The sequence below is a fragment of the Pongo pygmaeus genome, chromosome 1 (assembly GCF_028885625.2).
Source record: "Pongo pygmaeus isolate AG05252 chromosome 1, NHGRI_mPonPyg2-v2.0_pri, whole genome shotgun sequence".
NCBI lineage: Eukaryota > Metazoa > Chordata > Mammalia > Primates > Hominidae > Pongo > Pongo pygmaeus.
In genome coordinates this window covers 101338894-101410982 of record NC_072373.2, presented here as the reverse complement: position 1 = coordinate 101410982, position 72089 = coordinate 101338894, and the positions used below count along the sequence as shown (strand labels likewise).

Below are 72089 nucleotides of genomic sequence, written 5' to 3'. Positions count from 1 at the left end.
CAGTAATTAATAGCCTACCAACCAAAAGAAGTCAAGGACCAGACGGATTCACAGCCACATTCTACCAGAGGTACAAAGGGGAGCTGGTGTCATCTCTTCTGAAACTATTCCAAGCAATGGAAAAAGAGGGAATCCACCCTAACTCATTTTATGAGACTAGCATCATCCTGATACCAAAGTCTGGCAAATACACAACAAAAAGAGAAAATTTTAAGCCAATATTCCTCATGAATATTGATGCAAATATTCTCAATAAAATACTGGCAAACCGAATCCAGCAGCACATCAAAAAGCTTATCCACCAAGATCAAGTGTGCTTAATCCCTGGGAGGCAGGCATGGTTCAACATATGCATATCAGTAAACACAATCCATCACATAAACAGAACCAACGACGAAAACCACATGATTATCTCAATAGATGCAGAAAAGGCCTTTGACAAAATTCAACAGCCTTTCACGCTAAAAAAACTCTCAATAAACTAGATATTGATGGAATGTATCTCAAAATAATAAGACCTATTTATGACAAACTCACAGCCAATATTATACAGAATGGGCAAAAACTGGAAGCACTCCCTTTGAAAACCGGCACAAGACAAGAATGTCCTCTCTCATCACTTCTATTCAACATAGTGTTGGAAGTTATGGCCAGGGCAATCAGTCAAGAGAAAGAAATAAAGTATATTCAATTAGGAAAAGAGGAAGCCAAATTGTCCCTGTTTTCAGATGACATGATTGTATATTTAGAAAACCCCGTCATCTCAGCCTAAAATCTGCTTAAGCTGATAAGCAACTTCAGCAAAGTCTTAAAATACAAAATCAATGTGCAAAAATCACAAGCATCCCTATAATGACAAACAGAAAGCCAAATCATGAGTGAACTCCCATTCACAATTGCTACAGAGAGAATAAAATACCTAAGAATCCAACTTACAAGGGATGTGAAGGACCTCTTCAAGAAGAACTACAAACCACTGTTCAACAAAATAAAAGAGGACACAAACAAATGGAAGAACATTCCATGTTCATGGATAGGAAGAATCAATATCGTGAAAATGGCCACGCTGCCCAAGGTAATTTATAGATTCAACGTCATCCCCATCAAGCTACCATTGACTTTCTTCACAGAATTGGAAAAAACTACCTTGAAGTTCATGTGGAACCAAAAAAGAGCCCGCATAGTCAAGACAATCGCAAGCAAAAAGAACAAAGTTGGAGGAATCACTCTACCTGACTTCAATCTATAATAAAAGGCTGCAGTAACCAAAACAGCATGGTACTGGTACCAAAACAGATATATAGACCAATGGAAGAGAACAGAGGCCTCAGAAATAACACCAAACATCTACAACCATCTGATCTTTGACAAAACTGACAAAAACAAGCAATGGGGAAAGGATTCCTTATTTAGTAAATGGTGCTGGGAAAACCAGTTGGCCATATGCAGAAAACTGAAACTGGATCCCTTCCTTACACTGTATACAAAAATTAACTGAAGTTGGATTAACGACTTAAATGTAAGACCTAAACCCATAAAAACTTAGAAGAAAACCTAGGCAATTCCGTTCAGGACATAGGCATGGGCAAAGACCTCATGACTAAAACACCGAAAGCAATGGCAACAAAAACCAAAATTGACAAATGGGATCTAATTAAACTAAAGAGCTTCTGTAAAGGGCCCGCTAGGGGTACCGAAAGCGGGCAGAAGGCGCCTAAGGGGAAGGTAAGGCGTGAGGGAGGGCAGGTGAGGCACCTGAGGCAGGAAAAAAAAAAGAAAAGAAAAAAATCTCACCTCCAAGAAGCGTTCCTAGTTACCCCACGGACGAAAGTGCCTTCCCATCAGTTCCTGCGCTGGGCCCCTGGGACTCTGGCATCCCTGGTTCGAACCCAAGGAGCGACTCAGGCCAGCTAGGGGTACCCCAAAGTGGGCAGAAGGCCCCTGAGGGGAAGGTTAGGTTTGAGGAAGGGGAGGTGAGGCACCTGTGGCAGAAAAAAAAAACAAAAAAACGCGCCGTCAAGAAGCGTTCCTGGGTCCTCCAAGGACGAAAGTGCCTTCCCATCAGTCCCTGCACTGGGCCCCAGGGACTCTGGCTTCCCTGGTTCGAACCCAGGGAGCATCTCGGGCCCACTAGGGGTATCGCAAAGTGGGCAGAAGGCCCCTGAGGGAAAGGTTAGGTTTGAGGGAGGGGATGTGAGCCACCTGTGGCAGGAAAAAAAAAAAAATCCGCGCAGCCGAGAAGCAGGGCCTGGGTCCCCCATGGATGAAAGTGCATTCCCATCAGCCCCTGCACATGGCCCCGGGACCCTGGCATCCCTGGTTCGAACCCAGGGTGAGTCTAGGGCCCACTTGGGGTACCCCAAAGAGGGCAGAAGGCACCTGAGGGGAAGGTAAGGTTCGAGGGTGGGGAGGTGAAGCACCTGTGTCAGGAAAAAAAAAAAAAAAACAACGCGCCACCAAGAAGGGTTCCTGAGTCCCCCAAGGATGAAAGTGCCTTCCCATCAGCCCCTGTGCATGGCCCCGGGACCCTGGCGTACCTGGTTTGAAACCAGGGTGCAAACAAAACTATTATCAGATTGAACAGGCAACCTACAGAATGGAAGAAAATTTTTGCAATCTACCCATCTGACAAATGGCTAATATCCAGAATCTACAAATAGCTAAAACAAATTTACAAGAAAAAAATAAACAATCCCATCAAAAATTGGGCAAAGGATATAACAGACACTTTTAAAAGGAAGACATTTATGCAGCCAACAGACATATGAAAAATTAGTCATCATCATTGGTCATCAGAGAAATGCAAATCAAATCCACAGTGAGATACCATCTCATGCCAGTTAGAATGGTGATCTTTAAAATGTCAGGAAACAACAGATGCTGGAGACGATGTGGAAAAATAGGAACACTTTTACACTGTGGGTAGGAGTGTAAATTAGTTCAACCATTGTGGAAGACAGTGTGACAATTCCTAAGGGATCTAGAACAAGAAATATCTTTTGACTCATCAATCCCATTACTGGGTGTATACCCAAAGGGTTATAAATCATGCTACTATAAAGACACACACACACGTATGTTTATTGTGGCACTATTCACAATAGCAAAGTCTTGGAACCAACACGAATGACCATCAATGATAGACTGGATTAAGAAATTGTGGATCATATACCCCAGGGAATACTATGCAGCCATACAAAAGGATGAGTTCATGTCCTTTGCAGGGACATGGATGAAGCTGGAAACCATCTTTCTCAGCAAACTATCACAAGGACAGAAAACCAAACACCGCTTGTTCTCACTCATAGGTTGGAGTTGAACAATGAGAACACATGGACACAGAGTGAGGAACATCTCACATTGGGGCCTGTTTGGGGGTGGGGGCTATGAAAAGACTAGCATTAGGAGAAATACCTAATGTAAATGATGAGTTGATGGGTGCAGCAAACAAACATGGCACATGTATACCTATGTAACAAACCTGCACGTTCTGCACATGTACCCTAGAACTTAAAGTATAATAAAAAAATTGAATGTTACATACTATAATTTCTGACCAAAAAGGATTAAAACTAGAAATCAATAACAGAAGAAAATTCATAAAATTCACGAATACATAAAAATTAAACAATTTGCTCTTGAACATGTCTTTGGCATTTGTAAAGGGCTGAACAAAGGAGAAGATAGGCAGTTGTTTCAGGTGTATTTTTAGTTTTGTAAGATAAAAATGTTCTAGAGATATGCCGAATAATGACAATGTGCTGAACAAGTCTAAACTATATAATTATTGTCATTGTAAATTATTGTAAAATTGTAAATAATTGTCAATTTTATATGTTTCTTATAACAATGTAAACAATAATAATATCTAAGTGAGATACCGTTATGATGCATTTCAGTAATTATCTTCAGGACCTCAGCAAAACCTGAGTGCTGTCCTCTCACTTTCCTCTCCGTACAGAGCGAGCTTCACCACTTGCTCCACACCTTCTCCATCAACTACCTGTCCCTGGGATCTTTCCAGTGGCACAGCTAAAGCGCTCAGCAGGTCAGCAGAGCAGCGAGCTTCTATGCAGGTGCAGGGGCTGGGGCTCCTGGATCTTTGTGTCCCATTTCACAGAGATTGCCACCTACTGCCGCCTGCTAGAAGACGGGAAGGGCTTCAATCTTGGTGGTATTCTGGACAGCAGCAAATACCTGCAAAGCATCCAAAAGACCACCACCCACAGGATAATGGACGGCAAAGTGGTGTCTGAGACCAACATCACCGACGTTTTGAGGTGCTGAGCCAGCAGAAGCAAGGTCCCTTTGAGGAGCAGGAGACCAATAAAAACTTCAGTGGTCAAAAAAAAAAATCACTTTTGCATCACAGAAGTGTTTTCCTCACGCAAATGTAATATAGATTCATTTATCCTATCCTAACAGGAAAATACAGGAATATAAAATATTACAAAACAAAATTAAATAAACATTAACCTGTGAAATACTGAATAAACAAAGCATGCAACTGAAGAAGACTCTTTCTAGATAACTGCAATATTCAACCATAACTGGACACCCATAAAGGGCAGATTTTGAATTATGAGCATATGGTTAGAGTAACAAAATTTCACAACAAATGCATTATAATATTCTATAAAGAACATTTAGAAGAAAATTTTAATGAAGATTTCAATATTAGAGAACGGAGTCTCACTCTGTTACCCAGGCTGGAGTGTAGTGGCGAGACCTCGGCTCACTGCAACCTCCACCTCCCAGGCTCAAGCAATTCTCTGCCCCAGCTTCCTGAGTAGCTGGGATTATAAGCGCCCGCTGCCACGCCCGTCTATTTTTTTTTTTTTTTTTGTAGTTTTAGTGGAGACGGGGTTTCACCATGTTGGCCAGGCTGGTCTTGAACTCCTGACTTTATGATCCACCCACCTCGGTCTCTTAAAGTGCTGGGATTACAAGCATGAGCAACCGCACTGGCCTATAATTTGTTTTTTTTTAAGTAAAGAAAAGCCTTACATTTTTAAATATGGGAACAACATGAATATTGAAAAATATGCTATGAAACACTACTATATAATAAGCAATTAGAAATAAATTATACTATCATTCAGATAATATTGAGGAAGTAAATGGAAACACTAATGATAAGTTTTTCTATGCAGTAAACTTAGACACACAAACTAAAATTTTATTAACATGAGGTGCATACTAAGTATCTAATTCACTTTTTATATAACACATAAATTCAAGTATGCTATTCTGAAACCCCTGAAGCTAAAATTATAGGCTAATTTGGGAAACATAAAAATCAAAAAGTGAAAACGTACAGATCACAGTCCCACTAAGCTTTATATAAGATTAAATAATAAAATAACTCATTAAGAAATAATGTAACAATTAAGAATTTATTCTATTCTTGGCAGGTTTCTAAGTTTTTCTACGGCATTAAGATCTTTAAAAATTCTTTGAGGTGAGTAGATACAATAAACTATTCTACAGGTGAGGCGCTTGGCATAGAGACTTCACGTTTTTAAGTTAATTTCTACTAAGGAAAATAAACTTTTTGACCTACATTACCAGAGATAAAAAAAAAAAAAATAAAGTGAAATAGAAGATTCAACTTTATCATATGTGCTGAGGTGCTTTGGGCTCTAATAAAAGTTTTTCCGTTTTTTTTTTGTTTTTTTTTTTTTTGCAGGATTACATTTGAAATCATAGGACTGAAAATCATGAAGCAGAAACATTTGTCCTTGGTGTTTCTGAAATATGTGAACCAAACCTCAATGTCTGTACTTTTACTCTCACAAACTTCAGACACGAGGCACAGATTTTTACAAAATAGCTTAATATAGCAGTCTCGCAAAATGTGAAGATTTCTCCAGATCTCCAAAATCAACGGAAAAGCAGTAAGAGCACAAGGCTTTCACGGCAATAACAGAAAGAAGAGGAGAACTGTGGCTCTCACTGTGAATGCCCTGGAATGTTAGTGGAGGGACAGGAGAAGCCTTAGAAGATTTATGAGCATAATAAGCATAGGGTAGGAAATGTCCATCTGTGGCAGCAAAAGAAGTAAATCTAGGATTTTCCAGAACCAATTTCATTGAAGCAGAACTTCCCACATCACATTTTTTAAAGTTTCCTCCTTGGCCTTTGCACCTCTCATCTTTGTTATTTGTTCATTCCTGCCTATTGGAGTGATGCCTATTATTCTCTCTCTTTTTACATTCCAAAGATATTTCCTTTACTGTAGAACAGGGGCATCCAAGGGAGAATCTCACCATGACCCCAGGTCTGGAGCACCCGGAGTCCACGATCGCTGGGGATGGAGGCGGCTTCAGCCTGGAATTGTGGTGAGATTCATTGATTGGCTGTGCGATGGTAGCTGAGTTGCAAGCAAATGAGTTTCATCACCTTAAATAGTTTTGAACCAAAGAAGCTGTATTCCCTTAAAAAGACAGACAGCCCATCGTGTGAACTACAGAGTTTGTGAACAAATTTATATTGGGTTCATAGTGGAGTCATGCACGCTGACTCCTGCGAGTTCCCCTAAGTTCTTAGAGGACTGCTTTGCCTTTTGATCTGAGAGTTGCAAAGTTCCCTAAAGAATGGCCCTTGTGGATAAGCGCTAAGTCAACAGACAGCGATTGGACAGAATTTGTGAAGGAATTCGCCCCCAGATCATGAAAGGCCCCCTGAACACCCGCCCCGTGGTGGTGCTGCTGGATGGCTGCGACTGCACTGTGGACATGCCCATCCTGAAGGACCTGGCCACCGTGGCCTTCTGTGATGCTCAGTCCATACAGGAGACCCACGAGAAAGTTCTAACGAAGCCGTGGGCGCCATGATGTACCACACCACCTCCCTCAACAGGGTGGACCTGGAAAAGTTCAAGGCCCTGAGAGCGATCTTGCAGGTTGGCAGTGGCTACGACAACGTGGCCATCAAGGCTGCTGGCAAGCTCGAAATTGCTGTGTGCAACATCCCGTCCGCAGCCGTGGAAGAGACAGCCGACTCCACCATCTGCCACATCCTCAATCTGTACCGGGGAAACAGGTCGCTGTACCAGGCACTGCAGGAAGGCACGCGAGTTCAGAGCGTGAAGCAGATCGGCGAGGTGGCCTCAGGAGCGGCCCGCATTCGTGGGGAGACGCTGGGCCTCATCGGCTTCGGTCACACTCAGAAGGAGGTTGCAGTTCGAGCCAAGGCCTTTGCAGGATGGGATCGAGCAGTCCCTGGGCATGAATAGGGTCTACACCCAGCAGAATTTGCTGTATCAGAGTGACTGCGTCTCCTTGCACTGCAATGTCAACGAACAAAACCACCACCTTATCAATGACTTTACCATAAAACAGATGAGGCAGGGAGCATTCCTTGTGAAGGCAGCCCGTGGTGGCCTCGTGGACGAGAAGGCCTGAGCACAGGCCCTCAAGGAGGGCAGAATACGAGGGGCAGCCCTCGACATGAATGATTCGGAGCCCTTCAGTTTTGCTCAGGGTCTGTTGAAAGATGCTCGGAATCTCATCTGCACTCCTCTCACTGCCTGCTACAGTGAGCAGGTGTCACTGGAGATGAGGGAGGCAGCTCCCACTGAGATCCGCCGAGCCATCATAAGTCGCATCCCGGGAAGCTTAAGAAACTGTGTGAACAAGGAATTCTTTGTCACATCAGCACTTTGGTCAGTAATAGACCAGCAAGCAATTAATCCTGAGCTCAATGGTGCTACCTACAGATATCTGCCAGGCATGGTGGGCGTGGCTCCAGGAGGACTCCCTGCAGCCATGGAAGGCACATCCCTGGAGACATCCCAGTGACTGACAACCTCCCGACAGGGGTACATCCTTCCCAAGGGCCCTCTCCCAACAGCCCACAAAACATGGGGACAATCGAGAGTACCCCAACGAGCAATAGCAGAGAATGCCGGAAGGTAATCATTCAGACACACTTGGGAACAAGAGACAGTGAAAAATAGATAATCTAAGAGAAAAAGAATCTGATGGCCTTTTTAGCTGATTCTGGACATATACTTCATTGTTGTTGCAGTGTTAAAACTACAAGAGCTAGAAAACTGAAGATGTCATCTGCTTACGGAAGCTCTGAAAGACTAGGGTGTGATTTATTAACCACCAACATCTACTATTGTGTGTTAAGTTTTTCATCTGTGCATCAAATCACAAAGAATAAATAGAACTTCTCCCTTTATCAGTCCCTTGGGCACAGCAGGTCCTGAACACCCTGCTTAGATGTTGCATCAAGAGTTCAAATATCAAAATAAAAACCATGAAGAGGAAATCCCCATCCTGTGACTTCAGTCTCTTCAGTCTACAGGGACTGGTTACCGCTTTTTGCTAATAGGAAGATTACATTACTAGAAAATGTGGAGTAAACTGTTTGCCTGTGGTAGACACCTGCACGCATAGGATTGAAGACAGTACCGGCTCCTGTACAGAGACGCGTCTCTCACATCTGAACTGCATATTGAGCGACAAGTTGGTTGTAAGTTCAGTAAAAGCCTCTGATGATGCAAAAAGAAAAAAAGTATTAAGTTTCACAAGCTGTTAGTAATCAAGTATATTTTCTCAGTTTCAGATCCTCTGCTATTTTATTGAGTGGAAAGTCCTGCACTAAAAGGGTTCAAGAAAAATAATATTGCATTTCCTTATGTCACAGGAAACACTTTTAGTGGTAACTTGTCAGACTATGAACAAACCCACTTTTTAAGATGTTGATAAAGTCTTCTTTTCTTCACATGATTTTTATACAAGAACACTTCAGATGTATTGGATGTGGCTGATTTTAACAAATCCTATTAGAATTGTATCAATTAGTTACATGTTCTATTCATAGTCTTTTGTGAATCATTGCCTTTTTGTTTAAAAAGATGGCCTATTTTGAGCCTTTGTATAAGTACATTCCTGTTTTTGTGACAAAAGAAAAACTTTAAAATTGTCCCAAATAGAAAAATAATGGCTATTAGAAGTATGTTTTGTTTTAGTGTGAGTTACCATTACTGTATTTGTGTATTGTAAAGGTGGACATTTAGCATTCAGTGCAGTTTTCAATAAAATGTAGTTAGAAAAAACTTCTTAATGAACAAAAACAGAACATAGACAACAAAAGAATATTAGAAGAAGCGATGCATGAAGAAAATGAGATATCAATAAAAAGATTTTTAAAAACCAGGAAAAATTATGACTCTGAAGAACACAGTAACTATATTAAAAATTTAATCAACAGTCACAAAAGCAGACTTAATAAAGCAGAAAAAAATTAGACAGTTGATCACATTGTACTTATAAACACTGAGTCATGAAAACAAATTTTTTAAACAGAATAGAGAAAAAATGAAAAATGGGACTTAATGAGCACCATTAAGTGGACCATTGTATTTATAAAAGGAGTCTTAGAAAAAGAATATAGGAGAAAAGTAATAAAGAGGTTATTTTTAAAAAGTAGCTGAGAACTCCCTAGATGACAAGGTAATTAAACAAGAAGAAATACTGCCAAACAAAAACCTTCAACTGGAATAATTTCACTTCAGAAAAAAAAAATTAAGCATTTCCAAAACAAATAAAAGTTTAGTGTGTTACTAACCACTAGAACAGTGCTAAAGGAAATGTAAAAGAAAGTCTGTCACATCCAAAAATGACAATGTATGCTGCACAGCATCATAAAAGCGTATGAAAATAGCTCTCTATTAAAGGTAAATACATAAGCAAGTATAGAAATCTCTACTGTCATAATGATGGTGCACAAAACTTTCACATTATTGCTATAGAATTTAAAAAATGAAGCATAAATCTGCATAAATGTGTTCATAGATAATAAGAAAAGATAATATGTGATATTAACAACAAAGTGGGGGCATAAAGAGCACAGCTTTGCATTCCATTGAAATATAGTTGTTATATATTGTCATAACTTTAAGATGTTTTATGAAGTCTTTATTTCTCAAGATGATTACAAAAAAAACCTGTAGATGGTATGCAAAAGCAAATGAGAAAGAAATTGAATCATGCCACTACAAAATCAACAAAGAAAAATAAAGCAGTAAGAGAAAAAATGATAAATAACACATCTACAAGAAACACAGAAGACAATTACAAATAATAATAGTAACTGCCTTAACTTCAGTAATTACTTCAAATATAAAAAGTTAAATACCTTAAAGAAAATGAATAAAATGATTTAATGGATTAAGAACAAAGAAGATCCAGCAATGTGCTCTCTATAAGTGTCATTTTAGCTCTAAGGACTCAAATAAGTTGAAAGTAACAGTATAAAGAAAATATATTTTATGCAAAGAGTAGCTACAATTGGAGGGGCGTGGTCATAATTATATTAAACAAAATATATTTTAAGTCAAAAATTTTAATGAGACAGATGATATTATGTAACAGTGAGATGGATTAACTTGCAAGAAATCTATAACAATAATTTATAAATCATATATATAATTTGAAAAATCTGCAAAAATATACCATTGGGATTTTGATAAAAATTACATTAAATTTCTATATTACTATAAATAACACTGACATTTTTCTTATTATTTTTTTTTTTTTGGAGACAGAGTTTCTGTCTCCCAGGCTGGAGGGCAGTGGCACGATCTCGCGATCAGCTCACTTCAACCTCTGCCTCCCAGGTTCAACTGATTCTCGTCTTTCAAATAAGTAAAACAAATATTGAGAGAAGTGAGGCAAGAAATATATAGCAACACAACAATTGCGGACTTCAACACTCCACTTTCAATAATGACTAGAATAGTCAGATGTAAGAAAGCAAAACCTGAACATTATAGACCTAAACAGCATTTATAGAACTCTCCAATACAAAGCAGCAAAATATGCAATATTCTCAATCACACATGGTACATTGTGCTAGGATACATGTCTTATTAAATTTAAGAAAACTGAAGTCATACAATGTAAATGAAACTAGAAATCAAAAGCAAGAAAAAGTGGCAAATACGTAAATAAGAGGGAATTAAGCAAAATTTTTCATATTGTCTTGCTCAAGTGTCAGGTGACTTAATATTGTTAAGATGTCACGGACGGTGCAGTGGCTCATGCCTGTAATCCCAGGACTTTGGGAGGCCAAAGTGGGTGGATCACTTGAGGTCAGAAGTGTGAGACTAGCCTGGCCAACATTGCAAAACCCCATCTCCACTAAAAATACAAAAGTTAGCTTGATGTGATGGTGCATGACTGTAATCCCAGCTACTCGGGTGGCTGAGACTGGAGAATTGCTTGAACCTGGGACGTGGAACCTGCAGTGAGCAAAGCTCACACCACTGCCCTTCAGCCTGAGTGACTGACTAAAACTCCATCTCCAAAAAAAAAAAAAAAAAAAGTTGTCAGTACTACTCATGATGATATAAAAATGTAATGTAATTTTTATCAAAATTCCAATGGTATTTTTTTGCAGAATTTTTGCATATAATTCTAAAAGTTGTTTAGGAACTGTGACTAACCAACGGCCCTTTAAAAGAACAAAGAGGCATTACAGTTTCTGATTTAAAATTACAATACAAAGCTACAAAAATAAAAACAATATGGTACCGCCACAAAAACAGATATATAGATGATGAAACAGAAGACATCCCAGAAATAAACCCTTGCATACGTGATAAAATAATCTTCCATAAGCTTTCCATGACCACACAATAGAAAAATAAAATTATCTTTAATAAAGAATTTTCAAAATGTAATTTTTATAGAGAAAAAAATAAAGTTGGATTCTTCCTTTGTACCATATATAAAAAGAAAAGTTTTTTTAATGGATTCAATACTTAAACATAAAAACTAATAAAATGCTTAGAAGTAAACATAGGGGAAAGTTTATGACATAAGTCTTAAAACTCTTTGCTTAAGTACGACATCAAATTCATAAGCAACAAGGAAAAGAACAAAAAAAGGGACTACATTAAGCTTCAAGTATTCTACACATCAAAGAAAACATTTAGTGACATATAAATGTCACCTAATAAGTGGGCGAAAGCTGGGCATGGTGGCTCATGCCTGTAATTTTAGAACTTTAGGAGGCCAAGGCAGAACAATCACTTGAGGCCAAAAGTTTAAGACTAGCCATGAAAACATAGCAAGACCCTGTCTTGTATACAGTTATATACGTGCATACATACATACATACATTACATATAACCAAAAAGAGTAAAAATATTTTCTAATCATCTGTTTGGTAGGTGTTAATTTTCAAAATATATAAACTCCTAAAACTCAACAACAACAAAAAGTTAATAACTTAAGAATGGGCAAATATTTGAAATGACATTTCTCCAAGGAAGACATACAAATGGCCAGGCATTTAAAAGGATAATCTATATTACTCTTTTAGAAAAATGCAAAGCAAAGTCACAATAATCTATCCCCTCAAACTATTCATACTATTTTTAAAATAGTATGAAAGCTCTTCAAAAAATTTAAAATGAGATTATTATAATCCAGCAAACCCCCTCGTGGGTATGTATTTAAAATATGCAACACATGATCTGGAAAAGATGTTTGTACACCCAAATTTATTGCAGCACTATTAACACAAGCCAAAAGGCAGAAAGAAACCCAGATCTCCCTCAACCAATGAACAGATTAATAACAAGCGGCACATACACAAAGTGAAATATCATTCAGTCTTTAAAAAGTCACATTATATGATAATTCTTGAGAATATCATGTTAATTGAAATAAGCCAGGAACAAAGTGACAGTGTATGATTCCATTCATAATCAGGTATCTTAAGTAGACAAACTTATAGGAGCAAAAATTAGAATGGTGTTTGTGAAGGGCTGAAGGGATGTTAAAATGGGCAATTGTCTTAACTGGCATTTAATTTTAGTTTTGCAAGACATAGAAGTTCTACAGATCTTTTGAATAACTATGTGAATGTACTTAACACTAATGAAATATACACTTAAAAAGAATTAAGATGGTAAATTTTACATTATGTGTTTTTAACACAATTACAATTTTTAAAAGAAAAAAATATAGAGTTATGAAGCTTTCCAAAAATTAAATTTTGTTCACAGAAGATTTTCTCTCACACAAAGGAAGTATAGGTTTGTAATTATACACATGGTGAAATTAAGACTATTATTATGACTACTCATCTACACAAGATAAGACAATCATTGAAAATCAGCCAAAAAATATAGAAGCCATAAGCAAAGTTGGGGACATATTTATACAGACAAACAAACACATATATAATTTAATTTTGAAAACATATGACCGATTTATATTTTAATTAAACCCAACATTAGTTTCCTGAGAGAAATTTGGTTTTCAATTTGGGCAAATGAAGACCTTTCTGGGGTTAAAAGAATTCCTTCTTCTCTGTTTCTTGATATGGGCCTGTGCTGGGTACTGGTCAGCTGTTCAAGTGCAACACACTCAGTTTTGGTTCTGTGCCAGGACTAAACCTACAATATTTCACATTTCATATATAAACCCTGATGAAGTGTTTCTAGGAGATGGCTGCCTCATAACCTATGTTTTGCCAAATGTTTACTACGAGTTTCATTATCATCCTCTTGAATGTGGTATTGTAACTAAAAATCTTCAGGAAATTCTGCTTGAAACTAAAATCAAGTATATCTCAAAAAACTTTCCTCTCTGATCTGAAATGCCTCTCATGTGTTGTCTGCAATTGGTATCCTCTTTTAAAGAAAGTAGAAAGGATAGATGAGGAGACTGATAGTGTTACTGAATGGGAGACAGAGGTGAGGATACACATTGAGGGTGAAAACATGGAAGTTATTTCTACAGCACAATCTTGTAGGCATCTGACTGCTATGCTCCCTTGTGTATCAAATGATGTACCTTTATTGCAAGAGAAAAAACTGTGCTGTTTACCTTGACATTGAGAGGCATTTTGGAATCTGCCGTGATTGCTTAGGACTGAGGATTTAATGTGCTATTTTGTGGAAATCTTAGAAGCAGGAATGGGATTTAATGACCTTAACTAACACCTATCTGAAAAACCTAACTTGTGATTTTAAATAAAATGCCATGCTGCCTTCGACTATTCCCTTTTCAAAACAGGAGCTGCCCCTGCTTTTAACTTTATGAAGTTTAATCTATGAATAGTTTGTACTATTAAATTTTTTAAAAAAATCCACATTGACTTGAAGTGTACAGGCAGAGTTGGAAATTATAACATCCAAAATTATAATACATAGGTAAAACCCAAAATAACCTCAACTGCTGCCCTGAAACCTATTCTAAATAATTGAGACAGTAATATGGAAATGTAAAGAAAATTAAGAAAAAATTTACAAATAAAATCTTGTATGCAAACTTTTTTTGTTTGTCTGTTTTGAGACAGAGAGTCTCACTCTGTCACCCAGGCTGAAGTGCAGTGGCGCCATGTCAGCTCATTTCAACCTCTGCCTCCCAGGTTCAAGCCATTCTCCTGCCTCAGCCTTCACTGAGATTACAGGCACCTGCCACTACACCTGTCTACCTTGTATGCAAACTTGATGTATCATTTATAAAAATACTTTTTCAGATAACTACAATATTCTAATGTGACTGTGCATTCATGAAGTTCAGGTATCTTGAATCATTGGCATGTAGTGTATGACAGTAAAATTTTACAGAAAATGCACTATAGCCATTAATAAAAGGCTCTAATAATTGTAATGCATAAGAATTTAAAAGACACCATAAATAATTTCCGTTATATTTTTAATATACTGATGCTATTCTTACACAAAATAAAAAGACTAGGTAAGCTGTGGTTGCTCACACCTGTAATCCCAGGATTTTGAGAGGCCGAGGTAGCAGATTGCTTAAGCCCAAGAGTTCACAACAAGCCTGGGCAGCATAGGCCTGTCTCTACAAATAATAATAATAAAAATACCCAAGTGACATTTGTGATCTCAGTTACTCAGGAGGCTGAGGCAGGAGAATTGCCTGAGCCTGAGTGGTAAAGGCTACAGTGAGCTGTGATTGTGCCATTGCATTCCAGACTGGGTGACACAGTGAGACCCTGTTTAAAAAAAAAAAAAAAAACTAACAATTAGCCAGGTGTAGTGGCAAGCACCTGTACTCCCAGTTACTTCAAAAGCTGAAGTTGGGGACTCATTTGAGCTTGAGAGTTTTAGTCTGCAGTGAGTCATAATTGAGCTACTGAACTCCAGTCTGGGTGACAGAGCAAGGCCTTGTCATAGATAGAAAGATAGAGATAGATAGATAGATAGATAGATAGATAGATAGATAAAATATAGCTAGAGTAAATTTTTAAAAATGTGGTATGATGTAATTTTTAAAATAAACTGTATGTGTATACTTAGAAATTTATAGAACATAGCCAGAAGAATAAAAAACAACTTCTTAACAATTTTTTTAAAGAACAGAAAAGTGAGTTTGAAGAGAAGGGAATAAAGAGGAGGCTTTCAGTTTATTATGTTTTCATTTTTTGAGGCAGGGTCTCACTTTGTTGCCCAGATGGAAGTACAGTGGTGCAATTACAGCTCACTGCAAACTTGGTCTCCCAGGATCAAACAATCCTCCCACCTCAGCCTCCCTAGTAGCTGGGAATACAGGTGTACATCACCACAACTGGCTAATTTTTGTATTTTTTGTAGAGAAAGGGTTTTACCATGTTGCCCAGATGGGTCTTGAGCTTCTGAGCTTCTGGGCTGAAGCAATCCACCTGCCTTGGGCTCCTGAAGTGCTGGGATTGAGCCACTGGGCCAGCCAAGGCTTTTTGTTTTGTTTTTTCTGTTTTTGTTTTTTTTTTTTTTGAGATGGAGTCTCACTCTGTTGCCCAGGCTAGAGTGCAGTGGCATGATCTCAGCTCACTGCAACCTCCACCTAATGGGTTCAAACAATTCCCCTGCCTCAGCCTCTGTGGTAGCTGGGACTTCAGGGACTCTCCACCACGCCCAGCTAATTTTTGTATTATTTAGAAAAGACGGGGTTTCACCATGTTGGTCAGGCTGGTCTCAAATTCCTGACCTCATGATCCACCCACCTCGGCCTCACATAGTGCTGGGATTACACGCATGAGCCACTGCTCCCAGCCACCAACCAAGACTTTTACTTTATAAAGATATTTATGATGTGTTATTTTGTTTTTACAGTATGTGTTGCATTTATAATTGGAGATACAGTAAAAGGTGATTGTTAATGTTTGGCAGCAAGGCAGTAATATTATCTTCATCAATATTTGCACTTCATTAGCAGGACCCTGTAAGAGAAAGCCCAGACAAAACTTTAAGGCAAAGAAATTACGCTTGTAAAAAGTGAGAGGTTTATCTTTTTATAATAACCAATATTCCAGGTGAGGACTGGTCAGGATCTACCACTGCTCCATCTCACTCAATAACTCTCACACCTGCCAGGATAAGAAGGAGCAGAGAGAATGAAAAATGCCAGTGAGTTTTCTTTCCACTAAGGTCCTATTTGGCAAGTTTCCTATCATCAAGTAGAAGATGGACTAAGAATAAAACATGTGCCCTTGCAGATGCTAGTAGAGAGGCACAAAATAGAAAAGGAGGTAAGCCCACACGCTGTGTTGTGTAAAGTTAAGAAAATTACTCAAAATCTTGGAGCATTAGTTTCTTCCCATGTAAAATGGGGATCATATGCCTACTTCATAAGTTGTTTTGACAATTAAATTCACAAAGACATTTAAAAGTGCCTGTTGCGGCAAGTATCCACATGAAGAAAGTGGTATCAAACTTCAAAATATGGGAAAGGTATTTTGAGTAATGTCAATGAGGCCAAAGACAACATGCCCAGCTTCATAATCAATCCCAGCAGGATTAGACTGAGGAGATCTACAAGTAACTATACATCTTCAACAAGTTCCATTGGAGAGGAAAAGCGTGGAGTCTGACAACATGACACAAATGTGACCAATGTACAGTGACTTAGGTAATGAGGGTGGAATCCCTACATATTCTCTGAATTGCCGTTACACAGTGAGTTCCCAGGAAACAAATGGAATAGAAAAGGCAATATAACAGATGCTACCATAAATGTGGTGAGCAGAGCAGGTTCACAACCACAAATCTAAGCACGAGACTCAAATCACAAGGAGAACCTAGATCTGTGAACAACAGCTGTGGTGGCATCAGGTTCAACATTCTGAGACCGCCGCTGTGGGCAGTGTCTTTGCAGGCACATACTCAACAGCAGTGTATCTGAACACAGATCCCAAGGCTCTTCTCTTCATTAATTATTAAGATGACAGATGATGGCTACAACATCCTCATTAACGCTGTGGACAAGTGAATTCAGAAACCCCCACCTAAATACACAGTGAAGAGTAGGATGAGAATACTGCAGGATAGGGTAGGAATGCGGGCACTCGACCCCACAGAATCTATTTAAAATAAGAGAACAGCCCTAGTATCATGCTGTGGTTTACCTATATATAATTCCTTATTTTTTCCAATTTCATAAGTCCCATACAGTTTTTCTTCCTTTCTTTACAAATGTGCTGATGAACCCATGTGTATTTAATCTTGGAGGGATTAATTCTTCATAAAGTACAGTAACATAATTCAATTGCTATGACGAGGTTTTTCAGGTTTTTTTTATAGTGTTCCATACTCACGAATCACAAATGAAAATTATAAGAACATGTAATATGAACAAGGTATTCTTTTCACACACAGTAATACCCAGGTTTGTACAGATTAGATGCATCATGAAAGCTGGTACCATCTGGGAATCAAAGGAACCATCCTGAGGACATAAGGAACTTAGGGCCATCGATTATTAAGAAACTACCTGCAAGTAGAAGTTCTTCTGGGTTTCTATTGTCAAGACAGGAAAATTCAACGGATAAGCCCCAGCATATTAAGGTACATCCCTAACGGCTGTGGGTGATTAACTTTACATCCAAAGCAGAGATGTAAAAGATGATAGACTTCAAATGCTGCCCAAGTGCTCCGTACCTTGAAAGTAATTCCCACAAAGCTGGAGCACCACCTGTTCCTGAGGAATCAGGTCTCCAGTCGTGTTTTTCAGACACTCGACAGTCAGGAATCAGTTGAGACGAGGCTGGTGATTTCAAGTGTAAAATATCTAAACCATCATCTTTAGGTAGATTCTTATGCCTGGGAATTGTGGTTTTCTCCTCTGCTGCTGGCAGATCCCGGGTAACCCAGTAAATATCCTCTCTCACGCGTCAACTTCTATATCACAAGAAAGGCGCCGTAGAGGGTGACATTTTCCCGAAGGAGTCACAGTCCGCATCACCCCTTGAAAGCTCTGAAGTTGTGCGCGGGCCGGCCACGCAGCAGATGGATGTCTCAGTTCCCACAGAGTTTAGCACAGCAGGCGGCTCCCTGGGCTGGAAGGGGCGCCATGCTCTGGAAAACCCCCCGGGTGTGGATGGGAGAGGACACCGAGATGTGCAGCGGGCTGCAGTGAGGACCAGACCCCTTCGATTTGAATAAGGGAGGTGCACTTCGCAGCGTCACACCGTCGTCACTGCCCAGCCCAGACCTGCCGCTCAAGTCCTTCTTCGGACTCCCTTGGCGAGGGTGCGGCACAGAATCAGCAGGCGGCATCGCTTAGGAAGGGGCGAAGTCCACACCGTCCTGTCCCTCCCTCCAGGGCTGCGCACCACGGGGGAGGACAGACAGTGCATGCTGGGATTGTAGTCCGCAGGTCGGCGGCCAATGGGCTGGAAACCGTTAAGAGACCATAACTCCCAGCACGCCTAGCTAGGGACGCGCCTCCCTATCCTTCCCTTTGATACTACACACCACCCTCAAACCCAGCGCATGCGGGGATTGTAGTCCGGTAGCCCCGCTACCCATGGGCTGGAAATAGCTAAAGGACTATGACTCCCAGGATGCCTTGCGAGGTACCCACCGTCCCGATCCTTCCTCCAGGGCTGCGCACCGCCCCCAAGGCCAGTACATGCTGAGATTGTAGTCCGGTAGCCCTGCGACCAATGGACTGGAAACTGTTACGACACCATAACTCCCAGCATGCCTGGCTAAGGACGCACCTCCGTATCCTTCCCTCCAGTGCTACACACCGCCCCGAAGCCCAGTGCCTGCTGGGATTGTAGACAGCAGGCCGAGAGACAATCGCTGGAAACCGTTAAGAGACCATAACTCCCAGCATCCCTGGCCAGGGACGCGCCTCGCTATCCTTCCTTGCAGCGTTACATACCGCCCCCATCCCGGTGCATACTGGGATTGTAGTCCAGTAGCCCTGCGACCAATGGGCTGAAAACTATTAAAAGACTATCACTCCCAAAATGCCTTGCGAGGAACCCACCCGCCGGACCCTTCCTCTAGGGCTGCGCACCGACCCCAAGCTCGGCGCATTCAGATATATTAGTCTGTCAGGCCGGCGACCAACAGGCTGGAAACTAGTAAAGGACTATAGCTCCCTGGATGCCTTGCAAGGTACCAACTGTCCTGACCCTTCTTCCAGGGCTGCGCCCTACCCCCAAACCCGGTGTATGCTGGGACTGTAGTTCGGTAGCCCTGCGACCAATGTGCTGGAAACCGTTTAAGTACTATGACTCCCAGGATGCCTTGCGAGGGGCCCACCCTCTTGACCCTTCCTCTAGGGCTGGGCACCGCCCCTAAGCCCGGCGCATGCTGGAATTATAGTCCGACTGCCGCGACCAAAGGCTGGCAGTGGATCTGAGACTACAGTGCCAACACTCCGGGGAAACTCTCGTCTTCTCCTCTGCCTCTCCATGCTTCCAGTGCAATTCCGCCCTGCTGAGCGGAGCCTTTCTGTTCCCAAACTTCTCCTGCCTGTGAGGAGACGGCGTGGCCAGGGCAGGTGGTCTCACTTGTAAATGTGACACAGTCTCCCCAGGTGCCAGTTGCATGGCTACTTGTTCCTGAAGTTTGATTTCTCTCTGACAAGCGAGAGCCCAGGAGCCTCTCACAGCCTGCCCAAGGTTGCCATAACGCTTGCTCTAGGGGAGCTGGGCGCGCCCAGCCCTTTGCAGGGCCCCTCCCTCAGCCCTGACCCTTCTCCTCGCCCCTCCAGTGCCACGCCCCTTTAGACCTGCAGGGTGCAGCCCTTCGGTGGTAGGGACCCAGGGCCCGCGGGCTGGCAGTTCTTGGGCTTCTCAGGATCCCTTTCAGAAAGCTGCCTTGTGTATGAAACCACTGCCATAAATGAAAATGCCTGGTGCCTTGTGGCCTGGAACTTGCTTTTTCAAAGCCACCTTTTCTTCTATTCTCACTCCTTGGACCCCCGGGCTGGCTGTATGACTCATACCTGGGTCAAACCTCTCAGAGGGATGCTCCTGCCACTGTAATAGAGAAGACGTCACAGGAGAAAGACCGGACCCCTTCTTCCTTACAGCTAGGAAACCCAGGACTTTGATATTCTAGTGTGGACCTTTTTGCCATACTTAATACAAGCCAACAGAATCAAGCCCCTTGGTCCTTCTCAAAACATTTAGGAAGTTAATGTAGTGAGGTAATATACAATGTCTACATTTCTGCCCTGAATAAGGCTCCCTTGTAAACTCTTAATTTTCCTTTTAAAATACACTTTTGGAAGCACTTTTTATAATTTTCTGGTGGAACTTAACAGTGATAATTCTCAATTTATCTTTCCATTTAGGTTTTCAGGTTAATTCTAAGTACTCCATGGCTACATACTTCTTATTCTGGAGTAGGCGCAGCCTCTGCTATGTGCAGGGAAGATGCACAAGGGTAGAATATCTGTGAGACGTCTTTCTGAAGCATCAATATTACTGCACGATTTGGAAAAAGCAAATTTAAAGAGTTTCCAAAGTAAGAAATGAAAAACTTAGAAGAAGGCAGGAAAGTCATCTGCCTTTAATAACAGTCATCTCTGCAAACACACACACACACACACACACACAAAAAAAAACTTTGAGAATAACCTTTCTTCCATTCTATTTACTATTTATTTCCATAATATCCATTAATAGTAGCAACTAGAAATCATAGCAAGTCAAGCAAAAGCCCTTCCTTGCTAGTTTCATAAACCACAATATGGCCTTGCTGTGCTTTTATTTGTATTTTGCTTTGTATTTATTGACCTTTTGGATATAAATATTTAGGTATTTGGACAGTTTTTGCAAGTGTTCTTCTATTGTTGATTTACTTTTGTTCCCCATTAATTTTTTTGTCTCTCCTGTCTCCTCAGACTCAGTCATTCCACAGGTCTCAAAAGCTCTGTTCATTTCCTGTAAACTTTTTGTACTGTTTTTTTTGTTTGTTTGTTTGTTTTACAGACTGGATAATTTCTATTGCTGTGTCTTCTGTTTTAAATCTGCAGATAAACTCAAAAGTTTTTATTTCATTTCTTTACCTTTCTATTAGATTTTTGTTGTTGTTTTTCTTTTTGTTATATATAACTTCTGTTTCTCTGCTGAAGTTCCACATCTGTTTATTTATGATGAGAATTTTTTTCCCCATGGACATATTCATAAAAACTGTCTTCAAATTCTTGTCTGCTCATTGCAACATCTTAGGATAGCTGCTACTGCCTGTTTTGATGTTGCATAAGGATTATATTTTCACATTTCTTTACATTTCTTATGAATTTTAAAATTGTGTACTAGAAACTAAATGATAATTATAGCGACTCTGAATTTTGTTGCTTTACCTTGAAGAATTTTGTTTTATAAACAGGTTTCATTGGGCTAGAGTCAAGCCAATACTTATCTCCCCTACAGTGGGCATAGCTGAAATCCTCATTCAGTTTTTATACACACGTCATATATGTATTATGCATAGATGTTTTTCTATAAGAATATATTTTATTCAAGTTTCATCATTGTTATCTGTGACAGTTCAACAAGCTACTCCACCATTAGTGGAAGTCAAAACCTCAGTTTTATTTGATTGTTGCATTTTATATCAATGAAATTATATAGTATGTATACTTGTACATCTATTTTCTTTCTTTCCTTTTTTTTCTTTCTTTCTCTCTTTTCCTTCCTTCCTTCATTCCTTCCTTCCTTTTTTCTTGTCTTGTCTTGTCTTGTCTTGTCTTGTCTTTTCTTTTCTTTTCTTTTCCTTTCTTTTCTTTTCCTGAGGTTGGTGTGCAGTGGCATGACCTCACTGCAACCTCTGCTTAGCAGGCTTAAGACATCCTTCCACTTCAGGCTTTGGAGTAGCTGGGACTACAGCCGTGCACCACCACGCCTGGCTAATTGTTTTCTATTTTTGATAGAGACAGGGTTTCACTATGCTGCCCAGGCTGGCACACCTACTTTCTTTTATGCAACATTACATTTGTGACATTCACCCACCTGTTGCAAACAGCTATAGTCTGTTCATTTTAAAAAGTATTTTTTACATTTTATTAAAATATAAAAATACATAAAATTAACCATTTTAGTAATTTTTCGTGTGCAGTTTAAAGAAATTAAATACATTCACATTGTTTTGCAACCACTGTCCACGTTCATAGGAAACTTTTTTCAATCTTTCAAAACTGAAACTCTGTACCCAGTAAACAACACCCCCCCAACCCCGCCCATTGCCCTTTCTGTAGTCCCTGGGAACTACTCTTCTACTTTGTGTTTCTGTGAACTTAACTACTCTAAATACCTCATATGAGTGGAAACATACAGCATAGCAAAAAAAATCATGAGAAAGAATAATACATACTATATTACATATGTTTATCTATTTGAATAAAAATGCTAGCAGGGATCAGTTCATGGTGATTATAGAGAAAGATAGGTAAAAGTGAAAAGGGGATTAGGTGCATTACATTTATGACATGGTGCCTCAAATGCCAGAGCAGGTCCCGCAGTTCCTGCCCAGCAGCTGGAGTCAAGGTGCAACAGGACCTGATGTCGGCAAGGGAACCATGGCCACAGGCTGTGTGAAGCTGGCTGCAAGAGAGTGTCTCCTCCTACCCTATGCTCATCTGCTAGGTCTTTGCCTTTTATTCTGATTGTGCTGCTCCAGACACTGGAATCATACCCAAAATTCCTCTTGAGTCTGAAGACGATGATTGTTTCCAGCTATCTGGAACCGCTGCATCTACTGGAGGACTTTAATCTTCTGGAGCCAGAGGGAAGGACAGGATGCTGACAGGGCCTGGCTGAAAGATTCTACAGGGGACTTGTAAAAGAGGAAGGGAGCAGGGCTGGTCTCTGGGGCTTTTCTGTTAAGGGGCTCTCACCTCCCTTCCAATATCATGCAGCCCTAACTGGTTCTCAGAGTTGAATACAAACAGCCCCTCCTCTACGAACTTGTCATCAACTCCACTCCCCTAACTGCACCCTGCATTAGGATAGGTCTCCTCCTTCTCTGTGTATTACTCCCTTCCAATAAATCTTAGATTCAGAGGACAGGACCAAGGAATGTCCTGCCCGGGCTGATTTCTGATTTCCACCTCCACCCTCCCACAAAGTGAGGACTCCAGCTACTGCTCACCTTTCTGTTTTTCTGGGTTTTGATCACATTTCTCTGGAAGACAGCCAAAGACCATCAGAAAGGCCCCCTGGTCCATGACTAGGCTCCATTTCCAGCGCTTTCCAAGCTTCACCGCCTCCAGGGCCACCAGGGTCAAGGGATGTACACAAAAGAGGCCTTGCAGCTCTGCAGCTTCATCACTCGGAGTGGGACTGATGGCTGCTGTGGAGCCTCTATCACTCATGGGTAAGATACCCCTGTTTGCGGGGTGGGGAGGGCTGTGAGGCCCTCGCAAGGGAAATTTTGGCAAGGGCTGAGATGTACGAGCTCAGTTCAAGACTCTCTTCTCCCAGGCCTCAGGATTCTGGTCCCTGACCTGTCTGCTCTCTTCTCCCAGGCCTCAGGATTCTGGTCCCCGACCTGTCTGCTCCAGGCTCAGTCACATCCACACACTCCTTCATGGCAGTGTCCAGCATCACCAGGTCAGTGAGCAATGTCCCCAGAGAGGGCATGACACCTGTACCATCAGAGTGGTAGTGATGAGGAGCATCTGCTCTCAAGTGCCCACCCAAGTCCTGTCCTTTGAAATCTCATAAACTCCTGCCTTCTGGACCACTCTACCTAGGTCTCCCACTTGGAGTAACTGAGAACCCTCAGCTGCCTTTTCCCAATTCTCCATGTCTTCCCATTAGCTGGCCTCTATAGCCACCAAGCACCCCATAGTTTCCTCCTTGGTGGGATTTTAACAAGCCACAAGGTCATGTGGTCCTGGCTCCGCCTGTTTTAAAACCCACATGGGCCCACCTCTCCCAGGCCCTTGCTCTGGTCTCTTTAATGAAGGCATTTTAGGCACTGTGGCCCCAGGAAGAAAGGGCTGGAGTGGAGAGGCCCTCTGCTCTTTCGATTTGGAGGTCTCCAGCTGGGCCACAGGCATATCCACCTTCTGCTGCCACCGCCTCATCTGGGCTCTCTGGGGCTTCTCTACAGGGTAGAAAACTTGTAGGTCTCTACCTGAGAGGGTGAGGGACAAGGTCAGTGAAAATATACTTCTTCAGTAACAACTCAGCCACTTGGACACTGGATAAGTGGCCTGAGTCAGCTGGTCCAATGCTCTGACCACCTCCAGTGAGCTCTGATTCTAGACTCATTCCCAGCTCCAACACTCACTGGGTGTGTCATTTTGGGCATGCAGTCGGGCTTCCCTGAGCTGTTTCCTCAACTGGAAAGTGTGTTGGGAATCAAACTACCTCACAGGGCCCCTTAACACCTCACTTTCATGTGGCCGTCACTATTGCTGTCACCATCATCCCTCTCAGGATGAGCCAGACACAAGACCCTGAGATTCTCTTTCTTCCTGATCCCCATCATCGCCTTGAGAGGCCTGCACAACAGGCTCATCATTCTTACATTTTCGAGATAAGAAAACAGAGGCCCAAAAGGGCAATGACCTGCCCAGGGCCCCACAAGAGAGGCCAACTTCTCCCTCAACCTGGAGGGCCTGTCCCAGCTGCCTTCCCCCAACACCCCAGCATCACAACTGACCAGCATTCCATCCTCTAAACACTATGGGTGACAATATTCCCAGCCAGGCCCTGTGGCAGTGGACATGGTTCTGAGAATTGGGAATGCAATGTGTAGGAAAAGTTAAATATTAAATTAGAACTGAAATGAACATGGACACAAACAATGGTCACCAAGTCCTGGAACAGATTGTGTGAGCCCCTTGAAATGGTCATCCAGGGCTGTTTTGGAAAAATCTTTATTTTAATCTATTCCTGTACATTAGTTATTGAAAAAACAACACACAATCGCAAAAACAAGTTGATCTTTTTGTGTTCCTAGAGCCCAATTGTGCAGAGCACTTGTGACTGGGCCTCATGCCAAACAACTTGTTACAAAAAGAGCTAGGGTCCCAGACTGTGCCGAAGCTTCATGAGATGAAGCTGCACCCTGTACATGGACATCTGTACATGGACAGGTGGCCAACTCTGGAGTCCAGGCTGTTGCTTCCCAGTTTGGTGATGAATCCTCCATAGGAGGATTTCCTTTTCCTTTCTCTCCTTCTCATTGCAATTTGCTTATTATATTATTTGCTTATCATGCCTGTACTGCCATATACTTGGGATAAAGGCTGTTCATCCTTAAAATTATTGTGAGTGCCTTTTCTTTTCCCCTTGTGCATTTCCCACACAGGAGCCCAGGTGATGGAATCTCAAAGTGACCTCACTTCCTTAGTTACAGGCTCAAAGAAAATTCAGAACTCTGGTAATCTGGAACCCTCATTCTAGAGACAGCCCTGTATTTACTAAGGAGACTCTGAAGACAGCAAGATGTTGTCCTGCTGTGTCTTGAATTTCTGAGGCTGTCATCTCAGGAAGGCTTGAACTGAGAGCCTTTTCTTACGTTGGAGACATTGGCTCATTCCTCACCGCTGGCTGTTCTGGCCATTTGGAAGGGGTTACCCATAGATAACACAAGGCCACTCATGGCAGGCCTATCCAGGCCAGGCCTCACCTTTGATATCATCTCGGCAGCCACACACCCCTCCTCATCACCACGTCTTGTGGGAAAGAAAGAGATAATGGGTCCTTTTTTCACAGGAGCAGGTTTCCAGAAATTGGGAGGCTAAAAGTCTGTTTATACCACACGTTACAGCTGGCAGGAGGGGAAGATGAGTGCTTGGGGGTCACCTTTGTCTGTTCAGACGTTTATTCTAATACTTCAAGCTGTCATCTTGTTTTCTCCCTGGCTGGAAGTCTACGCAAATGCTCCTATGTGCCTGATATGGGGAGCAGGCTTTCTAACAGGAATTTCCCCTGTGGGGAAAGCCAGGATGCCATTGTTGCCTCTTGGCCAGGCTTCCAGCACTTTCTTTGCAGAACTCTATGCAGAAGATCCCTGAGGAGCTGTTTGATGAGTCCAACTACTCCATCTCATTGAACAAAAAGCAGGTGCACCATGCCAACAACCATGGCCTGTGCTGGTCTGGAGGCAAGGTGGGCACAGAGAGGTCTCTAAATGGAAAAGACCAGGGAAGCCCAGGACCCAGACCAAAATGTGAGGATTCCCCAGAAACTGTTTTAGGGCTTTCTCAGTTAAGAACCCACATTTCCTTCCCAGAGGAATCTGGCCTCCATTAGTCCATAATGGCAACTTAGGTGCACAGTCACCAGTCATATACTCACAGGAATATCAAAACAAACACTTTTGTGTTGTTTTTACTCTACATTAGGCTGTGAATGTCTTTGCATGTTGCTACTCTTTTTATTGTTGTAACTACCCACCCCAGACACATCCTGTAGCAGGCAGCTTCGCTGCCTTGCCAGACCTTCTCTAAGACTTAGAAGTTCACACTGTTACTAGAGAGGGGTTTTACCCAAAAAATGGGAGTTACACAAAAGGGCCTTATGTGACTCTATACATGTGTCTCACAGGGCCCATCTCTGTTGCCCCATTGGGACAGGAGCTGTGCCCTTATATGTCTTCATAAAATTCCCTAAGTGGGGCCTTTCCCTCAGTAATTTAGTCTTTTAATACTGGTGGAACCTGACATAATAAGTTCTATTTCCATTTCAGCCATGCTACAGGGAACATCTTATCTGTGTCCTAATAGGCTGTAACAGTTTGCTATGGCTTACATAATACAATACCACAGGTTGAAGTGCTTTAACAACAAAAATTGAATTTCTCACAATTCTAGAAGCTAGAAACCCAACCTTAAGCTACTGGCTGGGTGGTTTCTCTGAGGTCTCCATCCTTTGCTTGCAGATGATCATCTTCTATCTCTGTGTTCACAAGATCTTCTCTTGTGCTTTTCTGTCCTTACTGCCTCTTATAAAAAGGGCTGCAATCATGTGGAATTAGGATGCACCCCAATTAGTTCACTTAACCTTAATTACATTTGCAGAGACTATATGTTCAAATATGGTCACATTCTGAGGCACTAGATGTTAGGACATAAACATATAAATTTTAGGAAGGGAACACAATTTAACTCAAAACATTTACTACTCCCTTGTAGGTTATAGTCTCCCAGGAAAGCGATTACTCAGTGAAAGAGTAGGAATATGTAAAGTTTTGATAGGTAAAGCCAGAATATATTCCAAAAGGGCTGTGAAAGGTACACTGCCAACAGTAGTTTCTGAATTTATCTGCTTTTATAGATTCAGACTCCCTTGGATGTTAACATTCTTTTAATTTTTTGTCAATCTGCTATCTATGTGGCAAAAAAACTGTTTCTATTTCAATTTTTCAACTGATATATTTGAGTTACCTTTCAGTTGGCTTAAACCTATTTTGGTTTTCTGTTCCCTGAGTTACCTGCTCAGTGATTTGGCCCTGTGAGGGGTTTCTCCCACCTTGAAGTCCCCCAGCACTGACACCTTTGCCAGGTGTGGGGTTACTATAGTTGTTTCTCAAGACTCCTTTTAAGATTTTACAAGACCCAGTTAGGTTGCTTTAAGTCAAAAGGGTTGTCTTAGGGTATCTTGTCTTGTGCCCTGTCTTTAAAATAAAGAGAAAGTGAGGCTTCCCCATGCCCTTCCCTCTATGTCAGGGGCAGACATAGAGCCTCAGGTAGCTTAAAGGGAATTTCATGCAAGCCTCACCATGGAAGATTCTCATTCTTACCTGTGTGTTTTTGAGCAGCCATTTGAAATCACAAAGCCTTGTTTTCTCATTTCTAGACTGAGAATTTTTTTTTTGAGAATTCTCTGGGATAATGCTCTTTATAAAGATTATTAATACAGGTGGGGGCTGTTGTCTTACAGCTGATATAATATCGTGAAGGCCTTGAATGTATTCATGGATTAATTATATTCTACCTACACATTAAGTTTGACATCAGAGGCCTAAAACCTTTTTCACCATAAACACCCATTTCCTCCACATGTCTAAGTCTCTGAAGGATGGGGATTTCCTGATCTGAGCTCCATATTCCAATCCTCTGGTGTTTCATGGTCTTGTCGTCAAGGTCTTGTCCCCTCCCCAGGAGGAAATGAGTCTATCCTGAACCTAGAGATCTGAAGGATGCCAACCCCCCAAGCCAGGCACAAGGCAGAAGGTGATGAAGTCCCTGACAGCAGCCTTTCTGGGTCAAACTCTCTCCTTCTTTACCATTTTTCTGAACTTTTACCAGGACCTCCCAACCACTCTATAGTTCCTGGACCAGCTGTTTAGTAGGTGAGCATATGTCTTCTCCAAGGCACAGGGGTGACTCTGCCAGTTACTAACTGTGTCTTAGGATACCAGTGCATCTCTATCAGCCTCAATTTGCATCTCTGTAGAGAATCGTACCTCTGTTCTGTACGGGAGACACGCGAGGGGAAAAGAAAACACACACACACCATACCTTTAAGGGTAAACAATCTTTATCCCATGTAAATGGCAGTGCAACTATAATAAGCAAATTGCAATGGGAAGGGGAGAAGGGAAACAATATATACATATTTACATTCACCAGACTATGGAGGATTCATCACCAGACCGGGAAGCAACAGCCTGGTCTCCAGAGTCGGCCACCCGTCCGTGCACAGATGAAGAGAGGTCTTATGAACTTTCGGGGTGGCCTAGGGCCCTAGCTCTTTTTGTAATGAGTTGTTTGGCATGAGGCCCAGTTACTAGGGCCCTTCAAAACTGGGCTGAAGGAACACAAAAAGGTTAACTTGTTTTTGCGATTGTGTTGGTTTTTCAATAACTAAAATATAGAAATAGATTGAAATAGAGATTTCTCCGAAACAGTGCTGGACAAATGCTTCAATGGGCTCACACTACCTGTTCCGGAACTTGATGCTTGATGACCATTGCTTGTTTCCATGTTCAATTGAATTAAAATTTAATATTTAACTTTCCCCAACAACCTTATATGGTTTTTGAGAGAAATGAATGGCATAAAACATGAAAAGTGGATCCCTAATGTTTGGCTTGGTGGAAAGTCTACTGGGGCATGCTCTGGTTGTTCAAGTTTATTATTTTTTTCTCTTCTTTCACCCCAGAGGCTAATGTCACAGTGACTCATGTCCCTCTGTAATTGGAAAAGCATATGGAAAACAAACCTGTTCTTACATTTGAAAAGGGCACTTGAGCTTCCTGTTAGCTGGGCTTGGTCCTTGACACAGAGAGATCCTGTGTCCCTGCATGCTGAGAAAGGGGCCCCAGGCACACTCAGACATAGCTAAAGAGGTTGTAGTTAGGGTCTATTTATTCATTTTATATATATATATATATATGCTATATATATGTAATATATACATGAAATATATATGTAATATATATATGAACTATATATGTAATATATATATGAAATATATGTAATATATATGAAATATATATGTAATATATATGTCATCTAGATGACATGTATATGTCATCTAGATGAAATGTATATATGTAATATAGATGAAATGTATATGTAATATAGATGAAATGTATATGCAATATAGATGAAATATATATGCAATATAGATGAAATATATATGTAATATATGTACTTTTCCAAGTACTTTTCCAGACACTTGGCATAATTCAGTGAAGAAGGCAGATGACAGTTCCTGGGTCACAATTTACTTTAGGGAGTCAGACATTCACAGTAGACCTCATAAACAGGCCATGTTCACAGAATGTGAGATCTGATGTTCTCATGCTTTCCGCTAGGAATGGATGCACCTCTCAGGTTCTGATCAGAATGACAGACCCAGAACCAAGCATAACGTTTAAATAGATGATGTAGATAACTTTTTTTTTCTTCAGAAAGTAACATCCCTTTATGATAAAAACTCTCAACGAATTAGGTATAAAATAAATTCACTTCAACCCATTAAAGGCCATGTATTACAAATGAATAGCTGGCCGGGCACAGTGGCTCATGCCTGTAATCCCACACTTTGGGAGGCCAAGGCGGATGGATCACCTGAGATCAGTAGTTCAAAAGCAGCCTGGCCAGCATGATGGAACACCATCTCTACTAAAAGTACAAAGTTAGCTGGGTGTAGTAGTGCATGCCTGTAATCCCAGCTACTTGGGAGGCCGAGGCAAGATAATCCCTTGAACTTAGGAGGCAGAGGTTGCAGTAAGCTGAGATCGTGCCATTGCACTCCAGCCTGGGAAACAAGAGGAAAACTCCTTAAAAAAAATTATTATACTAAATGAGACAAAGTGATAAGCTTTTTCTATAAGACCTGGAACAAGATAAGAATGCCCACTTTCATCACTCTTATTCAATTTAATATCATATATTCGAGGCAGGGCAATTAGAGAACAAAATCAAAGGAATACAGATTGGAAAGGAAGTTAAATTGTCACTGTTTGCAGACCACATAATCTTATATATAAAACCCTAAAAACTTCACTAAAAAAACTATTAGATCTAAGAAATTTAGTAAACTTGCAAGATATGAAACCAACATTACAAAATCAGTACCATTTTTATGTACTAACAAGAAACTGTGTAAAACTATGTGAAAAAGAAATCAAAAAAACAATTCCATCTACAATAGCTACAAAATGTATACTCAGAAATAAATTCAATCAACAAGGTGTAATCTCTACATTAATACCTAAAAAAACTTTAAAAATTGAGGTCAAACAAATAAAAAACAAATAAATGAGAAGATGTTACTTATTCATGAGTTGGTGGAGTTAATATTGTTATAAGTCTATATTGCATAAGATAACCTACAGACTTAATGTAATTCTTATCAAAACATCAATGACATACTTCACAAATATAAGATAAAAATTCTAAAATTTATATGATACCAAAAAGGCCCTGAAAATTCAAAGCAATCTGAGCAAAAAGAACAAAGCTACAAACATCACAGTACTTCACAATGTAATATGGCACAAAGCTATAGTAACCAAAACATTACGGTATGAACATAAAAACAGACACAAGGGCCAATGGAGCAAAATAGAGAGCCCAGAAATTCATGCAGTTATAGCTAATTGATTTTAGACAAAGGTGACAAAAACACACAATTGGAGGAAGACAGTCTCTTCAATAAAAAGTGTTGGGAAAACTGGAAATTCACAGAGAACAACAGAATAACACCTTCAGTTTAAACCACAGATAAAAATTAACTCACTCTTCATTAAAAACTTAAATGTAAGACCTGAAACTCTGAAACTGCTACAGGAAAACATAGGGTGAAAGTCCCATGACATTGGTCTGAGCAATGAGTTTTTCAATTTAACCTCAAAATTCCAGGGAACAGAAGTCAAAATAAACAAATAAGATTACTTCTAACTAAAAAAGCTTCTTCATAGCACCAGACACAATGAAATATTTAGACAATCTAGGAACGAAAGTATTTGCAAGTTATACTTCTGACAAAGGCTTAATATCTAAAATATGTAAGAAATACAACTGTACAACAAAAAGAAATAACTATTGAGTGAAAAAAAGACTTAAATAGACATTTCTTAAAAGAAGGCTTACACGTGGCCAGCAGATACATGGAAAAATTATCAATGTCAGTAAACATTAGGGAATGGCAAATAAAACCACTAGTAAATATCAACTCACTCTTGTTAAAGTGAGTTAAAAAGACAAAAGGCCGGGTGCGGTGGCTCACTCCTGTAATCCCAGCTCTTTGGGAGGCCGAGGCGGGTGGATCACCAGAGGTCAGGAGAACGAGACCATCCTGGCTAACAAGGTGAAACCCCGTCTCTACTTAAAATTACAAAAGAATTAACCGGGCTTGGGGGCGGGCGCCTGTAGTCCCAGCTACTTGGGAGGCTGAGGCAGGAGATGGCGTGAACCGGGGAGGTGGAACTTGCAGGGAGCCGAGATCACGCCACTGCACTCCAGCCTGGGCGACAGAGTGAGACACCGTCTCAAAAAAAAAAAAAAAAAAAAAAAAAGACAATCTTGGCAAAAATGCAAAAATGTGGAGAAAAGGGAATGCACACACATGACTGGTGTCAATGTAAATGAGTATAGTCATTATGGAAAACAGAATGAAAAGTTCTCAAAACCTTAAAGATGTAACTACCTTATGATACAAATATTTGAGCTTTTGACCTAGGTGACAGACTATAGGACCAACTATACCATTTAAATAGATGTAGAAGAGGGATTTGACAACGTTCAACATTGCTTAATGATTAAAACTCTCAATAAATTAGATATAGTACAAACGCACCTCAACTCAATAAAGGCCATGTATAACAAATGCATAGGTAAGATCATACTAAACAGAAAAAAAAGTATTTTTTCTAAGAGAAAAAAACAAGACACTATTGTACATATATTCACATATTGTGTGTGTATATATGTGTGTGTGTGTGTATATATATATATTTCTACAAAGCTCTTGCCTTACAGTCTTAGATGCTATACCTATGGACTATCTTTGGCAAAACCAACATCTGCTACTGGTTTTGTTCCGGATTCAACCCAGTTCCACACGTACTGAATGCACACTATGTACAGGAACTTGGTCATTCCACTGAAGATCATTTTCTTTGGAATTACTATTTGATGAGAAAGCCTAGGCTGCCAACTGCCCACTTCAGAATCCCTGCAGGAAAATGTTTTGGGGACGCACCAAGTGGACGGCCATTGAAAACTGTGGGAATGCAGCTGTAGCGATTCTCATAAATGCAGCTGGCCTGGAAAGTGTGGCGGCCAGATCAAGGGATGGCTCACAGTTCTGGAGGGTGACTCCTTTCCCAGCCGGCGCCTCAGCCTCCAGGACACCAGCGCAGGCCACAGAGCGCCCCGCAGAACGCTGCTGCTCTGGGCTGCGCCTACTGTCCCCACTGGATGCCCGACTTCTTCCTGGAGTGTGGGCATCCTGTTCTATTCCTTCTGGGGGCGGCAGACAAGTTTTCTCCCAGCCTTCCCCAACTGCTCTTCTGGCCTGGGCAGGGCCAGAGATCTTTGCGCATCCAGGGTATCTATGAAGCCAGGGGCCACGCTGTAATGACAAGGAGGATGGCGAAGGGCGTGCAGATTGGGGAGACAGAGGAGGAGTAGGAGGAGGCGGGCCGAGGAAAAAAGGTCAGAAGGGACCGCCTTAGCCTGGGGTCATGGGGGTGGCGCGGGCAAGGCTGGCTGCTGCCGTGAGGAGGAGGGGTCCAAGGTGTCAGAAGTGGCCACCGTCCTCATCTCCAGCCATGGGTGACTGCGGGAGGATCCAAAAACTTTTGGAAAGCACTCATACCCTCCGTAAGAAGGAAACTGAAGAAGTGGCAGCTGGGGCGGCTGTTCCAGGCTGTGGAGGGGCGACGGGGGACCGGCACCGAGTGCTCCTGGACCGTAGCCTGGAACTGCAGCCTGGACATGCAGCCTGAACCAAAGCCTGAACCTGCAGCCTGGACGGAAGCCTGAAGCCCAGCCTGGACCTGCGGCCTGGACCTCAACCTGGAGCTGCGGCCTGGACCTCAACCTGGAGCTGCAGCCTGGACCGCAGGCTGGACCACAGCCTAAACCACAGCCTTGCCCTACAGCCTGGACCTGCAGCGTGGACCTACTACCTGGACCACAGCCTGGATCCCACCATGGCCCTGCAGCCTTGGCCTCAACCTGGGCCTGCAGCTTGGTTCCGTGGCGCGGGTGACTGCGCATCCCTCGCTGCCCGCCCTCTTCTGCCTCCTCCTCCTCCCGCTGTGCAAAGGTTCGGGTGGCCTGATTGCTGGCCTGCTCCGGAAGAGTGCAGGAGCAGGGAGGAGGACATTGCCAGGAGACCTGCTCCAGTGCTGCAGCGGAGGAGGTGGCCATCTGGTTCTGCCTGAAGGCGAGAGGCCAAACCCCATGACACCCTGTCTTTTGAGGGGGCCTCCCATTCAAGTCCTATCCGGTCTCCACCGCCCTCCACTTCTGGGGACGGAAGAGATGCAGCTTTGATTAGAGGGACGTGACCAGAGAGGTGCAAATCCCCGCCTTGAGGGACAGACATACTGACGGTCTAGGACCAGCATCCGCGGAAGACCGTGAAACCGCCTGCCCGTGGACATGCGCATGCGCAGCACCCAGACCTCGGCTGCAGAGCTGGCCGCGCCCTGGGTGTCTCCGATATTGGCGCTGCTCAGGCCGCCTCCGCAGGCGCGCTGAGATTCAGCCAGACCTGGAGAGATCTTGAGCTCACACTGGCCGCTTGAGCCTTCAGCATCCATCTCCACTGGCCTTCAGAAGGCCCTGCCAGCCTCAGTGGGAGAGCCCAGGACCCTGGGATTCTCTCTGTGGAAGCCCCAGCTCACCACGCCCTGAACGGTCAGAGCTTCCTCTCAGTCTTTCCCTCATTGCCCTGACGAGCTGCGCTGCAGCAGGTACTGTGCGCTTCAATTTCCAGTGTTCAAAGAAAGAGGTGCGCGTCTCGCCAGGCACGCTGGTTTCCGTAGTCTCTTAACTGATTTCAGCTCATTGGTCACAGAGCTGTATCATTATATTTGTACTTGTGAGATAACCCTCTTAGTAACGGCGTCTAACCTTTTTTTATATGTTGCTACATTCAATTTACTAGTACTTTTGAGATTATGTGTCTACATTCATGAGGGATAATGGTCTATAGTTTTATTTCTTTCTTATGCTTTTGTGTGGCTTTGTTATCTGGGTAATACGAATTCATAGAATAAATTGATAAGTTGTTTTCTTTTCTTCTATTTTTAAATTTATTTTTAGGAAAAATATAATTGCATATATTTACATGCACAATATGTTTTGCAATGTGGTTTCATTGTGGAATAGCTAAATCAAACTAGGTAACATATACATTATTTCTCATACTTATCTTCTTATGGTGAGAATACTTAAAATCTACTCTCTCAGTGATATTCAAGACTATAAATACTTGTTATTAACTATGGTCATCACGTTATACAATAGATTCTGAATTTACTCTTCCTAAGTTAGGTACCTCTTGGTCAACATTTCTGAGACCTCACCCTGGCCTCTGTTAAATACCATTCTATGCTCTCGTTCATATTTTTGGAGTGATAATGGAGCGTTGGTATTAATTCTTCACTCTATGTTTGGTAGAGCTCACCAGTGAAGACAACTGTGTCTGGGCCTTTCTTCATGGAAAGATTCTTAATTAATTTAGTATCTTTATTTGAATATATTCCATTTCTTAACATATGTCTATCAATACATTTCTTCTTCAGTTTACTTTTATGATCTGTTTCTATCTAGGAATTTATTTTTAAGTTTTGGTCCTCTATGTAGATTTTTGTGGTGGTTTAGATGAAGAAAGGGAAAATTTAAAAATAAAATAAAAATGAGGGTTTTGACAATCCAAGATGACTCAATGTCTCTCAGGGTCCTATTTTGTAGGGTAGAGATTACTGTACCTTCTGTACTGAATGTTTATTGTTTGAGATAAATATAGTATAGGATCTAAAGTAAAAGTGTCTATTCAGGTTCTTTGCTCATTTTTAAATCAGGTTATAAGGTCTTGGGGGGTTTGTTTGTTGCTATGGAGTTATATAAGTTCTTTATATATTTTGATATTAACCCTTATTATATATATGGCTAGCAAGTATTTAAATCCATATGCCATTTTTTTATTTCATTGACTGGTATTTTTGCTATGCAGAAGCTTTTCAGTTTGGTGTAGTTCTACTTGCTTATTTTTGCTTTTGATGTCTGCGCTGTTAACGTCCTCTCCAGAAATGTATTGTCTAGCCCAATATCAAGGAGATTTTTCTCCAATGTTTTATTCTAGGAGTTTTACACTTTCAGGTTAAATCACAATGGGATATCATCACACATCTGTTAGAATGGTGGTTGAAAAAAGACAAGAGATATCAAATGTTGGTGAGCATGTGGAGAAAAGCCCTTGTACACTGCTGGTGGGTATGTAAATTCAACCATTTGCACAGAGAGAGAGAAGCCAGAAATCTAATTGGCAAGAAATTACCCTTTTGCCAGCATAACAGACTTCTGGGTTCCATTTCCCTGAGCAGCCCTAGTGATCTGACTTGTGGCACCATCACCCTGGGGGCCAACCTGAATCATAAAGGAAAATTATTTATTATTTTTCATCCTGGTCAGAGCAAAATACATGTAGTAAAACACAGACATTAGCCACTCTGCTTAGCACCACTGGCGAGCCTTCAATTTGCCCCCAGGTGGGCCTCCTCATCTTCAATCCAACCTCTGACTTGGAGTTTCAACATGTGGTCTCTGGGCAAAATGGTCACCATGAGTAATAGAAAAGTTAGAAAAGGTAAAAGAGAGAGAAAAGCATTGCCTGTGTCAGGGTGCGGAAGACGAAATATCAGGGAGGCCAGAGAAAGACTCACCCACTGCAGCAACACTCAAAAGTTCAGACAGCTGCGGCTGCTGTCTGGAAGGGATTTTTTTCCCAGCAGTCCCATCAGCTCTTGAGTTTCCCCTTTCAGAGAGAAGAAAGCTCCCCATATCCCACGATCCTGTACATGCCTAACCCTTTTACCTGCAGCCATCACCAAAGACTGCAAGACAGATTAATTCAAAGAGAATAGCAGTTAACATCCCATAGTGCCAAACCTGTTCTTAGCTGAGAGGGAGTTTACTGAGAGGGCCCTCTAATCCCTAAATCTTATAAGGGACTCTAACCTTCCTAAGTTGGGCCTCTAACCCAAGGTTGGTCAAAGTCTTTGCCTTTTATTAAGAGGGGTCTCTAACCCACTCTGTCGTAGGAAAGACTCTAACTCCCCTAAGTTGGGCCTCTAACCCAATCCCGTTCTTTTTTTTTTTTAGACAGACTCTCACTCTGTCACCCAGGCTGGTGTGCAGTGGTGCAATCTCGGCTGACTGCAACATCCTCCCAGGTTCCAGCGATTCTCCTGCCTCAGCCTCTGGAGTAGCTGGGATTACAGGTGCACGCCACCACACCCTGCTAATTTTTGTATTTTTTAGTAAAGACGGGGTTTCACCCTATTGGCCAGGCTGGTCTTAAACTCCTGACCTCGTGATTTGCCCACCTTGGCCTCCCACAGTGCTGAAATTACAGGCATGAGTCACAGCTCCTGGCCCCCAATCCCATTCTTTACCCGAGTACCCCACCACTTACCAAAAGTCATCTAATCAGTGCTGCAGTCTATTGACTTTGGGTCAGGGGTGTCCTCAGTATTGTCCCTTCAGGATTCACCAGAAAGATGTTACCGGACCCCACCACTTACCCAAAGTTAGCCTTTGGGTCAGGGGTTTTCTCAGTATAGTCGTTTTCTTGGTCACCACAAAGATGTTACAGGACCCCAATGCTTACCCAAAGGTAGCTGTTGGGTCAGGGTTTCTACACTGTAGTCCCTTCTTTGGTCACCAGAAATATGTTACAGGAAAGGGGTCCTGATCCACACCTGAAAAAACAGTCCTTGGATCTCACGCAAGAACGAATTCGGGGCTAGTCAACAGTGCAGTGTTAAAGCAGGTTTATTAAGAAAATAAAGGAATAAAGAATGGCTACTCCATAGACAGAGCAGCCCCGAGGGGACATTGCTATGGCTTTTGTAAACTGGTGGGAGTTTACATAGTTACAACTGGTGGGAGTTTACATAGTGCTGGTGGGAGTGTAGCAGTGAGGACAACTAGAGATTACTGTCATGACCATTTTGGTTTTTGTAGGTTTTGACCGGCTCCTTTACTGCAACCTGTTTTATCAGCAAGGTCTTTATAACTTGTATTTTGTGCTGACCACCTTTCTTATCCTGTGACTTAGAATGCCTTATCCATCTGGGAATGCAGCCCCGTAGGTTTCAGCCTCATTTTACCCAGCTCCTATTCAAGATGGAGTTGCTCTGATTCACTTGCCTCTGACATGGCTGTGGTCTGATGCATATCCGTTCTAGGGCAAGAGACCCAGGACAAGGAGAGTCTCTCACCCATGGTTTTTACCCTTTCCAGCCACTTAAACAGGTGTGGTGGTCTGTCTGAGGCCCTCAGCCCTCAGGTGGGATTTTCATCTTGTGGTGCAGTGGGAGAAACTGTGGCACAGAGGCCATGAATGGTGAAGTCAGGGAGACTCTGTGACTGGAAAACATGTGCCCCCAGTTCCAGCACAACTTCTCCAGGACTCACAGTCCTTGGGCTGTGCTGGTGGGCTGCTCTTGGCATATGACATCCTGGTGGGGGTCAGCACCTTGTTGAGGTGGCACTGAGTTTGCAGAAAGTAGCAGATTCTGTAGAACCCACAGGGATAAGGGGACGTTTCCTTTTGTTCCTAAGCAGATAGCTACAGATAGAAGGCCAGATATCTCCACAGGTGACCTCACTCACCCTGACAATGTAAATTAACAGCTTATCTTCACAGTACAAGACAAGACTAGAACTTGTCCCTCCCCTCCACCCTTCCCAGCCCCCCAACCCAAGAGGAATACTTATTTGATTGCATTCTCCACTCTGTGTTGGCTTTATCTTGTGTAAAGTGCAGATTTGCTGAGCATTTGCTAAATATATCCCTCTACTGGCTCCTTTTCACATGCAATGTGTGGATTCAACAAGCCTGATGGAAGCCTCACAGTAATGTGGCCATACCTTCCCTCTTATTTTTTCTTTCCGCTTCTCCCTCCTGCCTGCTGTACCCCTTTTAAAGACTGAAATCCTCAAAATCCTCCTCAGAAAAAGTAGAGATCACAGACCCTACTTGCTTTAATTGTTTCACTGCATCATACTACACGGTACAGTGTGATGCAGTGAAACATCACACTTCGCTCCGTAAACATGTATAATTATCATGTCTTAATTATATGATGTTTCACTGCATCGCATTGTACCATATACACTGTACAGTGATTCAACCAGAGTAACTAGCATGTTTAACACTTTAAACATTACTTCCTGTGCTAATAAAGTTCAAAATCCTCTCTTCAAGCTATGATAGAATGAACAGTACATTATTATTAGCTATAGTCATTATACTGTGTAATAGAACATCACGATTTATTCTTCCTAACTGTAACTTTGTACCCAGTGACAAAGCTCTCCCCATTGCCTCAGCCTTCTGCCATTGCTAACCTCTGGTAACCACCACTCTGCTCTATTTCTATGAGATGGACTTCTTCAGATGTCACACAAGTGACAGCACATGGTCTTTTTCTTTCTGTGCCTGGGTTATTCCACTTAACATAATGTCCTCTAGGTTCATCCATGTTGACACAAATGATGGAACTTCATTCTGTTTTATAACTGAACATTATTCCTGTGTGTGTGTGTGTGTTTGTGTATATACAACATTTTCTTCATTCATTCTGTAGATGGGCACTTATACACTGTTGGTAGGAATGTAAATTAGTACAATCATTTCCCATTTCTATAGGAAGAACAGCAGGGAGGTTTTTCAATAAATTATAAATCAGACTACCATACGATCCAGCAATCTCATTACTGAGTATATATCAAAAGGAAACAAAATAAGCATGTCAAAAAGATAACTGCACTCTCATGTTTATTAAGTAGCATTCACAATAACTAAAACCATTATTTCTTCTAAGTATTTCTTAATTTACTTTTTTTTCATGTATTACACCCTAAACTTTTAAAGGATTCATGTCTGATTTCCAGTTTCTGAAACTTATGAGTCACTGATTCTTTGACTATTGCTTTCCTATTTAGGGAGTCTGGTAAAACAATTAAATGCTTTTTCTTTCTTCTCAATCTAATCCTCATATATAAATATATGTATATTTTCTATTAATTTCCCTTCTATAACTTATATGACTACATTAATTGTGATCAGCATTTCACTTTACTAGTCCTTTTTTCAGCTCAGCCTATTTTAATATGTAATTTGTTGGTTGTACATTAAATTGTTTTACAACACTTTCAATACTTTACTTTTCATTTGTCTCTTTTCCAAAGATAGCTTGACAAGCTCATAGTTTCTTTCCATATTATTTTGGTTTCTTGTTTTTCCATTTTATTGACTGAAACATTTAAATATAAATTCAATATCTGAGATTTATGTGCCATATTTCTTCTGATGCTTCACTCCAGTAGTTCATCTCCTTGTGTGCAACATAATTTATAATTTAATCCTCACATATGGGAGACACCACATTCTGACACCTGCAGGCAGTTTCTCTTTGTTTATTCCATTTGCCTTATCAGAAGGGAACAACCCACATGGACCTGACATCCTTGTGATCAGACGCATCTGGGTGGAGCACGGGCCTCTTAGATTGATTACTTCTCTGGATCATTATCTTTATTTACTTCCAGTCCTGGGAAGTTTTTTTAATTTCCTTTCAAGTATATTAGGCATTCTGTGAATTCCTGTAACTTCTTGGTGATTTTAATTGTCGGCATTAAGTGTTTAAAGTATATTATTTTTCTGAAAAGCAGAAATATCAATAGTTGCATATATGAGTGAAATATTTTACATAGATTTTCTATGGCATCTATCACCACCTCATGAGAAATTCCAAGTTTTTTCATTTGAAACACCCCTCCCATCAATAGACCATATTGTAATAATTCATAGAATGATTACTTTTATATCATTAGACAATTAATTATATATTATGTACATATTTTTGAAATACCCCACTGCAATAAATAGTATATGGTCAGAAGTATTGTTTTCTCTAACATAAAACTAATATGAGTAAAGTTATTTACCTGAATTCAGATCTTTTGGCTTCAATTTTCATTCTGTCTCATTAGCACTTGCCTAACCCATAAAAGATATCATTTGTATTTTTTGTTTAATTCATAATTTATTGAAATAAGTTATTTAATGTTATAATGTTTTTATGGCAATTTAGGACATTTTCAATAAATATATTGAGCTTGAGTCCCTGGCTAAGTATTCCTTTTGTACTAGAAATCAGATTTTTCTGGCACAACTTCTTTGCCTGCAATACTACTTATAAAATACATGAATGCCAGCACATGACTATTTCAATACTGTACTCAGTTGTTCATGTATAAATATTCATTAGCTATGAAACAAACCAGCTACAAATGCTGAATGTATAGTACATATCAACAAATTCAAATTCTTCACAGAAGAAAACAATAAAAGACTAATTTTCTATGACATGTCACCTGTTCATTAGTTCTTCAATATGATTTAGGCTATTCCAAATATAAGAAAATGTATGCCTCACTATCCATGTTTTCTCAAAATTTTTTATCTAAGTCCTAAGGGCATAAAAAAGGATGTATATTGTCAGATTTACTTTTGTAGACTTTCGATATTTCTTTTGCTGTGCATCTTAGTATGAATATATGGAGCATCTTATATTCAGTTTCTGTGCATCTTAGTATGAATATATGGAGACAAAGACAAATGTACATTTAAGTGGTTATATGAATTTTGCTTATATGGCTAATTGCTTATATGGATGTTGTAAATGACAAAATAAAATAGTAAAGTTTGATAAACTCATCAGTGCCCTGTGAACTTTAGTTTACTTACTGTACAACTTAATTCAGTCACTAATAATTAGTCTAAAAACTGTTTTTTAAAAGCCGCAAACCGCATTTTATTACACATTTCTGAATCAGGAAGGGATAAACTGTGACATAGTTTCCTTGTGCTACTGACTTTTTTGGGGGAGAAACGTTCTGCAATAAGTTTCCAAACTCTATTTTTAAAAAAGCTTGAGTTTTCTTCTGTGATTAACCTTCACTCCTCAGTCCCTTTTACCCAAGGAATGATTCCTAGGTCATCTTTTGGAAGTTTAGTTTCTGGAAAGTTTTCAGCAATCCTCTCCTGTGCTTTGTCCTAGTTTTCATTGTTTTTGTTGTTGTTGTTGTTGTTGTTGTTCTTGTTTAGGAGAAGGTGAGCCTCTTTAATTGAGGATGGTTTGTCTGTCTCCAATCCTGCTTGTGTTTGCCAAAGTTGAAGCTGTATTGGAGTTTATATTCTCCCACCATCCTTCCCCAGGCCTACTAATGTTTTCAACATATCTTCTTCAACATCTTGTGACCTTTGTCACTATCAGTAATTTCAGAATGAACAGATGCAGGAGCATCATCTCTTTGGAAATTTCCTTCACTTCCAATCTGTTCCTTATGTTTTACAACTCTATCTTTATATTTTAGATTCTCCAATATCTTATCATCTTTGTAGTCTGTATTCTGTAAAGCATATTTTACTGATATATTTCTAAAATCCTTTTCTTCTTTCCAACTCCTTTCCTTCTTAGTTAATGTTGGACCAACAAATGATTCATCTTTCTTACCAAGGAAAGGTGAGATCTAACCTGCACTGGTTCACATCCAACATAGCTATTACTGCCAGGGTGAATATAATAAGATAACACAGTCTCTCCAATTTTTGCTTTATCTCCATGCTCAAGCACATAAGGGTCACATTTAGTTTTCAGCTGAATAATCCGTTTTTCATTAACAATTGTTACATTTTGACTGCCCGATACAAAAGGACACAACTTTGTAAGTCATGGTCAAAATAAATTTGTGCGTGAAACTTACTGACACCAACTGCAGGGATTCGAAGAGTATGCTCCATATCATTTTCTCTTTCAATTGTAGCAGGTTTTACAGCAGTAATGATGAAGAGTGATCCTGTCTGTAACAGGGGTGATTTAATGACAATTACTCTTATACATGGGGGCCACAGTTATTCCTCATCTCTCTCTTCAGTATCTTTTGCAGTTGTATTGCCTTCACTGGTAATGTCTTCATCATAACTACCCTCGGTCTGAGAGTCTGTGATTTCACCTTCTTCTGATTCACTATCACTGTCTGCGACTTTCTCATCTTTAAATAAAGTTGAATTGAGATGTTTTCATTAAAAGGAGATTCCATAGTATTTCCACTAATTGGAACAGTGACTTTTGGGGGATTATTTTTGTGATGAATGCCTATTTTGGCCTTTCTTTCACATTTGTAAAATTGTCTTTCCCATTGCAGCTTGTATGTTCAACACTGAAGGCTTTTGGATCCTCTGAATTCAAATCCTTTTCCTCATTTTTTTTTTTTTTTTTTGTAGAAGAATCTGGATCCTCTCTTTTCTCAATTTTTTATCTTTGTTTTATGCTATAAGTCTGATAAGGTTGCAAATCTACTTGAGAATGAAACTGACAGGGAGCACTTTCCACCTCACGGTAGTAATAAATTGGATCATAGTATATTTGATTCTCAGAATCTTAATAGAAACCAGTGCTGTGGTAAAAACACGTCCAGTATTTTCATTATAACTAAATCCAGTCTGTGATACAGCCGCTTCTGCTGCAGCTCTCAAACTTCCAGCTAATGAAGAACCTTCTAAGGACGTATCTTTTGCTGCTAATGCAGATGCTGGCTCCTGTGAATTTGAGGCAAATGACCCTTTTGTCTACATTTAACATTTGCTGTTCTATCAGTACCAGGGTGAGCATCATATTCTATTTATAACTGGTCTTTAGAATTCAGAGCAGGAGTTCCAATATCCTGATCTTGCTGATCTGATAGTTCAGTCACTCACTTTATTTGGAAGACTAACATCATTAGAGTAGGACTAAAAATAATCTGAGATTGACCAAGGAGCACGGTTTTCTGTGAGTACTTCTACATCAGACTTTTATTATCTTCATTTCTCCCACAGTGGAGTACGTTACTGAGTTCTTCCAGCTGTGTGCGGAGCTCCTGGCCTTTGCTCTTTTTGCTCTGGAGCAGCCCTACTGTGCGAGACCAGCTTCTCCCATTCCCGCACCTGCCACGTGCAGCTTCGCTTTAGCGTTTCAGCTTCTCCGCCTTCAGCCTCCGCTGGGCCCGCTCGAGCTTGGGGAGAGGGCGGGGCGGCCACAGCGAAGGCGATGGCGGCTGGGACCCGGCTCCGACGCTGTGAGTTCGGGCGCGAGACAGCTGCGTCCTCGGAGTGGCTCCGCGGGGCCGAAGCGGAGGCCGCGGAGCCACAGGCCACGGGGGCGCGCGAGCAGTCACAGGCAGCCTTCCTGGCCGGGAGGCTACCAAACGCGGAGCCTAACGGGACTGCGGCAAGGAGCAAAGGGATGGCGATGGCCCTGCCCGATCTGTGCAGCATGGAATCCTGGGAATGATTGTACCTTCCCCAGCTACGGAGACAGCGGGAGGAGCGTCGAAGTCCACGGGCCAGAAGCGCTCCCTCCGTTCCCGAGTTGAGCTGGAAACAGTGGCGAATAGTGTTTTAAATTGAGTATCCATGTGGCTAGATATGACCTGCTGGTTACTCTTAATTTTTTTCCACATTTATTGAGCTGTGATTGACAAACTGAAAAGTGTACATTTTTAGGGTGTACAATAGAATGTTTTGAGACGTCTGTACACCTTTAAATTATCTCAATTAAACTAGTTAACATATCTATCCCCTCACATAGTTAATGTTTCTGTATATGTGGTGAGAGCACCTGATATCTACTTTTGTAACAAATTTCAAGTACACATTAACTATAGTCACCGTTCTGTACATTAGGTCCCCAGCAGTTACTTATCTTATAACTGAAGGTGTGCCCCTTCCATGGATATCTCCCTGCTTTTCCCACTTCCTAGCCCGTGGGAACCACCGTTCTACTCTCTGTTTCTATGTGTTTTTTTTTTTTATTTTTTATTTACATTTTTAGATTTTACATACAAAAGAGATCATGCAGTATTTGTTTTTCTGTATTCGGCTTATTTCACTTAGCATAATGTTTTCAAGTTTTATCAGTATTGTTGTAAATGAAAGAATTTCATTTTTTATTAAAGCTGAAATTATATATCTCTCAGTTTATCTATTTATCTGTATCAGAGCAGTGCAGATGCCCTTGACGATACTGATTGTACGTCCTTTGGCTATAGACTCCGAATTGGAATAAATGGTATTTTTAGTTTAAAAATTGTAAGGAACCTCCATACTCTTTTTCATAATAGCCATAATTGCTGCACCAATTGACATCCTCAGCAACAGTGTACAAGTGTTCTCTTTTTCTGCACCCTAACACTTTTTATCTTTTGACTGTTTGATAATAGGTATCCAAACACCACAATAAGGTGATACCTCATTGTGATTTTGATTTTAATTACTCTAATAACTAGTGATGTTGAGCATTTTTTATATACCTGCTGGCCATTTGTATATCTTTGGAAAATTGCTATTTATATATTTTGCCCAATTATTAATCAGGAAATTGCTTTTAATTCTGCTGTGGGTTCTTTTTTTGTATTGATTAGTATGACATACATTTTGGATAGTAACATACTATCCTACATATGGTTGAAAAATATTTTCTCCCATTCATTATAATGCCTTTGTATTTTGTTGATTTTTTCCTTTATTGTGCAGAAACTTTTTACTTTGACATAGTTCCACTTGTTCATTTTTGCTTTTGTTGACTGTGCTCTTGGTGTCAAATCCAAAACATCATTGCCACGACCACCGTCAAGGAGGTTTTTCCCCATTTTTTAGAGGATTTATGATGTCCGTTCTTATGTTTAGTTTTTATTTCATTTCAAATTCATTTTGTGATGATATGAGAGAAAGGTTCACTTTTTGTCTGTGCATATCTAGTTTTTCCCACACCACTTATTGATGTGTTTATCTTTTCTCCATTCTGTGGGATGGATTGATTGTATATTTGTGAGTTTATTTCTGGGTCCTCTATTCTGTTCTATTGGTTTTGATGTAGGTACTATACTATTTTGATGACTATAGCTTTGTAATACAGTTTGAAATCAGGAAGTGTGAGGCTTCCAGCCTTTTTGTTCTTCTCAGTATTTGGCTATTTGAGGTCTTTTGTGGTTTCATACTAATTTTAGAATTGTTTGTTCTACATTTTTAATAAAAAGGCATTAAAATTTTGATAGAAATTTATTTAACTCTGTAGATCACTTTGTGTATTATGGATATTTTGACAATATTAATTTTTAGAATCCATGAACACAGGATATATTTCCCATTTTGTATACTGTAATTTCTTTCCTCAACATTTTATACTTTTCAGTATGCAGATCTTTCGTATTCTTTGTTAAACTTATTCCTAAGTATTTCATTCAATTTGATATTATTGTAAATGGAATTATCTTTATTCCTTTTTCAGATATTTTGTTGTTACTGTAAAAAAATGCAACTGATGTTCATATGTTAATATTGTATCCTGAAAATTTACTGAATTAGTTGGTTAGCTAAAACAGGTTTTTTTGTTTGTTTGTTTTTGGTAAAATAGTGGGTATTCTGAAGTCAGGTTAAACTTTAAATAGATAGTTGCTATTATCATTTCAAAATTCTTTAAAATATAACCAGATGGATTCCTGCTTTCATGAATTCAATCTTCTCATTTAAAATAATTTTGTTTGGTTGACTTGGGCCCCAGAGATTGGGGGCACCCCGTGGGAGCCAGGAGATTCGGTGAGGGGTGGGAGGGAGAAGCGGTCAGTGAGGGGACTGAGCTGGGGAAGCCCAGAGGGGCTCCGGGGACAGCAGGGAGGAGAGGGAGTCGTGTCGGAGACCCAGTGGGGAGAGAGAATGGGCCAGAAAAGGAGTAAGGGTGAGAGTGGGCAACAGGACTGCTTCCCGGCGTGGCAGGGATCTTTGCTGAAACTGCGGGCCCCAGGGAACAGTGCGGGCAGGGTGGGAGGGAGTGGAGAGGACCCCAAGGTCAGTGTGGAGAAAGGGACATTTCCCGGTTCCTTCGCCTTTGCCCAGGTTTCTATGTGCATGGTTCCCCCAGAGGCAGGGCAGGGGAGGAGGTGGCTCCCGGCAGGCTTGGAGAACTAAGGGGGGCACGCACGCTTCGCAGGGCTGGAGTGACAGGGGAAGCCTGAGACGGCTGCGGATCTCACTGTCCCCGTGGGTGTGCGAGGGGGGCGCGGGCGGGGCCAAGCTCACCTGGCCAGCGCCGGGACCTGCAAGTGGCCCTGGAGGAATCTATAAGCACCCACCCATGCAGCAGGCCTTCCTGGAGACCAGTGTGAACAATGCCATGGACACGCTCTTCCCAGCTGGAACATTCGTGAGGCTGGAATTTAAGCTCCGGCAGACAGACAAGCGGCCGGAGGAAGGACTGGAAGAAACCCAAGTGCAAAGTCCAGTCCAAGGGGAGGAAACAGAAATGCCTGACCTGCGTCAAACTTGGCTGTGAGGATAAAGTTCTGGGCAGGATAGTTCACTGTCCTACAGAGTCGCAGACTCGGCGGGAGCCTGGGGAGCACCAGGAGGCCCGGTGCAGCCGGGCGGAGCGGGCGGTGAGGACCCCACAGCTACTGCTTCCCTGCACAGTTTGCCTTCTCCAAGGCCCCGACCCCAGCTGAGCCCAGCACTGAATCGCATGGAGCCTCCTGAAGCACTGCCGTGGGTAACCAGTGGAAGACCCCACCTCCCAGGGAGAGGACCCCACTATATCCCCAGATAATAAAACTGTTCTCTCCTCAACAAAAAATAAATAATTTTTTCTGGTCTTTGAAAATCTGTATCCTCTGTCTACTGGTCAATCGTTTTAATGAAGTTATTTGACTTTTTATTATTATGAAACAAAATAGTAAATTTGCTAATGGTTTTAATATCATCTAACATGATTGAAAATATGTCAATTTGTCATTGCCAATGAATCTTTGTGTTATTGATTTTACTGTTAGATATTCTGTTCATAAATGTCTAAGTGGCTTAGAATCTTGCCTAACATATTTTATGTGCTAAGTACTAACTACTCTAATTCACCAAATTATCTTTCTATACTATTATTATAATACATTATTTTTTATTAATATTATTTTCTGCCTAATCTAATTTTTATGAAAATTATATAGTCTCTCAGCATTTGCTTGTCTGTAAAGTATTTTATTTCTCCTTCACTTATGAGTCTTAGTTTGGCTGGATATGAAATTCTGGGTTGAAAATTCTTTCCTTCAAGAATGTTGAATATTGGCCCCCACTCTCTTCTGGCTTGTAGAGTTTCTGCCGAGAGATTCACTGTTAGTCTGACGGGCTTCCCTTTGTGGGTAACCTGACCTTTCTCTCTGGCTGCCCTTAACATTTTTTCCTTCATTTCAACTTTGGTGAATCTGACAATTATGTGCCTTGGAGTTGTCCTTCTCGAGGAGTATCTTTGTGGCGTTCTCTGTATTTCCTGAATCTGAATGTTGGCCTGCCTTGCTAGATTGGGGAAGTTCTCCTGGATAATATCCTGCAGAGTGTTTTCCAACTTGGTTCCATTCTCCCCATCACTTTCAGGTACACCAATCAGACGTAGATTTGGTCTTTTCACATAGTCCCATATTTCTTGGAGGCTTTGTTCATTTCTTTTTATTCTTTCTTCTCTAAACTTCCCTTCTCGCTTCATTTCATTCATTTCATTTTCCATCACTGATACCCTTTCTTCCAGTTGATCGCATCGGCTCCTGAGGCTTCTGCATTCTTCATGTAGTTCTCGAGCCTTGGCTTTCAGCTCCATCAGCTCCTTTAAGCACTTCTCTGTATTGGTTATTCTAGTTATACATTCGTCTAAATTTTTTTCAAAGTTTTTAACTTATTTGCCTTTGGTTTGAATTTCCTCCTGTAGCTCAGAGTAGTTTGATCGTCTGAAGCCTTCTTCTCTCAACTCGTCAAAGTCATTCTCCATCCAGCTTTGTTCCATTGCTGGTGAGGAACTGCATTCCTTTGGAGGAGGAGAGGTGCTCTGCTTTTTAGAGTTTCCAGTTTTTCTGCTCTGTTTTTTTCCCCCATCTTTGTGGTTTTATCTACTTTTGGTCTTTGATGATGGTGATGTACAGATGGGTTTTTGGTGTGGATATCCTTTCTGTTTGTTAGTTTTCCTTCTAACAGACAGGACCCTCAGCTGCAGGTCTGTTGGAGTTTGCTAGAGGTCCACTCCAGACCCTGTTTGCCATGCTCATGGGTAGGAAGAATCAATATCATGAAAATGGCCATACTGCCCAAGGGAATTTATAGATTCAATGCCATCCCCATCAAGCTACCAATGACTTTCTTCACAGAATTGGAAAAAACTACTTTAAAGTTCATATGGAACCAAAAAAGAGCCCGCATCACCAAGTCCATCCTAAGCCAAAAGAACAAAGCTGGAGGCATCATGCTACCTGACTTCAAACTATACTAAAAGGCTACAGTAAGCAAAACAGCATGGTACTGGTACCAAAACAGAGATATAGACCAATGGAACAGAACAGAGCCCTCAGAAATAATGCCACATATCTACAACTATCTGATCTTTGACAAACCTGACAAAAACAAGAAATGGGGAAAGGATTCCCTATTTAATAAATGGTGCTGGGAAAACTGGCTAGCCATATGTAGAAAGCTGAAACTGGATCCCTTCCTTACACCTTATACAAAAATTAATTCAAGATGGATGAAAGACTTAAACGTTAGACCTAAAACCATAAAACCCTAGAAGAAAACCTAGGCATTACCATTCAGGACATAGGCATGGGCAAGGACTTCATGTCTAAAACACCAAAAGCAATGGCAACAAAAGCCAAAATTGACAAATGGGATCTAATTAAACCCAAGAGCTTCTGCACAGCAAAAGAAATTACCATCAGAGTGAATAGGCAACCTACAAAATGGGAGAAAATTTTTGCAACCTACTCATCTGACAAAGGGCTAATATCCAGAATCTACAATGAACTCCAACAAATTTACAAGAAAAAAACAAACAACCCCATCAAAAAGTGGGCGAAGGACATGAACAGACACTTCTCAAAAGAAGACATTTATGCAGCCAAAAAACACATGAAAACATGCTCACCATCACTGGCCATCAAAGAAATGCAAATCAAAACCACAATGAGATTCCATCTCACACCAGTTAGAATGGCAATCATTAAAAAGTCACGAAACAACAGGTGCTGGAGAGGATGTGGAGAAATAGGTACACTTTTACACTGTTGGTGGGACTGTAAACTAGTTCAACCATTGTGGAAGTCACTGTAGCAATTCCTCAGGGATCTAGAACCAGAAATACCATTTGACCCAGCCATCCCATTACTGGGTATGTACCCAAAGGACTGTAAATCATGCTGCTATAAAGACACATGCACACACATGTTTATTGCGGCACTATTCACAGTAGCAAAGACTTGGAACCAACCCAAATGTCCAACAATGATAGACTGGATTAAGAAAATGTGGCATATATACACCATGGAATACCATGCAGCCATAAAAAATGATGAGTTCATGTCCTTTGTAGGGACATGGATAAAATTGGAAATCATCATTCTCAGTAAACTATCGCAAGGACAAAAAACCAAACACCGTATGTTCTCACTCATAGATGGGAATTGAACAATGAGAACACATAGACACAGGAAGGGGAACATCACACTCCGGGGACTGTTGTGGGGTGGAGGGAGGGGAGAGGGATAGCATTAGGAGATAAACCTAATGCTAAATGATGAGTTAATGGGTGCAGCACACCAGCATGGCACATGTATACATATGTAACTAACCTGCACACTGTGCACATGTACCCTAAAACTTAAAGTATAATAATAATAAAATAAAATAAAATAAAAAAGAAAATTATAAAGTCTATTCAGTTTGCCCACTTTATAAAAGCCAGAGTGGTTTTCTCTCTTTTTTTTTTTTTTTGAGATGGAGTCTCCCTGTTTCCCAGGCTGGAGTGCAGTGGCACAATCTCGGCTCACCACAACCTCCACCTCCTGGGTTCAAGTGATTCTCCTGCCTCAGCCTCCCGAGTAGCTGGAACTACGGGAGCTTTCCACTATGCCTGGCTAATTTTTGTATTTTTAGTAGAGACAGGGTTTCACTATGTTGGCCAGGCTGGTCTTGAACTCCTGACCACCTGATCTGCCTGCCTCGGTCTCCCAAAGTGCTAGGATTATAGGCTTGAGCCACTGGGCCCAGCCTTTTTTTTCCTCTTTATTAATATGTTAGAGAGTACAAATGCTACTCCCTCACAGAAACATGTTGCATAGTGATGAAATATGGGCTTTTGTTGTGACAGTCATCTGAATGCTGTTTATTTTCCCAATTAGTTATTTTCTCATTCCTAAGCCCTCTGCCAACCTCCCATCTTTCTGAATCTCCAGTGTCTATTTTTCCAGTCTCTATATCCAAGTGTATGCATAATTGAGTTCCCACTTACAAGTGAGAAAATGCAGAATTCGATTTTCTGTTTCTGAGTTTTTTCACTTCCAATAATGGCCTCTGGTTTCATTCATGTTGTTGCAAAAAGACATGATTTTATTCTTCTTCATGGCTGAGTAGTATTCCATGGTATAAATGCATTAGCACATTTTCTTTATTCGGTTATTAATTGATAAATTTAAATTAATTTCATATATTGGCTATTGTCAATAGTGCTGTGATAAACATATGAGCGTGGGTATTTTCTTTATGTAATAAATTATTTCCTTTGGGTAGATACCAAGTAGAGGGAGTGCTGAATCAAATGGAAGTTCTAGTTTTAGTCTTTTGAGAAATCTCCATACTGTTTTCCATAGAGGTTGTAGGAAGTTACATTTCCACAAACAATGTATAAGTGTTCTCTTTGCTCTGTATCCTTGCCAATATGTCATTTTTCTGCTTTTTATAATAGCCATTCTGCATGGTGTAAGTTGGTATCCCATTGTGGTTTTTACTCGGTATTTCTCTGACCTTTAGCAATGTTGAGCATCTTTTACATGCTTGTTGACCATCATTGTCTTTTTTTTTTTTTAAATGTCTGGTCATGTCCTTTGCCTGCTTTTTAATGAAGTTCCTTTTTTATTTTTGTAGAGCTGTTTGAGTTCCTTGTATATTCTGGATATTAGTTCTTTGTCACATGCAAAACTTGTAAATATTTATCTCATTCCATCGGTTTTTTTCTCACTCTGTTAATTAAAAAGCTCATTTTCAGGAGCTTTTTAGTTTCATTGAGTTCCTTTTGTTTATTTTTGTTATTGTTATATCTGCTTTTGAGATCTTAGTCATAAATTCTTTGTCCAAGTCAATGTCCAGAAGAGTTTATACTAGAGTTTCTTCTAGCATTTTTATAGTTTCAAGTGTTACATTTTAGTCTTTTAATCCATATTGAGTTGATTGTTGTATATGATGGGAGATATGTGTCCCATTCCATACTTCTGCATATGGCAATATAATTTTTCCAGCACAATTTGTTGAATAGGATGTCATTTCTCCAGTGTATGTTTTTGTTGACTTTGTAAAATATCAGTTGTTTGTAGGTATGTGGCTTTATTTCTAGGTTCTCTATTCTGTACCATTGATCTTTGTGTCAACTTATATCAGTACCATGCTGTTTTGGTTACTAAAGCCTTCTAGTATAATTTTAAGTCAGGTAATGTAACATCTCCAGCTTTGTTCTCTTTGCTTAGATTTGCTTTGGCTGTTCAGGCTCTAATTTTGGTTCCATGTGAATTTTAGAATTTCTTTTCCAATTCTATGAAAAATAACATTGGCATTTTGGTAGGAATTGCCTTTATTTTTTTTTTTCGGAATTGCCTTTAATATGTAGATTGCTTTGGGTATTATGGCCATTTTAATGATCGAAATTCTTCCAAACCATGAGCATGGGATGTTTTTCCCATTTGTGTCATGTACAATTTCTTTCATCAGTGTTTTGTAGTTTTCCTTGTAGATATGTTTCATCTCTTTGACTAATTGTATTTCTAGGCATTTAACCTTTGTTGTAGTTATTGTAAAAGGAAGTGACTTTTTAATTCAGTTCTCAGCTTGATCATCATTTGTGTATAAAAATGCTACTAATTTTTGTACATTAATTTTTGCACATTAATTTTTGCATCCTGAAACATTATTACATTTATTTATCAAATCTAAGAGTTTTTTGTGGTCTTTAGATTTTTTGTATATATGATATTATGCAATTATCAAAGAGGGACAATTTGACTTTCTAATTACAACCACATAGATGCTCCCACCAAGACCAATAGACAGAGTCTCTGGGGAGGACACAGGTGATAGTATTTCTTTAAGCTGGCCATGTGATTATGGTTGGAAGCCTGGGCTGACAGTCACTTAGCTAAGCATTGCCTCTCAAGTTTCTAAGTTTCTTTTGTTTCTTTTTTCTTTTCTCTTGCTTTCTTCTTTCCTTCCTTCTTTCCTTCCTTCTTTCCTTCCTTCTTTCCTTTCTTTCTTTCTTTCTTTTCTTTCTTTCTTTCTTTCCTTCTTTCTTGCTTTCTCTTTCTTTCTTCTTTTTTTTTGACAGAGTTTTCACTCATTGTCCAGGCAGGAGTGCAGTGGCACGATCTCAGCTCACTGCAACCTCTGCCTCCCAGGTTCAAGTGATTCTCCAGTCTCAGCCATCTGAGTAGGTAGGGATTATAGGCACCAGTCACCACACCTGGCTAATTTTTGTATGTTTTAGTACAGACACGGTTTGGCCATGTTGCCCAGACTGGTCTTGAACGCCTGACCTCAGGTGATCTGCCCACCTTAACCTCCCAAAGTGTTGGGATTACAGGTGTGAGCCACCACCCCCAGCTGCCTCTCAAGTTTCAATGTGCATATAAATTATTTCTGATTCCAGGCCTCTCTCTTGGTAATGTGATTCTGCAGGTTTGGAAGGGGCCCATAAATTGGCTTCTTTAAAAAGTCTTCTCTTAATGCTGTTGCTTCTCCCACTACATTCAATATAGTAGCACTCAGCTAGAGAAAGTGGGCACAGCACAGACTTCCTGACACCCAACACTCTTCCACAACACAAATCCTTTGGGCCAAAATGGAAACCACCAATCACCATTTTCAAACGTCATTTTCTGCTGGCTCTTAACAGTTTAGAAAGCCTAGAGAATGCATCAATGTTTGAGTAAGTCTGCATTTGGAAAACATGTACACATGAGTTAATACAATGTTTATTGAGCACATACTATGTGTTCAGAAGTCTGTTACAGAGCACTGTTCAGGAAACATCACATGATGTGAGTTAATCCTCATAGCACCCTGGGAGTTAGGTGCTAAGTTTTCTATAACTTTCAGGATTTAAGTGAAGGGCCTAGCATTTCTATTTTTTCTTCCATTTTAAAAATTATTCATCTGAAAAAGAAAATGTGCAGAATAAAAGCTATATAAACAGATGGGAGGTATAGAGAAAAAAGGGTGAACTCTTCAGAGGGATTTTTTGGGAGCACATGTGATGTAGTTTTGATAGCCCCTCTAAATCTCATATAGAAGTTTAATCTTCAGTGTGGCAGGTGGGGCCTGGGGAGGAGGTGGTTGAATCACGGGGTGAATCCCTTATGGCTCTGTGCCATTCTTGTGATAGTGAGTACTCACGAGATCTAGTTGTTTAGAAGTGTGGCCCATCTCTCCCTCATCTTTCTTGTTCCTTCTTCTACCATGTGAGATGCCTGCTCCACTTTCACCATGATTGTAAGCTTCCTAAGGCCTTCTCAGAAGCAGACGCTTGTGCTATGCTTCCTGTACAGTCTGCAGAACCACGAGCCAATCAAACTCTTTTCTTATAAATTATCCAGTATCAGGATTTTTTTAATAGCTATGCAAGAATAGATTAATACATCATATGAAAAGAAAGCAATTAATATATTCATCTGTTTGAGTCTCCAGGCCTCTGCCTTGCTTTCACTCAAATAGCAGGAAGTGAGCAACCCCCATCTACTGCTCCTGAACATGGAAGAATTTTCAGTTTATCTTAAAACATTTCAGGTCAAAAGCCCCATGTTTTATGTAGAAGAAGGAGGGTGTCTGAAAGAACAGTTTTCTTTTATTTATTTTTATTTCTGAGATAGGGTCTCTTTTCCTGTCATTCTGGCTGGGGTGCAGTGGCTCACTGCAGCTTTGACATTCTGTGCTCCAGCAATTCTCCCACCTCAGCCTCCCGAGTAGCTGGGACCACAGGTGCACACTACCACAACCGGCTAATTTTTGTATTTTTAGCAGAGATGAGGTTTTGCTATGTTGGGCAGGCTGGTCTTGAACTCTTGAGCTCAAGTGATCCTCCAGCCTCCGCCTTTCAAAGTGCTGGAATTACAGGTGTGAGCCACCACACCAGGCAGATGGGTCTTAACTGATTTTAATCAGGGTACCCGAGCATGGAAGACATGTCATTAATTTTTGGCTAATACAATATTTGACAGTTATATAAATATTTTTTTATTCCTTTGATTCATAAGGATATGATCGCAAAAGGCCTTGAAAGCCTTTGGGAAAAAGTGCTATATTGTGCTTGAAACCACCTTTTACTCTGAAAGCAAGTGTCATCCAGATACATCTGTTGAGAAGATATTTTCTCCTGTTGCATTTTAGCCAAACAACTCAGTGTGTCTTGTAGTTGTTTGATTTTTTAACAGGACAAGTGTATTTTCTAAGACCCCAAACTCAGGACTGGCCATGGGGCAAATCACCACTGCACACATGGAATGCATGCACAGCAAATGCAATTCTTACCCCGAACCAGGGGTTGTTATCCGTGGATGCACATGGGAATCACCAGAGAGGCTTTTAAAATTACCTAAACTCAAAAGGCAATAGATAAATTAATTCAGCTCTCTGGGTGACTATGGGTTACAACCAAACCCCCAAACTGCTGCTTTAAATCTACCTCTTCTGGCGAACTAGTGGCAAATGGTTTCCTGAAATGAATGGAAAGATTTGCTGCTGAGTTGTGGTCTTCCGATATTACCTGCATTACCTACTTTTCATTGCAGACTGACTTCTGCTACACATTTTGTTCCTGGTTGAATCCAGTTCTACTCATACCAAATGCATAGTATGCGCTAGGTGTCCTTGCACAGCTGAACCTCATCACCGTGAGGAGAGGACTTTGCTGAAGAATAATTGCATCCTAAAAAAAACTCAAAATACTGGAATCAAATGATTCTCCTACCTTGGCCTCCCAAAGAGCTGAGATTGTAGGCATGAGCCACAGTGCCTGGCCTATACCCTAAAAAATTAAAACTATCCTTCTTACTAAACTGATGTAAACATGGAAAGACCTAGAAAGTCACCAAAGTGTTAGGACATGAATAAATACCTTGGAATATTAATATCCATCTGATGATGCCCTGAGTAAATATGTCCCACTTTAAAACAATACAAAACAGTGCTATTATTCTGAGATATTAAGTTAAAATTTTGTGCAAATAGGTAACATTCATGCAGAGAGACATATACAAAGAAATCACATAAAGCTTAAGCAATTATTACAAAGTGAATACACTTGTGTAACCTAGCAATAGAACCAGCCTCACTGATACCCTGGCAACCACTTTCTCTCTTTTTGCTCCACCAAAGTCACTAAGATCATAAGAGCTAACACTGTAGATCAATTTTGTATTCTTATGCATGTTTTATTACAGAAAATTTAAAACATATACAAAATAAAAGAAACAGTGCAATAGGCCTGTTACCCAGGCTCAACAACAACTAATAACATGCCAATTTTGTGTTATCTCTACTTCAACCCATTTCTCACACAGACTTTATTCTTTATTATTATTTTTTTCTGATATAAAATGTGTGCTCATTTAAAGTAAAATCTTGGCTGAGCACAATGGCTTAAGCCTGTGTAATACCTCCTGACAAGGCAGGAGGATCATTTGAGGTCAGGAATTTGAGAGCATCCTGGACAGCAGAGTAAGACCACATCTTTATTAAAAATTAAAAAAAATCAGGCATGGTGATGCACGCCTGTAGTTCCAGCTACTTTGGATGTTGACATAGCAGGATCCCTTGATCCCAGGAGTTTGAGGCTGCAGTAAGTTGTGATTGTGCCACTGCACATCAGCCTGGGTGACAGAAGGAGACTCTGTCTCAAAAAAAAAAATAAAGGTTCAATCTTAACTAGCTTTTTACACATAAACACACCCATATAAACAGTCCCTCTTTTAACAATAGAAGTACCCAAATTAAAAATTATTAATGTGAACCAATTTTTAATTCAGACTTTATGTTTTAATCAGTTTTTTTTTTTTTAGATAAGATGTGCATTCATTGAAAGGTCTCATCTTGGCTGGACATGGTGGCTCACATTTGTAACCTCATCACTTTGGGAGCCAGAGCTCAGGAGTTTGAGACAAGCCTGGGCAATATAACAAGACCTCACAGGGGCAAGATAGTAAGACCTCATCTCTACAACAATTTTTAAAATATTAGTTTGGCATGGTGGCACACACTTCTAGTCCCAGCTATTTTGGGAGGCTGACTTAGGAGGATCACTGGAGTCGGGGAGGTCAAAGCTGCAGTGAGTTGTTATTGCACCACCACACTCTACCCTGAGTGACAGAGTGAGGCTATGTCAAGAAAAGGTACAATCTTAACTGTTCATGTTTGACACATCAACACATCCATATAAACAATCCCTCTCTTAAAAATAAAAGTACCAATTTAACAGTCATTAATAGTCATGGGAATTACCTAGAAATGTTTTGTTTGTTTTGGTTTGGATTTTTATTAAAAGGGGACACCTAGAAACGTTATCTAAAATCTAGATTTTGATAAAAATAAGCCTGAGTTTTTTCTTTTTTTGAGAAGGACTTTTGCACTGTCATCCAGTGTTGAGTGCAGTGGTGTGATCTCGGCTCACTGAAACCTCCGCCTTCCAGGTTCAAGCAATCCTCCTGCCTCAGCCTCCCAAGTAACTAGGATTACAGGTGTGTACCACCACACCCAGCTAATTTTTTTTTTCTTGTATTTTTAGTACAGGCGGGGTTTCCTTATGTTGGCCAGGGTGGCCTCGAACTCCTGACCTCAGGTTATCTGCTTACCTTGGCCTTGCAAGGTGCTGGGATTACAGACATGAGCCACCGCACACAGCCAGGCCTGAGTTTTGCCTGATAATTTGCCTTTCTAACAAAGTGCAGCATATGGCAGCTACAAGGTCTCTTTTATCTAAAATAAATAGAATTTAATTAAAAAATTTAAACAATTTATCTGAGATTAAAGGACAAATCAAGACACCTGTGTAATGTGTTATCTGTAGGAGTATATTTTAACAATGACATAAACTATTAATAACAAATAAATTTTATAATAATTTATTAACCCAAAATGAACAAAATTCCTGTTATGATATCTATGAAAATGATTTGTTAGAGTAAAATATTTTCATATCTTGAGAGAGCACTGGTTAAAAACAGCAAAGATTTGGAAGTTGATGCCTTATCAAGTACTTATCAAGTACTTATTTATCAAGTAAGTAGCAGACCCCCCTTTATACCTTTTAGAGATTCAAAAAGCAGTCATTTACACAAGAACAGATAATTTTCCTAGTTTTCTATTGAGTTTATATGTTAATGTAGTTACAAAATTTAACTCAATTTTCTCATAAAATTACCTGACAAAATTTTATATGATATTATATCAGAATATATCAAAATTTATTTATATGCCAAATAAATTTTATGATATCATGTTATAATATATAACGATATTATGATAAGTTCCATTTACATTGAGATGATTTCACTGGGCAGTGTTGGTCTACCATTAATTTTTTTTTTGGTTCCACTATTTGCACAAACAGCACAGCTGGGAAAACACAGACTCACCCAACACAGTCTTTCTCCTCCTCAGGGAATCAATTCATCAGTCAGTCATTTGGGACTGGAAGCTGAGTACTCCCTACTTAGAAGGTCTTATTCCTGAATGACTTCCTCAGAAGACTGGGAGACAAGAAGGTCCTTTTAGGGGACACTTGCTGGGAAATGAACTAACCCTTCTATAGTTTGAGGGCTCTGACCTGCAGAGACAGACTCCACCACAGTAGGAAGGGATGAGGCAGCTGTTCTGAACCTGGAGCTCCACCACACTTTGTCCTGCCTCACTGAGGCAATTTTGAGAGGCTGCTGTGGATATGTCTTGATGGTGAGTGTTGAGAAACAATGTGGGCTTTGATGGTATTCAGGTGGTGTCTGTGGTGTAAAGACAGGAGCTGAATGTTCAGAATCTAGGCTGTTTTTCTTGTGATCAGTTGGATTACCTCTTTGGGAACAAGTCCATTTTTACTAGAGAGGCTGAATAAATTCCACAGAACACAGTGGTGCTCCCAGGAAGACTGAGGCAGGGTGAGAAAGAGGGGAAGCTTTTCCACCTAGACTTTTTGCTACCTCAGGAATCAGGGGCTGATTAGGTTAGCATTGGCTCTAATCTAATCAACTCAATTTTGGTGCTTTTGATTTAATTATCTTCCCCATTTTTAAGGTAGAAAGGGACATTTTATTTGGTATTTAGATTTTCCCTGAATTTTTATTTCGTGATATATGTGTGGCTCTAATACAATCAACCATCATTTTACATTTGTTGTTTCCAAGCATTTGAGAAATTATAATATCTACAGATGTAATGTTAACACTATGTATAATACATTTTCTTTCTGTGCAAAATATATATGTCAATATAGATATGTTTAATTATGCATATGAACTGGATCATAAATACTTCCAAGTAGGAACTGGGACAGAAATCAGAAGGAATGATTCCCCGATCTGATCCCTGTGCTCCAGGGTCTTTGTTTTCTTGTCACTATGACAGGATCCTGAAAATGTCTCTCCTTAACTGTGTGTGGGTCCCCAGTAGAACTACAGCAAGAAACTTTTCTTATTGAGGCTCTAATAAGTGGCAAGAAGGAGAAAACTCTTCAGCCAATAAGATTAAGCCAGGCCCAGCCAAGGGACATATAAAAGGGAGGTCTAGCAGAATAACCCACACTCTGCCTTTGGACGTGTAAGATAGTAGAGAAGGGTCTCTGCTATTTAAGTAGTAGAGGAATAAGAGAGAGCACCTGTCTCTTGAGCTCCAACATGGGAAAGGGAAATGAAGACACCGATCTCCACTGCTCCTCCATCCAATGCTCCACTGACCAGCCCCCTTTCCAACAGATCTCCTTTACAGAAAAGGGCTCAGATGAGAAGAAACCATTCAAAGGAAAAGGCAAGACTGCCCCCTCCATTCCAGTGAGAAACACAAACAAAAGCAAGGTAAAGCCTTGGGCTGCTCCTTTGGAGGCTAGAAGGAGGAATGGAATCAGGGATACTGACCTATGTGTCTTTGGTAGGGTTCTATTTTGAGATTGGTGATGGGAAATGGCTTAGCACCATCAGGGGTCTTTGAGAAATGTGTTCACACATGATAGTGGCAGAAGAGCTTCACTTGGAAGACTGATCTGCAAAAATGCATCAGAGATGGAATATGGGACTCTACCTAGGGAGACGTGAGTCACCTAAACTTTCTTCTGCAGTAGGACCGGAGCCCAATCCAACTGAGGAGGAGAATACTGAGGAAACGAAGCACTGCCGGATCATGTAAGATTTGACTCTTTCAATGTGAGAAGGGATGGGCCAGCAACACAGGCTCCCCAGGGAAGGAAACTGGGAGCTCTTTGGCAGCCAGAGTTGTACAGATCCTGGACACTGGAGAACAGAAGAGAGTTGGGGTTTGGTGATTACCTCCGTTCCTGTGTGTCCAGGATGGACTAGGAATTTCGGGGTGTTCAGTTGAAGGCACTTTCTCAAGCTCTCATTGTACCCACAGAACCAGAGTCCAGCTCATATCAGGGAAACCGCAGGAAAAGAAAAATCAGTTTCAAGGAGAGCTGCCAAGATAGGGCAGGTAGAATGTTGGTGTTTTTTGTTGTTGGTGGTGGTGGTGGTGGGTTTTTTTGTTTGTTTGTTTGTTTTTATTTGCTCCAAAAGGCAAATAATCATGAAAATTTTATCCGAGGCTTGAGCAGGAAGGCAGTTACTTAGTGACAAAATTTTTTTTGAGATCTTCTGGGGGAAAGGAAGACAGATCAGACTGTTACTGTGTCTATGTAGAAAAAGGGAAACAAAAGAAACTCCATTTTGATCTGTACAAAGAAAAATTGTTCTGCTTTGAGATTCTCTTAATCTGTAACTTTAGCCCCAACCCTGTGCTCACAGAAACATATACTGTATTAAATCAAGGTTTAAGGGATTGAGGGCTCTTCAGGAGGTGCCTTGCTAACAATATGTTTGCAGACAGTATGCTTGGTAAAAGTCATCACCATTCTCCATTCCCTAATAACCAGGGACATGATGCACTGTGGAAAGCCACAGGGACCTCTGCCTGAGAAAGTCGGGGTGTTGCCCAAGGTTTCCTCCCACTGAGGCGGGCTGAGATATGGCCTCGTGGGAAGGGAAAGAACTTACCGTATCCCAGCCCGACACCAATAAAGGGTCTGTGATGAGGAGGATTAGTAAAAGAGGAAGTCGTCTTTGCGGTTGAGATAAGAGCAAGGCCTCTGTTTCCCACATGTCCCTGGGAACGGAATGTCTCAGTGTAAAGCTGACTATTCATTCTATTCTGAGATACGAGAAAACTGCCCTGTGGCTGGAGGTGAGATATGCTGGCAGCAATACTGCTCTGTTACTGTTTGCTACACTGAGATGTTTGGGTAAAGAGAAGCATAAATCTAGCCTACATCCACATCCAGGCACGGTACCTTTCCTTGAAGTTATTTATGGCGCAGATTCCGTCACTCACATATTTTCCTGCTAACCTTCTCCCCAGCATCACCCTTTTCACCCTGTTCTCCTGCCACACTCCCCTTGCCAAGATAGTGAAAATAGCCATCAATAAATACTGAGGGAACTCAGAGACCAGCACCGGTGCAGGTCCTCGCATGATGAGTGTGCCCGTCCCCTGGGCCCACTATTCTTTCTCTATACTTTGTCTCTGAGTCTTATTTCTTTTCTCAGTCTTTCCTCCCACCTGATGAGAAATACCCACAGGTGTGGAGGGGCAGGACCCCTTCAAACTTAGCATCCAGAATATATTTGCTGACTCGGAAGGGGTTCAGTTTCACTTCCTTCCAGTATTGAGATGGTCAGAAAGGAGTGGGGGAGACAAGTGGGATTCACCTGGGTGCACAGGAGGTTCTGGAAATGAGGGTCTGTGGGAACTGCTCTGGCGAGTCTCTCACATGCTTTCTCTGCAGGGAACTGTCCAGAAGAGGAGTGCAGCTTGACGTTGAAAAAAAAAAATCAAAGTCCTCCACTGCTGTGCACAGCAGTGAAATCCAGGAGAGCTGCGATGTCCACTATAGGGGACATTCAAGGGCTTGCACTGGGTGCAGCAAGTGGCACAGGTCTCGGGCCCTAGAAGTCCAATCGTCGTCACTTCGAAAAAGCTTGGTGATCTCTGTGCGAGCTATGTCAGAGGCTATTTATCAAGACATAGCCCAGGTGTGGGCACAGCAGGTCCATTCTCCACTAACCTGGGAGCAGCTCACACTGCTCCCTCAGCTTCGGGGGCCTCTGTGTGCCCAGGTGCAGACCTTCTATTCCATGGCCACCCAGGCAGCTTATGTTTTCCCTGTGGAGGGCTTGCTTGTTCCAGCCACACTGCCTGGTCCTGGGGATTCAGCCCTGGATAGAGAAGCCCATCCCTTCCCTGGGCAGGAGAGAACTGAGCCTGTCAGTGGATCAGATGAGCCTGAGATGGAAGCACCCTGACCCTATTCAGCAGAGGATGCAGCTCTGGGAATGAGAACAAGGACCTGCTACTCCTCAGATTCTCCAGATGACCAGCAGCAACAATTTTAGATGCATTGTGTTAACAAATGACAGAATTGAAGAAGTCATAGGAAAGAAACTTGAGCGATATACTCAGAATGGTGAGCCCTGCGTTTGGCAGAGCGCTAAGGCTATAGACAAATTTTATACTTTGTGTTAGACATTTGATGCCTTTTGGATGTCTGATGACAGTCATGCATTTCTACATAATCAGAAAAATATTAGAATGTAATAATATGTATTTGCATATTTTAGATTATAGAAAAGTAAATATAAAATTATATGCTCCTTTTTTTTTTTTTTTTTTTGAGACAGGCTTGCTATGTTACCCAGGCTGAAATGCAGTGGCACAACTTTAGCTCACTGAGCCTCTGCTTCCTGGGTTTGAACAATTCTGATGCCTCAGCCTCCCAAGTAGCTGGGACTGCAGGTATGTACCACAATGCCTGGCTAATTTTTTTTTCTTCTATTGTTAGTAGAGACAGAGTTTTGTCAAGTTGGCCAGGTTGGCTTCAAACTCAAGTGATCTGCCAGCCTCGGCCTCCCAAAGTGCTGGGATTACAGGCATGAGCCACCTTACCAAGAAATTGCTCCTCTTTTAATTCAGAAAACGTTGTAGGCTCTCACTCTTCCAGCCTGAACCCATGGAGTACTAATATCCACAAACCATTGATAGCACTCACTATGGGAAAATGTTTATACATTTTTACAGTTTGATATAATTATAGTAAAATTACTATGCAAGCTGTTTACTTTTAATATTTCTACATAAAACAAGTCAAGATATATTAAATGATAAATGATTGTACTTATTCACCTGCCTCATATTTCATTTCATGTTTAACATCCTAAATTTAAATTTTATTGTATTTTATACATTTCAATTGATTGTACTGTATTGCAGGATATGGATATTCCATCACATACTACAATACAGTGTATTTTGTTATATTTGACTTAAATTCTACTTGTATTTTGTACTGAGATCATACAATCTTTCATTATCTAAGTGTATTAATTGTTTGGTTGCTTTATAATTTTAATTTTATGTAATAATGAAATAAACATTAATGTTGTTTGGAATTTTAAATTTCAAGATAATTTTGTCCTTCTTTTATAAGGAATTTGTATTTACTAAAGATGTGAAAAAGAGAATGTCTTATCTTCACTTCTGCATCATCCTAACCCTGACCTCCCTAAAGCCCATAGCTCTTGTCATAGTCAGGAAATAGTGTTCTATCACTCCAGTAAATGGGGCCAACTCAATGGTAATACACAGATCTAAATTGGAGATATAGAGATTTTGTTCTCAACTACTGCAATAGAAAAGAATCATAGTCGTGAGTCACACAATTTTCGGGTTGACACTGCTTATAAGTGTCAACTATGCTGTAGAATAACTCTGAAATAAATGTATATCTATTAAACAAATACACATACATAAATAACGTGTCTAAATAACAATGTACATACGTTAATGAAAATGAACTTTATTGCTAAAAAAAATGTTATCACACAGGTACACACAATAGGATCATATAATGTTGAAAAATAGAGATGGGGAAAGGAACCAAGACAGGGAGAAAAGGAGGAATGGAGCGAGAAAAGGACAGATGGACAGAGGGACCTTGGAAAGGGGGGCGGAAGGGATGTAGGAAGTGGGAGGGAGGGAGGAAGGGAAGGACAGAGGGAGAAAGGGAGCAAGAGACAGAGAGAGGAAGACAGAGAGAAAAGTGGTCTTCTGCCTCCAGGACCAGCAGGACCTCTTACTCCGGGAAAATGCGGGGCTCCCAGTGCGGGCTAAGGACTCGGCCCACAGCTGCATCAGCCAGCGGGGTGCTCACTGGCCCTCCGGATCGCCAGCCTGGGTTAGTTCATCCCGGAGCCATTCAGATGAATTCCATCTCCCAAGGAATGAGCGAATTCCCCAGAGAGCAATGAGCTGAGAATCGGGTGGCAGTCTGTTTTTCATCCACATGGTTCACAGATGACATGTCCCCACTTTGAGCCCTGCAGCAGAGCGGGAGGTGGGTAGTCCCATGCACACAGGAGTCACACTCAGGCCGACTGAAGCATGATTTCGGATTCCACGTTTCTTTGCCCTCTGCAAGAGTGCCTGTTGCTCACGTGTCTCTGGGCCCCGAAAGCGTGATCATGTTGACGATTTGTTTCGCGAGCTCTGAGGGGACAAAGAAACTTCTAGGAAAGTGTGGAAAATCAGCATCATGTTGGCTCTCTCCTTTTCAGTTTCCATACAAGCCACATTGGATACTCCCCATGTTTCAGGAAACAGGAATCCGTCCTCAGGCCATCATGTTGGGGACTTTTCTTTTGTCTGTGGTTTTGCTCTCGTTTTCTACATGAAAATGAACGACATCCACACATATTTGTGTGTGCGACTGTCATGGCCACGGCGACACCCACAGATATTGCCGCCTTCACTGAGAGGGCCTGGGAAACTCAAGACCGTCATGGAGGTTCACTTCCACACTCCACCCTTCCAGGGTGGTTTCTCCCTGAAAATGTGTGCAAGCCCCAAGAGAGGCGTCCAGTTTCCATAGAATTACTGGAGAACTCCAGACAGCCAGCCCCAGAAGCCCATCTTTCCCCTCCCATCTGGCCCTACAGCCACATAGCCCACAAGGCTCTGATCGCAGCAGTTTTCAGCATCCAAGGGCGGGCTACTCTGGGCCCAAGGGTCCCGGAGTTCATGCATATTCATGAAGGGGTGTAGGTGGTAGGTCTTTATAAGGGCTGCTGGCAGGGTCGGCCTCCTGCCTGGGCCTACCTGCAGGACAGAGGCCGACTGAGGCCTACGTGAGCCGGCTGGCCTCTCTCTGCCCATGCCTGTCTATGAAATTATGCCAAGTGTCCCCGCGACGGCTCTCCGCACGCCTTCTGACAACGCTTTCCCCACGGAAGCTCAAGGACGAGGATCGTGAAGGAGACTCGTTTGTACCCAGAGCCAAAGGAATGCGAGCGTGCTTTGAATGGAACATGTAGCCGGGGCATCGCCACCAGAGAACAGTTGGCCTCAGCGATTGGCATTCTGGAGCCAAGGTTTCAGGAGAGATCACGCCTGCTGAGGCAGCATCGGCTGGGGTCTCAGCCCTGGCCTGGGAAACGCAGCCCGCAAGAAGGCAGGCGAAAGCGGACCGCCATCACCTGATCTCAGACCACAGCGCTCCTCTGAGCCTTTGAGAAAGATCGCTTTCCAGGCATCGCCACCAGAAAGAAGCTGGCCAGAGAGACCGGTCTCCCAGAGTTCAAGATTCAGATTTGGTTTCAGAATGGAAGGGCCAGATATCCAGGCCAGGGTGGCAGGACACCCACGCATGCAGGCGGTTTGTGCAACGTGGCCCCTGGCGTGTGTCACCCTCCTCCTTCCTCGGTCCCCGTCACCCACACGGGGCATGGGGGCATGGGGAATGAAGCTTCTCACACCCCATATGCCCTGCGTGCCTGGGGCTCTACCACAGGAGGCTTTTGTGAGCTAGGCAGCAAGGGCTGTCCCCATCCTCCAGCCCAGCCAGGATGCGCAGGCAGAAGGAATCTCCCAACCTGCCCTGACACTTGGAGATTTGTGTTCGCTGCCCTGATTCTTCTGGAAGTGGGGCTATCCCACCCTCAGACTCCTCGGTGACTTCCGCACCTGAATAGATGCCAGTGGGACAAGGACCTGCAGCATGGTGGCCTGCTGGACGTGTGCTCAGTGGGACAGCTTGGGCCCGCTCAAGCTGAGTCACAGGGGCAAAGTGTGCTTGCCCCACACACGTCCCACCAGAGTTCGTGGTAGGGCTAAAGCCCCAGTCTGCCAGGGCGGCATGGGAACCCAAATCCTGGGCACCTCCACCTCGGGAGCCCGAGACCCCGGAGGACTCCGTGTGTCAAGCACAGACGCAAGCCATCCAGGCGCCCTCCCAACCACTCCAGGAGCCTCAGCACTCATCTGCACTCACCTCCAGCCTGTTAAATAAGCTCCTGTCGACCCCAGAGTTTCCGCAAAAGGCACAACCTTTCCTAGATCCAGAGCCACTGGGGGAGCTGAAGGACGTGGAAGAGCCCTCTTTGTTGGAATCACTCCTTAGCCAGAAATAATACCGGGCTCTGCCGGAGGAGCTTTAAGACGGGGGGGGGGGGGGGGGGGGGGTGAGGTGGCAGGGCGGCGGCCTCTGGCCCAGTATGAAAAGGCGTGTCTTCCCTTCCAGTTCAACTGTCTAGGATCCCTGAGTTCCAGGTCCACAGGAGGGCTGTCATTCTTTCCTAAGCATCCTGGGGATCACAGAGCCGGCCCTAATACGGAAAGTTGGGCCATGTATGGCGCATGCGCGGGTCCGCAAACAGCCGCCTAGGCTTTCGGGACAGCCCAGGCGGAGCTCTCATCCCTTTTCCCCCACTAAGTTATTCAGTGGAGTAGGGGGCGGAGACCTCAGTCCCGCAAAACACTGGGCCTGGGCAGAAGCCAGGCCTGCTCTCCTTTCAGTGGCTCGACACCTCTGCCTCTTCGCTCCATGGTCACTCACCAACCTATGTCCCGCCGGTCTCCTCGCCAGCACCGTGGAGCACCTTGCAACTAAATGGAGACCCCGAGACACCACAAAACCGGGGTGCTGCCCTTTCCAGGCAAGAGGGAAGGCAGGCAGAGATGGGGAGAGGAATGGAGACAGAGTGGGAGAGAAGGATGGAGGAGGAAAAGGCTGGATGGACGGAGGGACTGTGGGAGGGAGGGAGGGAGAAAGGGAGGGAAGAACCAGGGGAGTGAGGGAAGAACAGAGGGAAGGATGGACAGAGGGAGAAAAGGCACAAGAAACAGAGAAAAGAAGGCAGAGAGAAAAATGGTCTTTCAAAGTCCAGGATTCAGATTTGGTTTCAGAATCGAAGGGCCAGGCGTCCAGTCCAGGGTGGCTGTGGGGGAAAGAAAGAGAGATCAGATTGTTACTGTGACTATGTAGAAAAAGGAAGACAAGAAACTCCATTTCAATCTGTACTAATAAAAATTGTTCTGCTTTGAGATGTTAATTTGTAACCTTAGCCCCAACCCTGTGCTTGCAGAAACATGTGCTGTGTTGACTCAAGGTTTAATGGATTTAGGGCTGTGTAGGATGTGCTTTGTTAAAAATGTGTTTGCAGGCAGTATGCTTGGTAAAAGTCATCGCCATTCTCTAGTCTCGATTAACCAGGGACACAATGGATTGCGGAAGGCCGCACGGACCTCTGCCCAAGAATGCCTGGGTATTATTCAAGGTTTCCCCCCACTGAGACAGCCTGAGATACAGCCTCCTGGGAAGGGAAAGACCTTACTGTCCCCCAGTCCAACACCCATAAAGGGTCTGTGCTGAGGAGGATTAGTGAAAGAGGAAGGCCTCTTTGCAGTTGAGATAAGAGGAAAGCATCTGTCTCCTGCTCATCCCTGAGAATGGAATGTCTCGGTGTAAAACACGATGGTACATTCTATTTACTGAGATAGGAGAAAACTGCCTTATGGCTGGAGTTGAGACATGCTGGTGGCAATACTGCTCTTTACTGCACTGAGATGTTTGTGTAGAGTCAAACATAAATCTGGCCTACGTGCACATCCAGGCATAGCACGTTTCCTTAAACCTATTTATGACACAGAGTTCTTTGCTCACATGTTGCCCTCTCCCTACCATTACCCTACTGTCCTGCCACATCCTCCTCACCAAGATAGTAGAGATAGTGATCTATAAATACTGAGGGAACTCAGAGACCAGTGTCTGTGCAGGTCCTCACTTGCTGAGCGCCAGTCCCCTGGGCCCACTTTCTTCCTCTATACTTTGTCTCTGTGTCTTATTTCTTTTCTCAGTCTCTCATTTCTACCTTTCAAGAAATACCAACAGGTGTGCAAGGGAGGCCCCCTTCATCTGGTGCCCAATGTGGGTGCCTTTCTCTATGGTGAAGATATGCTAGAGTGTAATCGTTGAGGACAAGTCGACAAGAGATTCCGGTAAGCTTGTGCGCTTGGGGGAATGCAGGGTAACACTGGGACAAACTGAAAGTGAATATACCTCTTATCTCAGCTTTATTAATATTATTTTAAGAAAAGTGGGAGTTAGAGTCTCTACAGAAAATCTAATCATGCTATTTCAAACAATAGAACAATTCTGCCCATGGTTTCCAGAACAGGGAACTTTAGATCTAAAAGACTGGGAAAAAAATTGGTAAAGAATTAAAACAAGCAAACAGGGAGGGTAAAATCATCCCACTTACAGTATGGAATGATTGGACCATTATTGAAGTAGCTTTGGAACCGTTTCAAACAGGAGAAGAGTTTCAGTTTCTGATGCCCCTGAAAGCTGTGTAATAAATTGTGAAGAAGAGGCAGGGACAGAATTCGAGAAAGGAACAGAAAGTCCACATTGTAAATATGTAGCAGAGTCTGTAATGGCTTGGTCAATGCAAAATGTTGACTACAATCAATTACAGGAGGTAATATATTCTGAACCATCAAAATTGGGGGGAAAAGGTCCAGAATTATTGGGGCCATCAGTCTACACCACGATGGCCAACTCCTCCTCCAGCGGTTCAGCTGCCTGTAACATTACAACCTCAAATGCAGCTTAGACAAGTACAAACCCCAAGAGAATATCAAATAGAAAAGGATTGAGTCTTTATCATGGCAATGCCAATCCAGATACAGTATCCACAATATCAGCTGGTAGAAAATAAGACCCAACCACCGGTAGCCTATCAATACTGGCCGCCAGCCGAAATTCAGTATCGGCCACCCCCAGAAAATCAGTAGGGACAGCCAGAATGTTTCCAGCACTGCAGGGCAAGGCGTTATATAGCCTCAGCCACCCACTGTGAGACTTAATCCTATATCACTACCTAGTGGACAGGGTAGTGCATTACATGAAATTATTGATAAGGCAAGAAAACAAGGAGATATTGAAGCATGGCAGTTCCCAGTAATATTAGAGCTCATATCACCTGGAGAAGGGGACTAAGAGGGAGCGCCTCCCCAAGCTGATGCCAGATATGAGTCCTTTACTATGAAAATGCTAAAAGACATGAAAAAGGGAGTAAAACAGTATGGACCCAACTCCCTTTATATGAGAATATTATTAGATTCCATTGCTCATGGAAATAGACTTATTCCTTATGATTGGGAAATTTTGGCCAAACCATCACTCTAACCTTCTCAATTTTTACAATTTAAGACCTGGTGGATTGATGGGGTACAAGAACACGTCCAAAAAAAGAGGGCCGCCAATCCTCCAGTTAACATAGATGCAGATCAACTATTAAGAACAGGTCAAAATTGGAGCACTATTAATCAACAAGCAGTAACGCAAAATGAGGCCATTAAACAAGTTAGAGCTATCTGCCTTAGGGCCTGGGAAAAAAATCCAAGACCCAGGAAATGCCAGGCCCTCATTCAATACAAGAAGACATGGCTCTAAAGAGCCTTACCCTGGTTTTGTGACAAGACTCCAAGATGCTGTTCAAAAGTCAATTACTGATGAGAATGCCCATAAGGTCATAGAGGAGTTGATGGCATACGAAAACGCCAATCCTGAGTGTCAATCAGCCATTAAGCCATTAAAAGGGAAGGTCCCGGCAGGATCAGGTGTAATCTCAGAGTAGGTAAAAGCCTGTGATGGGATTGGAGGAGCTATGCATAAAGCTGTGCTAATGGCTCAAGCAATAACTGGAGTCACTTTAGGAGGACAAGTTAGAACATTTGGGAGAAAATATTATAATTGTGGTCAAATTGTTCATCTAAAAAAGAATTGCCCAGTCTCAAATAAGCAAAATATAACAACTCAAACTACTACTAATTCAAGATGGATTAACGACTTAGACGTTAGACCTAAAACCATAAAAACTCTAGAAGAAAACCTAGGCATTACCATTCAGGACAGAGGCATGGGCAAGTACTTCATGTCTAAAACACCAAAAGCAATGGCAATAAAAGCCAAAATTGATAAATGGAATCTAATTAAACTAAAGAGCTTCTGCACAGCAAAAGAAACTACCATCAGAGTGAACAGCAACCTACAAAATGGGAGAAAATATTCGCAACCTACTCATCTGACAAAGGGCTAATATCCAGAATCTACAATGAACTCAAACAAATTTACAAGAAAAAAACAAACAACCCCATCAAAAAGTGGGCAAAGGATATGAACAGACACTTCTCAAAAGAAGACATTTATGCAGCCAACAGACACATGAAAAAATGCTCATCATCACTGGCCATCAGAGAAATGCAAATCAAAAGCACAATGAGATACCATCTCACACCAGTTAGAATGGCAATCATTAAAAAGTCAGGAAACAACAGGTGCTGGAGAGGATGTGAAGAAATAGGAACACTTTTACACTGTTGGTGGGACTGTAAACTAGTTCAACCATTGTGGAAGTCCGTGTGGCAATTCCTCAGGGATCTAGAACTAGAAATACCATTTGACCCAGCCACCCCATTACTGGGTATATACCCAAAGGACTATAAATCATGCTGCTATAAAGACACATGCACACGCATGTTTATTGCGGCACTATTCACAATAGCAAAGACTTGGAACCAACCCAAATGTCCAACAATGATAGACTGGATTAAGAAAATGTGGCATATATACACCATGGAATACTATGCAGCCATAAAAAATGATGAGTTCATGTCCTTTGTAGGGACATAGATGAAACTGGAAATCATCATTCTCAGTAAACTACCGCAAGGACAAAAAACCAAACACTGCATGTTCTCACTCATCGGTGGGAATTGAACAATGAGAACACATGGACACAGGAAGGAGAACATCACACTCTGGGGACTGTTTTGGAGTGGGGGGAGAAGGCAGGGGAGAGGGATAGCATTAGGAGATATACCTAATGCTAAATGACGAGTTAATGGGTGCAGCACACCAGCATGGCACATGTATACATATGTAACTAACCTGCACATTGTGCATATGTACCCTAAAACTTAAAGTATAATAATAATAAAAAAAAGAAAAAAGAAAAACTTGGACAACCCACAAAAAATAAAAATAAAAATAAAATATAAAGAGCCACCTGGCCTATGTCCAAGATATGGAAAAGGAAACCATTGAGCTAATCAATATCATTCTAAATTTGATAAAAATGGGCAACCATTGTTGGGAAATGGGAAGAGGGGACAGCCTCTGGCCCCGCAACCAACTGGGGCATTCCCGATTCAGCCCTTCGTTCCTCAACGTTTTCAGGGGCAACAACCCCAGCTGTCACAAGTGCCTCAAGGAATGCGCCAGTTACCACAATACAACAATGTTCCCCCACCACAAGCGGCAGTGCAGCAGTAGATTTATGTACTATACAAGCAATTTCTCTGCTTCCAGGGGAGCCCACACAAAAAATCCCCACAGGGGCATATGGCCCACTGCCTGAGGGGACTGTAGGACTCATCTTAGGAAGATCAAGTTTAAATCT

The 72089-nt window shown here is 41.6% G+C and overlaps 6 pseudogenes; 5 read left to right on the top strand and 1 right to left on the bottom strand.

The window, feature by feature from the left end:
• Positions 1-6596: 6596 nt before the first annotated feature.
• LOC129006792 (C-terminal-binding protein 2-like) lies at positions 6597-8642 on the top strand (annotated as a pseudogene).
• Positions 8643-41898: 33256 nt separating this feature from the next.
• On the bottom strand, positions 41899-45632 carry LOC129040541 (angiogenic factor with G patch and FHA domains 1-like; annotated as a pseudogene).
• A 1063-nt stretch (positions 45633-46695) lies between these two features.
• Positions 46696-47511, top strand: LOC129040486 (retinoic acid receptor responder protein 2-like; annotated as a pseudogene).
• A 12340-nt stretch (positions 47512-59851) lies between these two features.
• On the top strand, positions 59852-63658 carry LOC129006800 (protein FRG2-like-2; annotated as a pseudogene).
• Positions 63659-65518: 1860 nt separating this feature from the next.
• Positions 65519-66300, top strand: LOC129028568 (double homeobox protein 1-like; annotated as a pseudogene).
• A 674-nt stretch (positions 66301-66974) lies between these two features.
• LOC129028572 (endogenous retrovirus group K member 113 Gag polyprotein-like) lies at positions 66975-71962 on the top strand (annotated as a pseudogene).
• Positions 71963-72089: the final 127 nt, after the last annotated feature.